This window comes from Pseudopipra pipra, chromosome 5 (genome assembly GCF_036250125.1).
Source record: "Pseudopipra pipra isolate bDixPip1 chromosome 5, bDixPip1.hap1, whole genome shotgun sequence".
Taxonomy (NCBI): Eukaryota; Metazoa; Chordata; class Aves; order Passeriformes; family Pipridae; genus Pseudopipra; species Pseudopipra pipra.
This window is the reverse complement of record NC_087553.1, coordinates 7,798,028-7,867,110: the sequence shown is the minus strand read 5'-3', so window position 1 is coordinate 7,867,110 and position 69,083 is coordinate 7,798,028. Positions and strand designations below refer to the sequence as shown.

Sequence of the window (69,083 nt, the reverse complement as noted above, 5' to 3'; positions counted from 1 at the left end):
TGCGCAGCCCCTGCCGCCCCCCCAGCCTCTCGCCGGGCCAGCTGGAAGCTGGCAGGGGGCAGGGGGTAGGGGCAGCAGCGCAGACGCTCCTGCCCCTGCCACAGAGCCAGGAGGGGGCCTGCTCTGAGGACCAGAGCCTCTGGGACATCTCCAGCCTCTTAGAGCGCTGCCAAGGCCCAGAAAACACACCCCAAAGCTGCAGTAGTGGCGCAGCAAGTAGCTCTGGCTCCCTCCCATCTGAGGCATGGTCAGAGCCCTGGGACTCTTCATCGGCCACGTCCACCTCCACCTCCACGGACTGAGCTGCTGGGGGCAGGCTGGCACGTGGCCTTACCACCTGCAGCTGCACTTGAAGGAAGAGGCCTTTTTCCAACAAGACAAAGCCCAAAGAAGAACTTGGGGCAACTGCAGGCCGTCAGGGGGGCCACCTGCTTGGAGGACGACTTGCTGGCGTGGGACAGACAGTCTTTGGAGCGCTGGCGAGTCAAGCCCTCACCTACAGCTGTCTCAGCACAGCGGCCCTCTCTCTTCAGGGAGGCACTTCGGGCTCTCCGCTGGCCCTGCCTGGGGGGACGGGATGGCGGCTCCCAGGGGGTGGCGGTGACCGGACTGACATCCACCTGATGGCCGGTCACCGGTGGTGTCGCCCAGGGCTCAGTGGTGGGGCCAGTCCTGCTGGTCTCTTGCCTTGCATTGCCCAGTCATCCAGGACTTCACCTGACTGCCACCATTTTTCCAAAACCATGGCTAGTGGCCTAGCAACTTCGTCTGCCAGCTCCCTCAGGACCTGCCGATGGAGCTCAGCGGGTCCCTTGTGCGCATTCAGGTGCCTTACACGCTCTCCAACCTGATCCTCTGCTGCAGGGGACTTGGGCTCTTCTTCTGCCAGTCCCTGCCTTTGCCTTTCTCCATTCGGGCGGCGTGGCTGCAGCACTTGCTGTCCAAGGCTGAAGCACAGAAGACATCGAGAGCCTCAGCCTTCTCTTTGTGCCGGATAGCCACGTCTGCCAGTTCCTCCTGGAGAGGGCCCACCTTATCCCTAGGCGCTCTTTAGAAAGATAGCCTTAGAAGCCCTTCTTGTTCTCCTGGAGAGCTCTGGCCAGACTCAAGTCGAGCTGGGCCTTGGCTTTCCCACCCTTGTCCCCAGCTTCCCTCCCCTTGTCCCCAGTTTCCCTCCCCTTGTCCCCAGTTTCCCTCCCCTTGTCCCCATCCTCCCAGGCCACCTGTCCTTGTTTCCATTCCCTCAACTAGGAGAAGTCCCGTTAAGTTCTGTAGCTTCAAGTAGGGGTAGGCAAGAATTAGTCCAGTTAAGTCCCATAGGATAAAGTAGGGCTAGGTCTTCCTAGTGCTCTCCACTTGAATTTCAAAGGACAAGCTAAAGGCCGCCTCATGCTTTCTAGTCCCGCTTCATGACAAAAATTACCAGCGGTGCTTTAGCATGGGCGCTGACCTAGGAGAGCCTAGTGCTTAAGGTAGACTTGGGGAAGTTTAAAATAAAGATTGGTTTCCACAGAAAAGGCTCAGGAAGCTTGTGTTTTGAAAGAGAATCATATTTCGGGCTTGGGCTAGGACTTGTTCCTTAGGCAGCTGAGCGGTGTCCCTTGGCGCGGGTGGGTGCAATAGAGCTGTCCTGGAGGCTGAAGGCGGCACAGGGACGTCTGGAAGCAGAGCTGGGGAACAGCCAGCCAGTGGGTCTTTCCTTCTTGGAAGCACAAGTTTGTTTCTCAGGATCTCCTGAGGTTGGTGTGCTCCTGCCCTCCATTTTCGAAGGAGGAGTTCTTGGAAGACGTGTCTTGCGGGGCTGGGCCGCTGCTAAAGGACAACAGACTATCGAGAGGCCTTTCTTGAAATAAAACTACTGCTTTGACCAAGAAGCAGCGCTCCTTGATTTGGGGGGAAAAGAACCTCCTGAAGAGCCAAGCCTTTCAGTTGCCGGGGCCAGTTGGGTGGGGCGAAGGAGAAGGGCGCTGCCTGGGGTGGGAGGGGTGCGGGGACGAGAGGGAAAAGTCCTGCCGTGGGCTGGGGCAGTGTGGCCATGCGGGGCTGGGCCTGTGAGTTGGGGGGATCCCGGCCGGCGGTGCCAGAGAGGGCTGAGTGGAAGGGGCGGCAGGCTGTTGGGCCATCTGCCTGCTCTGAAGCCGCCGGGCAAGCCCCCGTTGCCTGCCGCACGCAGACGTCGTCGTCGTCAGACGTGAGGCAGCGTGCTGGAGAGAGGGCCAGGAGGAACGCAGAGGAGAGGGCCGGGCGCCTGCTGCTTTGAAAGTCAGCAGAAAGCTCATGGAGTTCTTCTCCCAACAAACTAAAGTGATGCCCTTTCCCTCAAGTTCTTCTCCCTCCTTTTGGCTTTTCTTGCCTTCTCTTCTTTCTTACCCTTTGCTCTTTCTTACTTTTTGGAAGTCACATACGGATGGAGCAGTTACCTTTCAAAACACTGACCAGCAAGTGGCTCTTGCATGACACTCTTTCTTTTGATCCTAAAAGAAGCTCAGGACTCTTTGGCTTTCTGCCATAGCCTCTTTGCCCAAGCAGAGCACCTTCTGGCAGGATGGACCTTTCTTCTCTACAAAGCAATAGGAAAGTGACAACCAGCATCATGCGAGAACAGAAGCTGCTGGGCAAGAGCAGTCAGCTGTTTGTCCATGTGGCGAATGGAGAGGTGGAATGTCAGGCCGCTGGAAGGATGCCCTGCCCCAATGCAGCCCCTTGGAGCCTCCTTGGGAGGCTCTTGGAGCTGCTGCCTGCAGCAGCTGGAAGCCAAAAGCAGCCCGGGAGCACCGCCCCACAACACAGCCCCCGCAGCCCCTAAGCCAGTCGGAGAATGGCTGGCACCCTGGAAGCGCTGCCTGAGGGGCGGCAGTGGCCACAGGAGGCCAGAGCAAAGAAAAGCAGCACCAGGCAGCCCTTTGGTGCTGCTGGCTCTGCCCTCTGGGGCTTCTTGTTAGGTGGACCTGCCCTGCATCTAGGAGTGAGAGCTAGGCTGTTCTACCCTCTGGTTACTTTGTTTCCATGTGCATGCTGCTACAACTGTCCCAAGGGGAAGAAAACACACAGCCAAGCTGGAGCACTGGGCAGGAGGGGAGCTGAGTTGCCTTCCAGCGCCAGGCATGGGCAGAGCCCTGGCACCTTCCGGAGTGCAGCCCCCCAGTGCATGACCCAGCTCTCCCCACCAGAAGCCCTCCCGTCAGGGCAAAGGCTCCCACTCTGCCCGACTTTTCCTGCTGGACCTCCAGGCCGTCCTCAAGGCCGCTGGAAGCTCTCAGTGGGCAGTGGGCAGGGGCAGCAGTGGAGGCAGTGCTGCCAGTGGCCCAGAGCCCGGATGGGGCCTGATGCCAGTGGCTCTGGGACATCTCCAGCCTCCTCGAGCGGTGCCAAGGGCAAGAAATCCCAGAGCAAGCGGTGGGCCATGGGGAAGAAGCAAGGAGAAAGAGCTGTCTCAGGAAAGCAGGAAAGCCAGCCAAGGGCACGCTGTCTGGGTTGGGCCCTTGTAGGCGGCGGTGTTGCTGAAGCCCTGCACTGGGGGCTTGCCAGGAGGGGCCCAGTTCCCCCAGCAGTGTGGGCAGAGACGCTGAGCTGCACAACACATGTCCTGCCCCAGCAAGTCCCCAGGACCCCCCTGTTGTCCCAAAGCGGGGTCTTTCCTGCTGGGTGCAAGAGGCCGATCCACACACACACGGTCGAGAGCTTTGATTTATTGAAACTTCTGCACAGAAGGGCATGCTGGTTGGCAAGCCCAAAAGCTTAGCAAGGCAATTCTTGCCACAAGTAACTTCTCCCTCTGAGCCTGGGACATCCCGCGGCCAGGGCTGGCTGCCCAGGGCGGTGGCAGCGCCAGCTGCGGGATGCAGCCAGGGCTGAAGTGCGGGGAGGCCGCGGGCAGCGGGGCCGTGCGGGAGCTGTTGGCTGGGGCCGGCTGGAGCGTCTGTGAGGGGAAAGCGGGGGAGCCTTGTGCCGGGCACAGCCGGTTGCAAGTAGTTGCAGCCAGCCGCAGCCAGTTGTGTGCCCCCTGCGCTGCTGTCCTCGGGGCGCCGGGAAATGGCCCATTGTGACAGCGGTGGTGCGTTGCCGGGCCCTTTGTGATGCGGGGCCTCCTTGAGCCCGCGGGCCATTGTGACAGTGCAGGGCCCCGCCCTGCCCGGGAGGCTATTTAAGGAGGGCAGAGCCCTGCAGTACCCTCTTTCTCCCAGGAGAGCATCTGTCTCACGAGGCAGCATCTCTCTCGGAGACCTCAGCGGCAGAGGAAGTAGCCGACGCGAAAGATTTGCAAGATGAAGAAGTTCACCACCTTGCAGCCGCGCAAGTGGCTGTCGAGCTTGCAGAGGAAGCACACGGTGAAGGATGGGGGAGCAGAGAGCTGCCTTGGCACCAGGGCTGGGCTTGCGGGCACGCAGAGGCCTGATGTGCCATGGCAATCGCCTCCATCCCACACCGCCTTCTCCTCCTCCTCCTCACCGCAGGTGGACAACTGGCAGACGCAGGCAGCAGCGCAGGAAGAGGAGAAGAGCGCCTCTTCTGCTGCTGCCGTGGCTGAGCAGGTGAGAGCAGCAGGGGCGGAGAGCCAGGCAGCTGCCCCGCGCAGCCCCAGAGGCCGCGGCCGCGCTGTGCTGGGCACCCTGCAGCGCGTGGCACGCGCCGCCCGCAGCAGGCTGGCGGTCGGGATGCGGCGGCGTGGCCAGAAGCCGGAGCCCCAGACGGAGGTGGAACAAGGTATGCAGGCAGCCAGAGCAGGAACATCCGCAGCAGCAGGGTCAGAGAGGCAGGACTCTGCCCTGCAAAGCCCCTGCTGTCCCCCCAGCCCCTTCCCAAGCCATCTGGAAGCCCTCAGTGGGCAGTGGGCCGGGGCAGCAGCGGGGGCAGTGCTGCCAGTGGCAGAGAGCCAGGACGAGACCTGCTCTGAGGATGAGAGTCTCTGGGATATCTCCAGCCTCCTCCAGCTGTCAACAGGGGATGAAAACACAGAGGAAAGCTGGAGTAGTGGGCAGCAATGCAGCTCAGTGTCCCTCCCACGCCAGGCCTGGGCAGAGCCCGGGAGCTCTCAAGCAGCTGCAACCACAGGCCATGGCCCAGGGCTCAGCCTCACAAGCTCTTACACCAGGGCAAAGCCCCCCAGCCCGGACGGCTTTCCAGACCGCTGCGCCCTCAGCCCCTTGCCAAGTGACCTGGAAGCTCTCAGTGGCCAGTGGGCAGGGAAAGCAGCCAAGGCCGTCCTGCCAGTGGCACCGACCAAGGATGGGGCCTGCTGCGAGGAGCTCTCAGACATCTGCAGCCTCCTCGAGCTGCCCCAAGAAGAACGCAGCGGAGACCAAAGCTGCAGGCGTAGAGAAAAGAGGCTCCCCGTGCCCATGCCACGGGAGGCATGGTCAGAGCCCTGGGACCTTGAAGCGCCCACAGCCAGAGCCCGTGCCCCAGTTCGTGGCAGCAGCAGCCCTTACATTAGGCCACAGGCCCCGAGCCCGGACGCCTGCCCCCCCAGCCCCTCGCCAAGCCAGCTGTCAGCTCCCAGTGGGCAGTGGGCAGGGCTCCCGCACGTCTCCAGGGACTCTGCAGGGCAAGCAAACGCAGACCCACCGCTGTCCCCAGAAGAAGACAGCCACGGCGAGGAGCTGTCAGAGAAGAAAGGGGATGGCGTCCAAATCTACACCATCTGGGTCAAGCCCTCCCTCATTCCGGTGCTGCTGGAGCCTCAGCCTGCTGGCCAGGAAGGGCCCAAATGTCCCTGCGTCATCTGCGCAGAGGCGGCCCAAGAGGCAGTCGGGGACCCGCGCGGCACATCTCCTGCCCCGGCGGCTCCCAGGCACAGCCGGCCAACGGCTGCTGCCCCGCAGCGCCCCACAGGCTGCTGCCCCGCCGTGCTGGACACGCTGCAGCGCACGGCACGTGCCGCCCTCAGCAGGATTGCAGCTGTGATCCGGCGACGGGGTCGGCGGCCGGGGGAACAGCGGCACCCGGCTCAAGGCATGGACGCAGCCATGCTGGCAGCAGCCCCAGCAGCAGGGGCAGAGAGCCAGGCAGCTGCCCTGCGCAGCCCCTGCCGCCCCCCCAGCCTCTCGCCCAGCCAGCTGGAAGCTGGCAGGGGGCAGGGGGCAGGGGCAGCAGCGCAGACGCTCCTGCCCCTGCCACAGAGCCAGGAGGGGGCCTGCTCTGAGGACCAGAGCCTCTGGGACATCTCCAGCCTCTTAGAGCGCTGCCAAGGCCCAGAAAACACACCCCAAAGCTGCAGTAGTGGCGCAGCAAGTAGCTCTGGCTCCCTCCCATCTGAGGCATGGTCAGAGCCCTGGGACTCTTCATCGGCCACGTCCACCTCCACCTCCACGGACTGAGCTGCTGGGGGCAGGCTGGCACGTGGCCTTACCACCTGCAGCTGCACTTGAAGGAAGAGGCCTTTTTCCAACAAGACAAAGCCCAAAGAAGAACTTGGGGCAACTGCAGGCCGTCAGGGGGGCCACCTGCTTGGAGGACGACTTGCTGGCGTGGGACAGACAGTCTTTGGAGCGCTGGCGAGTCAAGCCCTCACCTACAGCTGTCTCAGCACAGCGGCCCTCTCTCTTCAGGGAGGCACTTCGGGCTCTCCGCTGGCCCTGCCTGGGGGGACGGGATGGCGGCTCCCAGGGGGTGGCGGTGACCGGACTGACATCCACCTGATGGCCGGTCACCGGTGGTGTCGCCCAGGGCTCAGTGGTGGGGCCAGTCCTGCTGGTCTCTTGCCTTGCATTGCCCAGTCATCCAGGACTTCACCTGACTGCCACCATTTTTCCAAAACCATGGCTAGTGGCCTAGCAACTTCGTCTGCCAGCTCCCTCAGGACCTGCCGATGGAGCTCAGCGGGTCCCTTGTGCGCATTCAGGTGCCTTACACGCTCTCCAACCTGATCCTCTGCTGCAGGGGACTTGGGCTCTTCTTCTGCCAGTCCCTGCCTTTGCCTTTCTCCACTCGGGCGGCGTGGCTGCAGCACTTGCTGTCCAAGGCTGAAGCACAGAAGACATCGAGAGCCTCAGCCTTCTCTTTGTGCCGGATAGCCACGTCTGCCAGTTCCTCCTGGAGAGGGCCCACCTTATCCCTAGGCGCTCTTTAGAAAGATAGCCTTAGAAGCCCTTCTTGTTCTCCTGGAGAGCTCTGGCCAGACTCAAGTCGAGCTGGGCCTTGGCTTTCCCACCCTTGTCCCCAGCTTCCCTCCCCTTGTCCCCAGTTTCCCTCCCCTTGTCCCCAGTTTCCCTCCCCTTGTCCCCATCCTCCCAGGCCACCTGTCCTTGTTTCCATTCCCTCAACTAGGAGAAGTCCCGTTAAGTTCTGTAGCTTCAAGTAGGGGTAGGCAAGAATTAGTCCAGTTAAGTCCCATAGGATAAAGTAGGGCTAGGTCTTCCTAGTGCTCTCCACTTGAATTTCAAAGGACAAGCTAAAGGCCGCCTCATGCTTTCTAGTCCCGCTTCATGACAAAAATTACCAGCGGTGCTTTAGCATGGGCGCTGACCTAGGAGAGTCTAGTGCTTAAGGTAGACTTGGGGAAGTTTAAAATAAAGATTGGTTTCCACAGAAAAGGCTCAGGAAGCTTGTGTTTTGAAAGAGAATCATATTTCGGGCTTGGGCTAGGACTTGTTCCTTAGGCAGCTGAGCGGTGTCCCTTGGCGCGGGTGGGTGCAATAGAGCTGTCCTGGAGGCTGAAGGCGGCACAGGGACGTCTGGAAGCAGAGCTGGGGAACAGCCAGCCAGTGGGTCTTTCCTTCTTGGAAGCACAAGTTTGTTTCTCAGGATCTCCTGAGGTTGGTGTGCTCCTGCCCTCCATTTTCGAAGGAGGAGTTCTTGGAAGACGTGTCTTGCGGGGCTGGGCCGCTGCTAAAGGACAACAGACTATCGAGAGGCCTTTCTTGAAATAAAACTACTGCTTTGACCAAGAAGCAGCGCTCCTTGATTTGGGGGGAAAAGAACCTCCTGAAGAGCCAAGCCTTTCAGTTGCCGGGGCCAGTTGGGTGGGGCGAAGGAGAAGGGCGCTGCCTGGGGTGGGAGGGGTGCGGGGACGAGAGGGAAAAGTCCTGCCGTGGGCTGGGGCAGTGTGGCCATGCGGGGCTGGGCCTGTGAGTTGGGGGGATCCCGGCCGGCGGTGCCAGAGAGGGCTGAGTGGAAGGGGCGGCAGGCTGTTGGGCCCTCTGCCTGCTCTGAAGCCGCCGGGCAAGCCCCCGTTGCCTGCCGCACGCAGACGTCGTCGTCGTCAGACGTGAGGCAGCGTGCTGGAGAGAGGGCCAGGAGGAACGCAGAGGAGAGGGCCGGGCGCCTGCTGCTTTGAAAGTCAGCAGAAAGCTCATGGACTTCTTCTCCCAACAAACTAAAGTGATGCCCTTTCCCTCAAGTTCTTCTCCCTCCTTTTGGCTTTTCTTGCCTTCTCTTCTTTCTTACCCTTTGCTCTTTCTTACTTTTTGGAAGTCACATACGGATGGAGCAGTTACCTTTCAAAACACTGACCAGCAAGTGGCTCTTGCATGACACTCTTTCTTTTGATCCTAAAAGAAGCTCAGGACTCTTTGGCTTTCTGCCATAGCCTCTTTGCCCAAGCAGAGCACCTTCTGGCAGGATGGACCTTTCTTCTCTACAAAGCAATAGGAAAGTGACAACCAGCATCATGCGAGAACAGAAGCTGCTGGGCAAGAGCAGTCAGCTGTTTGTCCGTGTGGCGAATGGAGAGGTGGAATGTCAGGCCGCTGGAAGGATGCCCTGCCCCAATGCAGCCCCTTGGAGCCTCCTTGGGAGGCTCTTGGAGCTGCTGCCTGCAGCAGCTGGAAGCCAAAAGCAGCCCGGGAGCACCGCCCCACAACACAGCCCCCGCAGCCCCTAAGCCAGTCGGAGAATGGCTGGCACCCTGGAAGCGCTGCCTGAGGGGCGGCAGTGGCCACAGGAGGCCAGAGCAAAGAAAAGCAGCACCAGGCAGCCCTTTGGTGCTGCTGGCTCTGCCCTCTGGGGCTTCTTGTTAGGTGGACCTGCCCTGCATCTAGGAGTGAGAGCTAGGCTGTTCTACCCTCTGGTTACTTTGTTTCCATGTGCATGCTGCTACAACTGTCCCAAGGGGAAGAAAACACACAGCCAAGCTGGAGCACTGGGCAGGAGGGGAGCTGAGTTTCTTTCCAGCGCCAGGCATGGGCAGAGCCCTGGCACCTTCCGGAGTGCAGCCCCCCAGTGCATGACTCAGCTCTCCCCACCAGAAGCCCTCCCGTCAGGGCAAAGGCTCCCACTCTGCCCGACTTTTCCTGCTGGACCTCCAGGCCGTCCTCAAGGCCGCTGGAAGCTCTCAGTGGGCAGTGGGCAGGGGCAGCAGTGGAGGCAGTGCTGCCAGTGGCCCAGAGCCCGGATGGGGCCTGATGCCAGTGGCTCTGGGACATCTCCAGCCTCCTCGAGCGGTGCCAAGGGCAAGAAATCCCAGAGCAAGCGGTGGGCCATGGGGAAGAAGCAAGGAGAAAGAGCTGTCTCAGGAAAGCAGGAAAGCCAGCCAAGGGCACGCTGTCTGGGTTGGGCCCTTGTAGGCGGCGGTGTTGCTGAAGCCCTGCACTGGGGGCTTGCCAGGAGGGGCCCAGTTCCCCCAGCAGTGTGGGCAGAGACGCTGAGCTGCACAACACATGTCCTGCCCCAGCAAGTCCCCAGGACCCCCCTGTTGTCCCAAAGCGGGGTCTTTCCTGCTGGGTGCAAGAGGCCGATCCACACACACACGGTCGAGAGCTTTGATTTATTGAAACTTCTGCACAGAAGGGCATGCTGGTTGGCAAGCCCAAAAGCTTAGCAAGGCAATTCTTGCCACAAGTAACTTCTCCCTCTGAGCCTGGGACATCCCGCGGCCAGGGCTGGCTGCCCAGGGCGGTGGCAGCGCCAGCTGCGGGATGCAGCCAGGGCTGAAGTGCGGGGAGGCCGCGGGCAGCGGGGCCGTGCGGGAGCTGTTGGCTGGGGCCGGCTGGAGCGTCTGTGAGGGGAAAGCGGGGGAGCCTTGTGCCGGGCACAGCCGGTTGCAAGTAGTTGCAGCCAGCCGCAGCCAGTTGTGTGCCCCCTGCGCTGCTGTCCTCGGGGCGCCGGGAAATGGCCCATTGTGACAGCGGTGGTGCGTTGCCGGGCCCTTTGTGATGCGGGGCCTCCTTGAGCCCGCGGGCCATTGTGACAGTGCAGGGCCCCGCCCTGCCCGGGAGGCTATTTAAGGAGGGCAGAGCCCTGCAGTACCCTCTTTCTCCCAGGAGAGCATCTGTCTCACGAGGCAGCATCTCTCTCGGAGACCTCAGCGGCAGAGGAAGTAGCCGACGCGAAAGATTTGCAAGATGAAGAAGTTCACCACCTTGCAGCCGCGCAAGTGGCTGTCGAGCTTGCAGAGGAAGCACACGGTGAAGGATGGGGGAGCAGAGAGCTGCCTTGGCACCAGGGCTGGGCTTGCGGGCACGCAGAGGCCTGATGTGCCATGGCAATCGCCTCCATCCCACACCGCCTTCTCCTCCTCCTCCTCACCGCAGGTGGACAACTGGCAGACGCAGGCAGCAGCGCAGGAAGAGGAGAAGAGCGCCTCTTCTGCTGCTGCCGTGGCTGAGCAGGTGAGAGCAGCAGGGGCGGAGAGCCAGGCAGCTGCCCCGCGCAGCCCCAGAGGCCGCGGCCGCGCTGTGCTGGGCACCCTGCAGCGCGTGGCACGCGCCGCCCGCAGCAGGCTGGCGGTCGGGATGCGGCGGCGTGGCCAGAAGCCGGAGCCCCAGACGGAGGTGGAACAAGGTATGCAGGCAGCCAGAGCAGGAACATCCGCAGCAGCAGGGTCAGAGAGGCAGGACTCTGCCCTGCAAAGCCCCTGCTGTCCCCCCAGCCCCTTCCCAAGCCATCTGGAAGCCCTCAGTGGGCAGTGGGCCGGGGCAGCAGCGGGGGCAGTGCTGCCAGTGGCAGAGAGCCAGGACGAGACCTGCTCTGAGGATGAGAGTCTCTGGGATATCTCCAGCCTCCTCCAGCTGTCAACAGGGGATGAAAACACAGAGGAAAGCTGGAGTAGTGGGCAGCAATGCAGCTCAGTGTCCCTCCCACGCCAGGCCTGGGCAGAGCCCGGGAGCTCTCAAGCAGCTGCAACCACAGGCCATGGCCCAGGGCTCAGCCTCACAAGCTCTTACACCAGGGCAAAGCCCCCCACCCCGGACGGCTTTCCAGACCGCTGCGCCCTCAGCCCCTTGCCAAGTGACCTGGAAGCTCTCAGTGGCCAGTGGGCAGGGAAAGCAGCCAAGGCCGTCCTGCCAGTGGCACCGACCAAGGATGGGGCCTGCTCCGAGGAGCTCTCAGACATCTGCAGCCTCCTCGAGCTGCCCCAAGAAGAACGCAGCGGAGACCAAAGCTGCAGGCGTAGAGAAAAGAGGCTCCCCGTGCCCATGCCACGGGAGGCATGGTCAGAGCCCTGGGACCTTCAAGCGCCCACAGCCAGAGCCCGTGCCCCAGTTCGTGGCAGCAGCAGCCCTTACATTAGGCCACAGGCCCCGAGCCCGGACGCCTGCCCCCCCAGCCCCTCGCCAAGCCAGCTGTCAGCTCCCAGTGGGCAGTGGGCAGGGCTCCCGCACGTCTCCAGGGACTCTGCAGGGCAAGCAAACGCAGACCCACCGCTGTCCCCAGAAGAAGACAGCCACGAGGAGGAGCTGTCAGAGAAGAAAGGGGATGGCGTCCAAATCTACACCATCTGGGTCAAGCCCTCCCTCATTCCGGTGCTGCTGGAGCCTCAGCCTGCTGGCCAGGAAGGGCCCAAATGTCCCTGCGTCATCTGCGCAGAGGCGGCCCAAGAGGCAGTCGGGGACCCGCGCGGCACATCTCCTGCCCCGGCGGCTCCCAGGCACAGCCGGCCAACGGCTGCTGCCCCGCAGCGCCCCACAGGCTGCTGCCCCGCCGTGCTGGACACGCTGCAGCGCACGGCACGTGCCGCCCTCAGCAGGATTGCAGCTGTGATCCGGCGACGGGGTCGGCGGCCGGGGGAACAGCGGCACCCGGCTCAAGGCATGGACGCAGCCATGCTGGCAGCAGCCCCAGCAGCAGGGGCAGAGAGCCAGGCAGCTGCCCTGCGCAGCCCCTGCCGCCCCCCCAGCCTCTCGCCCAGCCAGCTGGAAGCTGGCAGGGGGCAGGGGGCAGGGGCAGCAGCGCAGACGCTCCTGCCCCTGCCACAGAGCCAGGAGGGGGCCTGCTCTGAGGACCAGAGCCTCTGGGACATCTCCAGCCTCTTAGAGCGCTGCCAAGGCCCAGAAAACACACCCCAAAGCTGCAGTAGTGGCGCAGCAAGTAGCTCTGGCTCCCTCCCATCTGAGGCATGGTCAGAGCCCTGGGACTCTTCATCGGCCACGTCCACCTCCACCTCCACGGACTGAGCTGCTGGGGGCAGGCTGGCACGTGGCCTTACCACCTGCAGCTGCACTTGAAGGAAGAGGCCTTTTTCCAACAAGACAAAGCCCAAAGAAGAACTTGGGGCAACTGCAGGCCGTCAGGGGGGCCACCTGCTTGGAGGACGACTTGCTGGCGTGGGACAGACAGTCTTTGGAGCGCTGGCGAGTCAAGCCCTCACCTACAGCTGTCTCAGCACAGCGGCCCTCTCTCTTCAGGGAGGCACTTCGGGCTCTCCGCTGGCCCTGCCTGGGGGGACGGGATGGCGGCTCCCAGGGGGTGGCGGTGACCGGACTGACATCCACCTGATGGCCGGTCACCGGTGGTGTCGCCCAGGGCTCAGTGGTGGGGCCAGTCCTGCTGGTCTCTTGCCTTGCATTGCCCAGTCATCCAGGACTTCACCTGACTGCCACCATTTTTCCAAAACCATGGCTAGTGGCCTAGCAACTTCGTCTGCCAGCTCCCTCAGGACCTGCCGATGGAGCTCAGCGGGTCCCTTGTGCGCATTCAGGTGCCTTACACGCTCTCCAACCTGATCCTCTGCTGCAGGGGACTTGGGCTCTTCTTCTGCCAGTCCCTGCCTTTGCCTTTCTCCACTCGGGCGGCGTGGCTGCAGCACTTGCTGTCCAAGGCTGAAGCACAGAAGACATCGAGAGCCTCAGCCTTCTCTTTGTGCCGGATAGCCACGTCTGCCAGTTCCTCCTGGAGAGGGCCCACCTTATCCCTAGGCGCTCTTTAGAAAGATAGCCTTAGAAGCCCTTCTTGTTCTCCTGGAGAGCTCTGGCCAGACTCAAGTCGAGCTGGGCCTTGGCTTTCCCACCCTTGTCCCCAGCTTCCCTCCCCTTGTCCCCAGTTTCCCTCCCCTTGTCCCCAGTTTCCCTCCCCTTGTCCCCATCCTCCCAGGCCACCTGTCCTTGTTTCCATTCCCTCAACTAGGAGAAGTCCCGTTAAGTTCTGTAGCTTCAAGTAGGGGTAGGCAAGAATTAGTCCAGTTAAGTCCCATAGGATAAAGTAGGGCTAGGTCTTCCTAGTGCTCTCCACTTGAATTTCAAAGGACAAGCTAAAGGCCGCCTCATGCTTTCTAGTCCCGCTTCATGACAAAAATTACCAGCGGTGCTTTAGCATGGGCGCTGACCTAGGAGAGTCTAGTGCTTAAGGTAGACTTGGGGAAGTTTAAAATAAAGATTGGTTTCCACAGAAAAGGCTCAGGAAGCTTGTGTTTTGAAAGAGAATCATATTTCGGGCTTGGGCTAGGACTTGTTCCTTAGGCAGCTGAGCGGTGTCCCTTGGCGCGGGTGGGTGCAATAGAGCTGTCCTGGAGGCTGAAGGCGGCACAGGGACGTCTGGAAGCAGAGCTGGGGAACAGCCAGCCAGTGGGTCTTTCCTTCTTGGAAGCACAAGTTTGTTTCTCAGGATCTCCTGAGGTTGGTGTGCTCCTGCCCTCCATTTTCGAAGGAGGAGTTCTTGGAAGACGTGTCTTGCGGGGCTGGGCCGCTGCTAAAGGACAACAGACTATCGAGAGGCCTTTCTTGAAATAAAACTACTGCTTTGACCAAGAAGCAGCGCTCCTTGATTTGGGGGGAAAAGAACCTCCTGAAGAGCCAAGCCTTTCAGTTGCCGGGGCCAGTTGGGTGGGGCGAAGGAGAAGGGCGCTGCCTGGGGCGGGAGGGGTGCGGGGACGAGAGGGGGAAGTCCTGCCGTGGGCTGGGGCAGTGTGGCCATGCGGGGCTGGGCCTGTGAGTTGGGGGGATCCTGGCCGGCGGTGTCAGAGAGGGCTGAGTGGAAGGGGCGGCAGGCTGTTGGGCCATCTGCCTGCTCTGAAGCCGCCGGGCAAGCCCCCGTTGCCTGCCGCACGCAGACGTCGTCGTCGTCGGACGTGAGGCAGCGTGCTGGAGAGAGGGCCAGGAGGAACGCAGAGGAGAGGGCCGGGCGCCTGCTGCTTTGAAAGTCAGCAGAAAGCTCATGGAGTTCTTCTCCCAACAAACTAAAGTGATGCCCTTTCCCTCAAGTTCTTCTCCCTCCTTTTGGCTTTTCTTGCCTTCTCTTCTTTCTTACCCTTTGCTCTTTCTTACTTTTTGGAAGTCACATACGGATGGAGCAGTTACCTTTCAAAACACTGACCAGCAAGTGGCTCTTGCATGACACTCTTTCTTTTGATCCTAAAAGAAGCTCAGGACTCTTTGGCTTTCTGCCATAGCCTCTTTGCCCAAGCAGAGCACCTTCTGGCAGGATGGACCTTTCTTCTCTACAAAGCAATAGGAAAGTGACAACCAGCATCATGCGAGAACAGAAGCTGCTGGGCAAGAGCAGTCAGCTGTTTGTCCGTGTGGCGAATGGAGAGGTGGAATGTCAGGCCGCTGGAAGGATGCCCTGCCCCAATGCAGCCCCTTGGAGCCTCCTTGGGAGGCTCTTGGAGCTGCTGCCTGCAGCAGCTGGAAGCCAAAAGCAGCCCGGGAGCACCGCCCCACAACACAGCCCCCGCAGCCCCTAAGCCAGTCGGAGAATGGCTGGCACCCTGGAAGCGCTGCCTGAGGGGCGGCAGTGGCCACAGGAGGCCAGAGCAAAGAAAAGCAGCACCAGGCAGCCCTTTGGTGCTGCTGGCTCTGCCCTCTGGGGCTTCTTGTTAGGTGGACCTGCCCTGGATCTAGGAGTGAGAGCTAGGCTGTTCTACCCTCTGGTTACTTTGTTTCCATGTGCATGCTGCTACAACTGTCCCAAGGGGAAGAAAACACACAGCCAAGCTGGAGCACTGGGCAGGAGGGGAGCTGAGTTTCTTTCCAGCGCCAGGCATGGGCAGAGCCCTGGCACCTTCCAGAGTGCAGCCCCCCAGTGCATGACTCAGCTCTCCCCACCAGAAGCCCTCCCGTCAGGGCAAAGGCTCCCACTCTGCCCGACTTTTCCTGCTGGACCTCCAGGCCGTCCTCAAGGCCGCTGGAAGCTCTCAGTGGGCAGTGGGCAGGGGCAGCAGTGGAGGCAGTGCTGCCAGTGGCCCAGAGCCCGGATGGGGCCTGATGCCAGTGGCTCTGGGACATCTCCAGCCTCCTCGAGCGGTGCCAAGGGCAAGAAATCCCAGAGCAAGCGGTGGGCCATGGGGAAGAAGCAAGGAGAAAGAGCTGTCTCAGGAAAGCAGGAAAGCCAGCCAAGGGCACGCTGTCTGGGTTGGGCCCTTGTAGGCGGCGGTGTTGCTGAAGCCCTGCACTGGGGGCTTGCCAGGAGGGGCCCAGTTCCCCCAGCAGTGTGGGCAGAGACGCTGAGCTGCACAACACATGTCCTGCCCCAGCAAGTCCCCAGGACCCCCCTGTTGTCCCAAAGCGGGGTCTTTCCTGCTGGGTGCAAGAGGCCGATCCACACACACACGGTCGAGAGCTTTGATTTATTGAAACTTCTGCACAGAAGGGCATGCTGGTTGGCAAGCCCAAAAGCTTAGCAAGGCAATTCTTGCCACAAGTAACTTCCCTCTCTGAGCCTGGGACATCCCGCGGCCATGGCTGGCTCAAGTCGAGCTGGGCCTTGGCTTTCCCACCTTTGTCCCCAGCTTCCCTCCCCTTGTCCCAATCCTCCCAGGCCACCTGTCCTTGTTTCCATTCCCTCAAATAGGAGAAGTCCCGTTAAGTTCTGTAGCTTCAAGTAGGGGTAGGCAAGAATTAGTCCAGTTAAGTCCCATAGGATAAAGTAGGGCTAGGTCTTCCTAGTGCTCTCCACTTGAATTTCAAAGGACAAGCTAAAGGCCGCCTCATGCTTTCTAGTCCCGCTTCATGACAAAAATTACCAGCGGTGCTTTAGCATGGGCGCTGAACTAGGAGAGCCTAGTGCTTAAGGTAGACTTGGGGAAGTTTAAAATAAAGATTGGTTTCCACAGAAAAGGCTCAGGAAGTTTGTTTTCAGTGCAGGGTTGAAAAAAGCAAACAACAGCCCTTATGCCCAGTAAAGAAAGTCTGCAACCTTTGGCTTTCAGGTGCAGTTGGTTGGCCAGCCTGGACACTCCATGGGGAGGAATAGCTTTCTGTCGTAGCACCTTTCATCTGGGAGGAATCTTCGTCCATATGGAATTCTGGCAATCAGACAGCCTAACCCTAACCCAATTCCAAACCATAACCCTAACCCTAACCATAAACCTAACCATAACCCAAACCCTAAACCATAACTAACCCTTAGCCTAACCCTAACAATAAACCCTAACTGTAACCCTAATTTTAATCCTAACCCTAACTCTAACCGTAACCCTAAGTAACCCTAAAACAAACTGTAACTCTAAACCTAACACTATCTCTAACTCTAACCCTGACCTTAATCGTAACTAACTCTAAACTTCACCCTAAACTTAACCCTAATTCAAACCTCTAACCCTAATGATTGCCCTTCTACCCAGGAAAGAAAGCCCTGACCCTCCATCTCTCATGTGCATTTGGTGTGCCACGCTCAGCACTGCGTGGACAGAACGAGCTTTATAGGCAGGCACCTTTGGTCTGGGAGGACTTCGTCCATATGCAATTTTGGGAGTGGGACTGGCAGTTCAGCACAGGGTTGAAAAAAGCAAACAACAGCCCCTATCCTCAGCAAAGAAAGCCTGCAACTTTTGACTCTCTGGTGCAGTTAGTAGGCCAGCCTGGGCACTACACGGGTAGCAAGAGCTTTGTGTCCTGGCACCTTTTTGTCTAGGAGGAATCTTTGTCCGTATGCAATTTTGGGCGTCAGATCGGTCATTTCAGCACAGGATTCCTGAAATTTAACAACACTGCTTTATCACAGGTAAGAAAGCACTTACCGTTGTGCTTTGTGGTGCAGTTGGTGAGTGAGCTTTGGTACTCCATGGGCAGCAAGGGCTTTCTGTCCTGGTACCTTTTATCAGGGAGGTATCCTCATCCACATTCAATTTTTGGAGCTGGACTGCCTATTTCAGCTCTATGATTTCTGCAAGCAAACATCAGTCTTTTTTCCCTGGAAAGAAAACCCTTACCTTTGTGGTTTCTAGTGCAGTAAGCGCTCTATGTCCTAGCATCTGAGCAGACCAGCTCAGCTCAGCTGCCCTTGAAGGCCTTCTGAGGTGACCAAGAGAGGAGCTGAGGTTCTTTGTCCGAGATTTATACTCCATGGAGAAGCTCCTCCCTGCTCAGCCCAGTTCAGCCCAGCTGCTCTGCAAGCTCTAATCATCTGATCGTTGGTTGGAGCTGAGGGCGTTTGTGGGAGATTTAAACTACTGGGAGAAAGTGCTCCCAGTTCAGCCCAGCTGCCTTGCAAGGCATAATCAGCTCACCAGGGGATGAAGTCCCGGTTGTTTCTGGGTCATATAAACCGGTCCAGGGAGTGCAAGCGACGTCAAATGTGGCCAACAGGAGCAGGCAAACAGGAGGGTGGCTTGTTAGGGAGGGCGTGGCAGGGCAGTTTGGGCAGCAGGTTGCCCAGGCAGGGTGAGCAGGAACAGCACAGCCACCCTCCCACCTCTCTCTGGTGGCCTGTGAGGTAGGTCTGTGGCGGTGTTTTTGTGGAGTCGCAGTGCCAATTTCAACGCAGGGATCCAAAAACTGAATGGCGGCAGTTCCACACCAGAAAGAAAGCCCTTACCCTACATCTCTCGTGCAGTTGGTGGGCCACTCTTGGTACTCCATGGGCAGCAAGAGCTTTCTGTCCTGGCACCTTTTGTCTGGGAGGAATCTGTCCATGTTCGATTTTGGGAGTTTGGGAATTCCAGCGCAGGGCTCTGAAAAGCCAACAACAGCCCTTTCCCCCAGGAAAGAAAGCCTGTAAGCTTTGGGTTTCAGGTGCAGTTGGTGGGCCAGCCTGGGCACTCCATGGGCAGCAAGAGCTTTCTGTCCTGGCACCTTTGGTCTGGTAGGAATCTTTGTTCATGTTCAGTTTTTGGAGTCGGACTGACAATTACAGTGTAGGGCTGAAAAAGGGGAACAACAGCCCTTTCCTCTCAGGGTCTCCCCCAGCCCCGCCCACCTGCCCAGCATCAGCACAGCCCTGAATGAGCTCCACAGGAGCCGCCTCCGGAGGCACCTCCCAGCCCTCAGCAATCCTGACAGGAACACATGGGCAGGCCAGAGATGCTGCTTCCTGGCTGGGACAGGGCTTGTGGCCACCTCTAAGGACCAGGTTCCCAATGATCCCCACAGGTCCAGGCTCTGCCCATCCACTCTGCCAGAAGTGTTGAGGTTCCAGCAGAACCCCCCAAGGCCAAGGGGCTTTGAGGCACTTTCTCTTCCCCAGTGCACACCTGGGCAAGTGTTGCTGAGCACAAGGAGCCCTTTCCCCCTCTTTCCAGATGCCCTGTGGACACCAGGCACCTAAAAAAGCTCCTGGTCTTCTGTGTATGACATTATTTATTTAATATTCCTATACTAAGTTAAAAAGAAAGGCTTGCGGAGAAGAAGCATCTTCCCCACAGGCTCAGGTGGCTCCAACAGACAGAGCTGCCAGGATCAGCTCTCTACACAGCTAGAGCAGACACAGCCCCACAGAGAAGGCAGGCTGTTCCATGCCCTGCAGAGCTGGTCTTGGAGCTGCTGGAACCTGGAGGGGGGAGCTCTAGCTCTCTGTACAGCTCTAACAAAGTTGATGTTTTCAAGTGCCAGGTTTGAGACAGCTGGGCTCCTGTCATCTCTCGTGGCTTGAAGGGCTGGAACAGAGAGGAACAGAGCCAAGGTCAGAGCCCACAGTGATGGGGATCTGAGGAGCCCCTCCTGCCAGGGCCATCCCACCGAGCTCTTGCCGTTGCCAGGAGGGAGCAGGGCCCAGCGGGATCAGCCAGAAGGCGTTGGCCATTTCTACCCCCCATGCCCCTGAAATCTGTCTCTGCTCTGCCCACGCTGCCCCTCATCCGTGCAGGGAGCAGAGCCCTCCACAGCCGGGGCAGGATTGCAGCTCCCTGCCCAGAGTCTGTGCTCCTCTGCCAGCCCCCACTGCCTTCACTCACCGTCAATGATGAGCTGCAGCTCTTTGTGCTGTCCCCTCAGGTACCCCCCGGCAATCCCTGGGAACACAGATGGTGTCATGGCCCCAGCGGCACAGCTCCCCCCCAGCTGTGCTGCCAGCCCAGCCACATGCCTTCCTGCCCCCACAGAGCTGAGCCGGGGCCTTCCCGCCTCGGGACACCCCAAGGCTGGGCTGGCAGAGGGCAGCAGCAGCCACCAGGGCACTCGGGGCTCCACAGCACATCCCTGGGCCGCATCCTGCTGCCGCTGCAGCTGCCAGGGCTGGGGCTGAGCTGCAGCGGGGCAGGGAGGGACCGTGGGCTTGTGGCTCACCCATGAACTTGATGGCTGCCTCTCGCAGGGGTTGCTGTGGGCTCCGCAAGTACGGCAGGGCCTGGTGAACGTACTTGGCCACTCGGCTAAGGTCCCTTTTCAGCTGGAGAGAGCGGCAGGGCACGTTGGGAAGGGTTGGCTGGGGCTCTGCCCACTGGCCGGGCGCTGCCTGTGCCCAGCACTGGCCTCCCCTGCCCGCACAGCCCTGAGGTCCAGGCAGCAGCTGCTGGGGCTGGGCTTTGGAGGGAGTAGAGGGCTGGCTGCTCCCCAGGAGCCACAGGGCTGCCCTGCCCCACAGCCCAGCTGGGCCAGGGCTCCAACAGCTCCCTGGCTCAGGGGCAGAGCAGCCTGCAGAGGAGCCCACACGCCCCAGGGAAGGCAGCAGCGGGTGGAGTGCAGGCTGCTGTCCCACAGGTGGGTGCAGCAGTGGGCAGGGGCACAATGCCAACCCCACACTCTGGGCATCGGGAACTGGGGCTTTGGGGCCGTCCTTACCAGGCACTCGCCAAACTTCCATGGCTCCTCTGTGTTCACCAGGCGCCCAAGATCCCTCCTCTTTAGGAACCTGGTCACAGCCAGCAGTGCTTTCTGAGAGGCCTGCAAAGCAACAGAGACCAGGAGATGGCACTGCAGCCCAGGGCACAGGACCCATGTCCCTGGACCAAGGCCAGGAGGAGGCTGGAGCCCAGGAGGTGCCAGGGCAAGAGGCAGCCCAGCCCCCTCCCACGGGGACACCAGAGCTCACGAGTCCTCACCTTTTTCACGACCAGGTTCTCATCATACCGGTGGAAGTAGAGCGGGAGCAGGCTCAGGCACACGTGTGGCTTCAGGGGCCTCTTTCCCACTCTCTCCATCAGTTTCATCAAAAGAGTGAAGATGACAATGGAGCCCTCCCGCACACTGCTGTCATCCTGGTGGAAAGAGGAAAAGACCTCAGCACCAGCTTCTCCAGGCCCCACTGGGCACAGGCCTCAAAATCCACAGGGACCAGTTTCCCAGCAGTACTCAGAGCCCGGGGAGGGGGGCACAGAGCCTTACGTGGTCAAAGAGTGGCTGGAGCGCCTCAGCCAACTGCAGGGCAGTGGGGGTGGATATTAGGGGGTCTTCGCTGTGGACTCTCTTCTGGAGCTGTGTCCAGAGATGGCTCCAGAGCATGTTGTTGAGCACAGAGAGGGTCATCCAAACCACATCTCTGTCTGCATCCCCCAGTAGCTGCAAAAGGCTTTCATTCAGGCTCCAGATGCTCTTGGCCTGTAAGGAACACAATGCTGTGCTGTGAAGCCATGAATGGCTGCATCACCAACCCTGCTCCAGTGGGGCAGCCCCACGTGCTGCCGCAGGGCCCAGAGGCCAAAGGCCTGTCCCAAAGGACTTGGGCAGCTGAACGGGGAGGCAGCAGAGCTGAGAGCAGCTGCCACAGCTCCTGAAGCCCAGCCAAGCCCAAGCGACTGTGCTCCCCAGCCCCAGGATTCCAGCACGGCTTCAGCCAACTGCCCCTTCTCACCATCTCGGGATCCTGGCTGAGTGCTACGAGGACTCTGAGCGCCAGTTGACGCCACTTTTTGTTCGTGCTCCCCAAGTTCCTTGAAAGGATCTCCAGGACCCTGTCACCACGTTCTCTCGTGTCCAGGCAGTCCAGGACCTGAAAGGCATGGAGCAGTGACGGGGTGCCTGGCTGGCAGGAGCCCGGACCCACACAGGACTGGGCCCAGGCAGCAGCACAGGGCGCGGCACCATCCCGGGCAGCTGCGGCTGCGAGAGGCCAGAGAGGTGGAGGCAGCTCGGTGAGGCAGCGCTCGCCATCAGGCTCACCTCCACAAGGAATGCCATGGCAGGGAGGTCCCAGCACGGCTCCTCCCTGCGCAGCAGCTCCAGCAGGTGGAGTGTGATCCGGGAACACAAGGGGCTGGAGAAACGGCGCATCTCCCTGGCAGGGGGAAAAAGGTATCATCGACCTGAGCCAGGTGGGCAAACCTCTCCTGGGATGGACTCACAGAGGCCTGGTCTTTCCCCACCAGCCTGGGAGGGGACGAGGGCACTCTGGGAGGCGGCTCCTCCTGTGCACCCACCTCTCCCAGCCTTTTCCACTCTGCTCGGCCATCCCTCGGTGACAAGGCCCACATGTGAGGGGTGCCCCGTGCACAGACAGAAATGACAGGGGCAGCGGGGACAAGGGGGTCTCACCTGGCCAGCAGAGCCGCTGCGTAGCGGCGGCTGCGAGCATTGAGGAGCCTCGCCCAGCCACGATTGTTTTCCACCGAATTCACCACATCCTCACAGTGCAGACAGCACAGCAAGGCCTTCATGGTCAGCACTGCAAACCTGTGTGCAGAGCAAAGCCCAGGTCATGTTGGGAGCCCTGGCCCCAGCCCCGAGGGCATGGGAGGGAGGGGAGGACTGGGATGGAGCACCTGTTGGGGTTGGTGGGAAGGTCATGTTGCTCCTGGCATCCCCTCCAGAAGTTGTCGACCTCCTCTGATATCTGCTCTGTGGTGATGAAGATTTGGAACAGCAGAGCCACGAGGAGATGGGGGGAATAGTCCATCAACGGCCCTGGGCACTGGGGCTCTTGGACAATCATCCACAGTGCCAGAGTTGCCTGCAAAAGACAAACCAGCTGGACACAGCGCTCAGTGCCCAGACTTCCATGTGGCAGAACCCAAGCGTGGGAGGGGAAGGCCAGGGGAGACTCAGGGGGAGTGCCCAGCCTGGTGCCCCTGAACCTGCTCCTAGCCCACATTTCCATCCCAGTGCCTGCAGGGAGATGGGCAGGTATATGCTGTGCTGGGGAAGGATTGAGACCTGCCGGAGAGGCAACCTGGGGGGCAAGCAAAGGTTCCAGAAACTCACAGCCAAGGCAAAGATGGCTGTGTTGTCCCCATCAGAGGTAGATGTGCTGTGCCATGGCCAGTCCTCCATCACGCGGAGCAGTGTTGGCAGCACCTTCCCCAGTGTTTTTCCTGATGAGGCGATGGTCCTCCACATGGTTGCAGCAGCTCTGTGGAGTCAGAGCTCTGCATCAGGGGGGGTCTCAACCACAGTGCCCTGACCTGGGCAGCTGCAGGGGCCAGGTGACAGAGCCACAGTGCTTTCAGGGGCTGGGGGGGTGATGGGCTCTAAAGGCTGGTGAGCCCTAAGCCCTCAAGGTTGGGGCCCATACCTGTCACACAAGGGGGCACAGCGCAGGAGGGTGATGGCGACATCCATGGGGTGTGCCTCAGTCAGTGCTAGAAGGGTCTTATCCAGCACGTGCCCAGCAGACACATTGGAGGTCAGCCACCGATGGATAGACCTCACCACAGCTGGCACCTGGAGGGGACACAAGGGAGAGTTGGAGAGCTGCCAGAGAGAGCAATTCCCCAGCTTCCTCCCAGAAGTGTTTCCCTTCCCACCTCACTCTGCTGACCTCAAACGCTGAGGGGGCCCAGCAGATCAAGCTTGAGGGCCCATAAAATGCCTGCCCACAGGATGCTTACTTGAGCAGAGATAACTCTGTCCCCAGAAAAGTCCAGATTGGGAGCATCTGGCAGGCGCTGAATGGGTGTGCTGTCAGAGCCTGCGATGCCCTCATTCCCTGGGGCGTCAGCCTTGGCCTTGAGCTTGGTTGGGTTGGGCTCAGGCTGTGCCAACACCTCAGTTGGTGAGGCCCAGGTCTTCCTGCGGCGAACAGGAACAGATTTCCGCACCCTCTGCAAGAGAACAAAGGGCAGGGAAGAGAGGGATGTGCCATGGAGAGCTCCGACAGTGGTGCCAGACTGAGCAGTGACAGCAGGCCCAGCCCAGGGGGGGATGGCTGCAGCTACCTGATCAGCTCTGCGGATGCGGCCACGGGCACAGTCCTGCTTTTTTGTCTGGTACAGGCCTGGATCTGGCAAAGAGTGAGCACGATCAGAGATGAGGGGCTGCAGGACAGGCAGGAGAACACAGCCCAGCCCTGCGCTCCACAGGCAGGGCTGGCCCTGGCCTGCCCAGTGCATGGAGCTACAGGAGGATCAGCCCTGGGCCCTCTTCGCCCCTCCCTTTCCCTGGCCATGTCCATAGGGGATGGGATGAGAAGAGGCCCATCGGGCTGCAGCCACCAGCCCTGTGGCTCAGCTCTGCCACTCACCCTCCTGCAGGGGCTGGAACTGCTCCACCTTCTTAGGCTGCAGTGCTGGGGCAGGCCCACGGCTTTCCTCCTCCCCTTTTTTCACCCAAGCCAACTTGGGCACCCTGGGGGGTCTCCGCTCCATGTCTCTGTCTGCCTTCCTGGTTTCCTGCAGGAGACATGGCACTCTGGGTCACCAAGTTCTGCAGAAATGCCATGAAAGCTCCTGCAACAGAGGAGCCTTGGGAATGCCCTGGGTCATCAAATCTCATAGTCTGGCCAGGGGGGGACATGGGGCAGTTGGAGAGCTGCCAGAGGGAGCAATTTTCCCACTGTCTCTCGAGAAGCCCTTCCCTTCCCACCACACTGTGATGGCCGCAGAGGCTGAGGGCGCCCAGCAGAACTGGCTTGAGGGGCCATACAATCCCTACCCACAGGCTGCTTACTTGAACAGAGACAACTCTCCTCCGAAGAACATGCAGGCTTGGGGCATCAGGCAGGCGCTGAACGGGTGTGCTGTCTGCGTCTGCAATGCCCTCAGTCCCTGGGGCATCAGCCTTGGCCTTGAGCTCCATTGGGCTAGGGTCAGGCTTTGCCATGACTTCAGATGATGAGGCCCTGGTCTTTCTACACTGAATGCCCATGGATTTCTGCAGACTCTGAAGGCGAACGAAGGGCGGGGAAGAGAGGGATGTGCCACGGAGAGCTCCGACAGTGGTGCCAGACTGAGCAGTGACAGCAGCCCCAGCCCAGGGGGGGATGGCTGCAGGTACCTGATCAGCTCTGCGGAAGCGGCCACGGGCACGGTCCTGCTCTTTTGTCTGGTGCCGGCCTGGATCTGGCAAAGAGCAAACGTGGTCAGAGATGAGGGGCTGCGGGACAGGCAGGAGAACACAGCCCAGCCCTGCGCTCCACAGGCAGGGCCAGCCGTGGCTTGCTCAGTGCATGGAGTTGCCGGGGGATCAGCCATGGGCTCTCTTTCCCCTTTCCCTGGCTATGTCCAGAGGAGATGAAATGGGAAGAGGCCCATCTGGCTGCAGCCACCAGCCCTGTGGCCCAGCTCTGCCACTTACCCTCCTGCAGGGGCTGGAACTGCTCCACCTTCTTAGGCTGCAGTGCTGGGGCAGGCCCACGGCTTTCCTCCTCCCCTTTTTTCACCCAAGCCAACTTGGGCACCCTGGGGGGTCTCCGCTCCATGTCTCTGTCTGCCTTCCTGGTTTCCTGCAGGAGACATGGCACTCTGGGTCACCAAGTTCTGCAGAAATGCCATGAAAGCTCCTGCAACAGAGGAGCCTTGGGAATGCTCTGGGTCATCAAATCTCATAGTCTGGCCAAGAGGGGACATGGAGAAGTTGGAGAGCTGCCAGAGGGAGCAATTTGCCCACTGTCTCTCGAGAAGCCCTTCCCTTCCCACCACACTGTGATGGCCGCAGAGGCTGAGGGCGCCCAGCAGAACTGGCTTGAGGGGCCATACAATCCCTACCCAGAGGCTGCTTACTTGAGCAGAGACAACTCTCTTCTCAAGAACATGCAGACTGCGAGCATCAGACAGGCGCTGAATGGGTGTGCTGTCTGCGTCTGGGATGCCCTCAGTCTCTGGGGCATCGGCCTTGGCCTTGAGCTTGGTTGAGTTGAGCTCAGGCTGTGCCAAGACTTCAGTTGGTGAGGCCTTGGTCTTTCTACGGCGAACAGGAACAGATTTTTGCAACGTCTGCAAGAGAACAAAGGGCAGGGAAGAGAGGGATGTGCCATGGAGAGCTCCAACAGTGGTGCCAGACTGAGCAGTGACAGCAGCCCCAGCCCAGGGGGGGATGGCTGCAGGTACCTGATCAGCTCTGCGGATGCGGCCACGGGCACAGTCCTGCTTTTTTGTCTGGTTCTGGCCTGGATCTGGCAAAGAGCGAGCACGATCAGAGATGAGGGGCTGCAGGACAGGCTGGAGAACACAGCCCAGTCCTGCGCTCCACAGGCAGGGATGGCCCCAGCATGCCCAGTGCATGGAGCTGCCGGGGGATCAGCCCCTGGCCCTCTTCCCCCCCCCTTTCCTTGGAGATGTCCACAGGATGGGATGGGATGGGATGGGAAGAGGCCCATCGGGCTGCAGCCACCAGCCCTGTGGCCCAGCTCTGCCACTCACCCTCCTGCAGGGGCTGGAGCTGCTCCATCTTCTTAGGCTGCAGTGCTGGGGCAGCCCCAGGGCTTTCCTCCTCCCCTTTTTTCACCCAGGCCAACTTGGGCACTCTGGGGGGTCTCCGCTCCATGTCACTGTCTGGGTCTATGGCTACCTGCAGGAGACATGGCATGGAGAAGCCTGACTCACTAAGTTCTGCACAAGTGCCTTGAAGGTACTTGCAATAGAGGAACCTTGGGAATGCTCTGAGTCATCAAGTTCCACAGTCCGGCCTGTAGGGGACATGGGGCAGTTGGAGAGTTGCCAGAAGGAGCAACTTGTCCACTTTCCCCCAAGGAGTCCTTCCCTTCCCACCATACTGTTGTGGCCTCGAAGGCTGAGAGGGCCCAGCAGACCCAGCTTGAGGGCCCACACAGTCCCTACCCACAGGGTGCTTACTTGAGCAGAGACAACTCTCTCCCCAAGAACGTCCAGAATGGGAGCATCGGGCAGGTACTCAATGGGTATGCTGTCAGCATCTGCGATGCCCTCAGTCCCTGCACCATCAGCCTCCATGGTGAGCTCAGGCAGTGCCATGCTGGAGTTTGTCACGTGATCGGTCACCGCGGTGTCACAGTTTGCTGTGCCATCAACTGACGCGGTGCCAACATCAGGGTCTGCCTTGAGCTCAGTCGGCGTGGGGTCAGGTTGTGCCATGACCTTGGTTGCTGATGTCCTGGTCTTTCTACGCCGATTGCCCATGGATTTCCGCACTCTCTGCAGGAGAACAAAGGGCAGGGAAGAGAGGGATGTGCCATGGAGAGCTCCGACAGTGGTGCCAGGTTGAGCAGTGACAGCAGCCCCAGCCCAGGTGGCGATGGCTACAGGTACCTGATCAGCTCTGTGGAAGTGGTCACGGGCACAGTCCTGCTCTTGTGTCCGGTTCTGGCCTGGATCTGGCAAAGAGTGAGCGTGGTCAGAGATGAGGGGCTGCGGGACAGGCTGGAGAACACAGCCCAGCCCTGCGCTCCACAGGCAGGGATGGCCCCAGCATGCCCAGTGCATGGAGCTGCAGGAGGATCAGCCCCAGGCCCTCTTCGCCCCTCCCTTTCCCTGGCCATGTCCATAGAGGATGGGATGGGAAGAAGCCCATCGGGCTGCAGCCACCAACCCTGTGGCCCAGCTCTGCCACTCACCCTCCTGCAGGGGCTGGAACTGCTCCACCTCCTCAGGGTGTTGTGCTGGGGTAATCCCAGGGCCTTCCGTCTTCTTCTGAAAGGGCCTGAGCAGGCTCAGGCGTCTTCCTACCATCCGACAGTCTGGTCTTGAGGGTACCTGCAAGAGAGAGACACCTCGGAAGATCTCCGGGTCACCAAGTCCTGCAGGCTGCCCTCGAGGCCACCTTCCGCAGGGATTGGAGACTCCCCGGAAAATTTCCGGATCACCAATCCTGCGGTCTGGCCTCGAGGGCAACTGAACAAGAGAAAAGCCTAGGAAACGCTATGGGTTATCAAGTTGTGCAGTGCGGCCTCAAGGGCACTTGCCACAGGGATTGGGGACACTTCACCAAAGCTCCGCGTCACCAAGTCCCGCGGTCTGGCCTCGAGGACACCTGCAACACAGAAACACCTCCAAAACGCTCCGGGTCAGAAAGGAAGGAGTTGACTGCGTGGGGGCTCCACACAGCACCGCTCTATCCCGTCTGTCCCGTCGCATGCTCCGAGGAGCACTGAGGCGTGGCCACGTCACCACCAGTACTATGTCAACACATGTCACAAAGGCCTTGTGACAGCCTGCCCTGTTCCATGCCATTGGCGATGCCCATCGTGTCACGAAGGGTCCTGTGACACACTACCACGTGCCCTGGGGCCTCCCCCAGCCCAGCCACCTGCCCCAGGTCAGAAGGAGTCTGTTCTCCAAAGTATGTAAGACAGCTGGACACGAACTTTAGGCACAGCTGAAAAACTAAGCAAACCCTCCCCTGTTGTGCCTGCCCACGGCAGCAGAAGGAGCCCCCTCGGTTGCCGACGCAGCTGCAGCGGGAAGGGCACGAGGCCTCCACAGAAGCTGGCACGGGCTCCTTGGGAGAAGTGCCAGCTGGTGGCCCTCCCAAACACGGGGCTGTGACACACAGAAGGAATGTGGGGGCAAGGGCACCAATGCTGCTTGAACCCCGTTGGCCAGGGCTGCACCAAAATCAGCAGCTGTGGCAAGGCCTTGCCAAAGGAGACCTGCCACCGCCCCGAGTCCTGGCAGGAGTGGTGCCCGTCTCCTGCCCCAAAGAACTGTGCCCCTGGGGGACTTCTCTGCCAGAGGGCAGCCAAAGCCAACGGGCACTGATGTCTGTGCTCTTGCAGGGGGCTGTTGGGAGCAGCAGCTGGAGCAATTGGTAGCAGTGCTCAGCATCTGTCAGAACACAGGAGCAGTTTCTCCTTGCAGGAATGATTTTTGCATGGAAATGATGACCTGCAGCAGAAAACCACCATCAGCTGCTGAGTTTCACATGAAGATTAGGTTGTTCAGAAATCCTGTCAAGCTTCCTTGTGTTATTTGGGCTTTTTTTCTGCATTCTGCAAAATAAAAGCTGTCCAGTCTGACGTTCAAAGCTCCAGTTGCTGTGTGTCTGAATGCGACTCTCAGCTGATATCCAGGGCATTGGGGAAAAGCAAAGGGGATAGGGAGAACTCTGGGATGCAAACCTGTTCTGTGTCTCTGATTAAGGTGCCACCCCACTGGAAGAAGCAGCCAAGACAAGTGCTGGAAGCAGATGTGTTCTGCCAGTTGATGCTCTGGCATGGACAGAGGGCACACATGTTCCCATGGGTCCAAAAACACTTGATCCAAGAACAATGAGGGGCCATGCATTGGTAGGGAATGGGCTCCAGCAAGTGCTCTAGCAGCAAAACCTGAGCTTGTGAAATGGGCCATCTTTGCAGCAGACACCACAGTGCTGACTTCCCTCCATCCTGCAACCTGAGCCATATGAGGCCCTGCTTCAGCTTCTGTTGCTTCTTCCTTCCATTCCAGGAAGGCCTGGATTTAGAGTTTAGAAGCCCATGCATGTGTTTTTAAGGTGCCTGCATGGAGGAGACTTTCAGCAACTGCACCCCAAGGCTCATATCTCATCACAGTCTCTAAGGATGGCCCCAGTGCCACTGCCTTGGGACACCTGAGTCTGGAAGGCGACTCTGCCCTCAGGCACGGGCACAGAAGTGAGCCAGGATGACGGGCTGCCCCTGAAGCTGCTAAGTGTTGTTGTGAGGCTGGGCAGTCAATAGAAAGCTGTTGTGGCCACTTTCCCTGAAGCCTTTTCCTAACCACATGCAATTGTGTGCACAGTATCCCCACTTCTGGCATCCTGGCCGGTGTGGGTGCCTGGGTGAGGAGGCCCAGGCATCGTGGGTGTTGCTGTTCCTGTGCACAGCCTGCTGCTGTTCTCTGTGACGCGGAGCTGCTTGGGCAGCAGCGACTGCGCAGCCCTGCCCCAGGAGCCCCACACCCTCCCCGTGCTGGCAGCAGCTCTGAGGGCCCAGAGCTCTGGCTCAGCGGGCTCTGGGCCACAACCCCATGGCCTGGGCAGCCGTGGGGGCCCAGGCTGGCCCACAGCCCAGCCTCTGCCTCTGTTCCTCGCCGGGAGCACCCAGCAGAGGTGGCCCAGCAGGGCCCCCTTTTCCCTCTTTGTCCCCAGCCAAGCCAGTCTGGCCTCTTTGGGGGTGTCCCCACCCCCCTGCCAAGGCCCCCAGGGCTTCTGCCACGGGGATGGGAGACACCACTGGCAAGCGCCAGAGCAGCCGGCTGTCAGGGAACCAGGGGGCTGCCTGGGGGATGCTTATGGCCTCTCCCATGCATTGGTAGGGAATGGAAAGAACAAAGCCTGAGCCTCTAGCAGCAAAACCTGAGCTTGTGAACTGGGAACAAAGGAAAAAGAAGCAGAAACTGAAGCAAAGCAGGGATTTATACGGCTTGGATTCCTACTAGACAAAAGGTGCCAGGACAGAGAGCTCTTGCTGCCCGTGGAGTGCCCAGGCCAGCCTACCAACTGCATCTGAAACCCAAAGCTTACAGGCTTTCTTTCCTGGGAGAAAAAGCCTGTTGGTGGCTTTTTGAAGCACAGGGCTGAAAAAAACAAACAACAGCCCTTATCCCCAGCAAAGAAAGCCTGCAACCTTTGGCTTTCAGGTACAGTTGGTGGGCCAGCCTGAGCACTCCATGGGCAGCAAGAGCTTTCTGTCCTGGCACCTTTGGTCTGGCAGGAATCTTCATCTGTATGGAATTTTGGGAGTTGGGCTGGCAGCTGCAGCACAGGGCTGAATAAAGCAAATAACAGCCCTTATCCTCAGCAAAGAAAGCCTAGAACCTTTGGCTTTTGGGCGCAGTTGGTGGGCAAGAGTGGGCACTCCATGGACAGCAACCTTTGGTCTGGGAGGAATCTTGGCCCCTATGCAATGTTGGCAGTCAAGCTGGCAGTTTGAGTGCAGGGCTGAAAAAAGCAAACAACAGCCCTTATCCCCAGCAAAGAAAGCCTGGCATCTTTATTTTTCTGATGCAGTTGGTGGGCCAGCCTAGGCACTCCATGGGCAGCAAGATCTTTCTGTCCTAGCACCTTTGGTCCAGCAGGAATCTTGGTCTGTATGCAATTTTGGAAGTGGGACTGGCAGCTTGAGCGCAGGGCTAAAAAAGCAAACAGCTCTTATCCCCAGCAAACAAAGCCTGTCAGATTTGGGTTTCTGGTGCAGTTGGTGGGCCAGCCTGGGCACTACATGCGCAGCAAGAGCTTTGTGTCCTGGCACCCTTTGGTCTTGGAGGAATCTTTGTCCATATGGAATTTTCGGAGTGGGACTGGCAGTTTGAGTGCAGGGCTGAGAAAAGCAAACAACAGCCCTTATCCCCAGCAAAGAAAGCCTGAAACATTTGACTCTCTGGTGCACTTGGTGGGCCAGCCTGGGCACTCCATGGGCAGCAAGAGCTTTCTGTCCTGGTACCTTTTGTCTGGGATTTATCCTCAACCATATCAAATTTTTGGAGCGGGACTGCCCATTTCAGCTCCGCAATTCCTGCAAGCAAACATCAGTCTTTTTTCCCTGGAAAGAAAACCCTTACCTTCATGGTTTCTAGCCTAGGCACTCCATGGGCAGTAAGCGTTCTCTGTCCTAGCATCTGAGCAGACCAGCTCAGCTTAGCTCAACAGCCCTTCGAGGCCGTCTGAGATGACCAAGAAAGGAGCTGAGGTTCTTTGTCCGAGATTTATACTGCATGGAGAAGCTCCTCCCCGGTCAGCCCAGCTCAGCCCAGCCCAGCCCAGCTCAGCTCAGCCCAGCTGCCCTGCAAGCTCTAATCATCTGATCATTGGTTGGAGCTGAGGGCGTTTGTGGGAGATTTAAAGTGCTATGAGAAAGTGCTCCCAGTTCAGCCCAGCTGCCTTGCAAGGCATAATCAGCTCACCAAGGAAGGGAGTCCCGCTTGTTTCTGGGTCATCTAAACTGGTCCAGGGAGTTCAAATGACATCAACTGTGGGGAACAGGAGCAGGCAAATGTGGGTGTGGCTTGTTAGGGAGGGCACGGCAGGGCCCGGGTTGCCCAGACAGGGAAAGCAGGAAGAGCACAGCCACCCTCCCAGCTCTCTTTGGTGGCCTGTAAAGGTAAGTCTGTGGCTGTCTGTGTTTTTGTGGAGTAATACTTGCAATTTAAGTTGAGGAGTTCAAAAACAGAATGAGGGTAATTAAACACTGGAAGGACAACCTTAACCCGATGTCTCTCATGTTCACCTGGTGGCCCACCCTTAGTATTCCATGAACAGCAAGCGCTTTCTGTCCTGGCATGTTTTGTCTGGGAGGAATCTTGACCTATATGGAATTTTGGGAGTCAGAATGGCAGTACCAATACAGGGTTGAAAAAAATAAAGAACAGTCCTTATCCCCACAAAAGAAAGCCTTCAGCATTTGCCTTTCGGATGCAGTTGGTGGGGCAGCCTGGACACTCCGTGAGCAGCAAGAGCTTTCAGTGGTGGCACCTTTTGTCTGGGACGAATCTTCATTTGTATTCAATTTTAGGGAGCGGGGACCACATATGGGAGTGCAGGGCTCATAAAGGGGAACAGGAGCCCTTTCTGCAAGAAAGAAACCCCGGAAACATTGATTTCAGGTAGAGTTGGTAGGCCAGCCTGGGCACTCTGTGAGCAGCAAGAGCTTACTCTGATGGCACGTTTTCCCTGGGAGGAATCCTCATTTGTATCAGTTTTGGGGAGGTGGGACCATCTATTGCAGCGCAGGGCTTAAATTCAGCAGCCCTGTGCCCCAGGACAGAAAGCCTGTGAGCTTTGGCTTTCAGGTGCAGTCAGTGGCACAGCCTGGGCACTCCGTGGGCAGCCAGGGCTTTCTATGCTGTCATCTTTGTTCTTGGAGGAATCCTCATTTGTATCGGTTTTGGGGCGGGGGGGCCGGCAATTGCGGGGCGGGGCTGACCAAAGGGGACAGCAGCCCTTTTCCCCAGGACAGAAAGCCTGTGAGCTTTGGTTTTCAGGTGCAGTTGGTAGCGCAGCCTGGGCACTCCGTGGGCAGCCAGGGCTTTCTGTGCTGGCACCTTTTTCCAATGAGGAATCCTGATTTGTGTCGGTTTTGGGGCGGTGGGGGCAAGCAATTGCGGGGCGGGGCTGACCAAAGGGGACAGCAGCCCTGTGCCCCAGGACAGAAAGCGTGTGAGCTTTGGCTTTCAGGTGCAGTTGGTGGCACAGCCTGGACACTCCGTGGGCAGCCAGGGCTTTCTGTGCTGGCACCTTTGCCCTGGGAGGAATCCTCATTTCTATCGGTTTTGGGCAGGAGGGAGCAGCAACAGTGGGGCGGGGCTGACCAAAGGGGACAGCAGCCCTGTGCCCCAGGACAGAAAACCTGTGAGCTTTGGCTTGTTTACCTGGAATGTGTGCAGGAGTAAATAACTGGGAGATATTTTTTGCTCTGTAAAAGAGTTGAAAAATAACTTTTGTGCGACCAAAATTATTTTCTAATATAACTAAGAGTTTCCACTACCAAGGTAGGAAAAAACATTGCTAAATGTTATGTTTATCTTCTGAAGATAATGGAATATTTAATATTTTTGAAGCTAAGCACTTCAGTTTCTCCTTCCAGGATGCTCTCTTAGGAGAAATTAAATGTTTTATGTTTGCCTCAACTCACTTTTTAAAAAATTATTATTAAAAATAAGAGTAAGTCTTTCTTTTAAATTAATCATATTTTTTTTCTTGCAGTAATTCACAAGCATAAGTTCTGCTTGTGTCACAATCACAAAAGCATTTCAAAAGTGGAAATTTCAAGAATTATTTTGTAACAAGATAAGGACCATAAGGAAGGGTCGCTACCTCACTCTCTCTGAAGTCCACTCATTTTTAGACAAGTGCAGAGACCGATTTCATACAAAAGAGATTTTACTGTCATGTGGAAAAGGGAACTGAAAACAGCAGAACAAAATAAAACCACTGTGGCAGCACTTCATTGGTATAAACTGGGGGTTTTTTTCTGTATCTGGATAACATTAAATTGCCTGTTTAAAAATAAAATTAAAATGAAGTGAAAAAAAACAATGGCCTGTTTTTTTTATTTAGCAGCCTTAGTGACATCTTTTTCCTCTAAACTCCAGCTCCTTTAACATCAAGCATCTACCCTTAGTGGTTGCCTGACAATGAAAAAAACAGCAATTCCCAAGGATGTCCTGTCTTATTCCTTTAAGAACACATTAAGAAGCAACCTTTGGAGGGGAACTGATGTCTCCACTTCCTAGAGAGGAAATCAAGTGAATGAGTAAAAGTTGCTCAGAGCCCCATCCAACCTGACCTTCGACACTTTCAGGGATGGGGCAGCCACAGCTTCTCTGGGCAACCCATTCCAGGGCCTCATCACCCTCACAATAAAGAATTTCTTCCTAATATCCAATCTAAACCTACTTACTGTCAGTGTGAAGCCATTGCCCCTTGTCCTGTCACTCCAGGCCCTTGGAAATAGTCCCTCTCCACCTCCCTTTTTGGCTCCCTTCATGTCCTGGAAGGCCACAATTAGGTTACCCCAGAGCCTTCTCTTCTCCAGGCTGAACAATCCCAACTCTCTCAGCCTTCCCAGACTGAACAATCCCAGTTCTCTCAGCCTTTCAACATACTTTTATTTCAATATATTTGGAGCATGACCCCTGACAAAGGAGCCTGCAGAGGAAGTCTTTTCAACTTCCAGAGAAGTAGATGCTGCCATTTGGGAAGACACCTCCTGTCACAATGTCAGATCCAGGCAACTCTCCATGAGGACTGAATCCAAATGCCACCCAGCTGGTTGTATGGACCTGCAGCTCAAATGTCATCAGCTCCTGTTCATCATGGTCCCAGCAGAGGTGGACCGTGTTGGAAGGATCCAGGGAGGTGGAGAAATGCAGTACTGGAGCTGCAGGCTGACCAGAACAAAAGCATGGGAGGAACAAGAGGAAGAGCATACCCTGGATTCTTGAGAAGGACATTGCCATCACCAACAGTACCACTTCAATTTCTGAGTCTTGGTGACACCTTGGGCCCAGTTTATGTGGAAGTGCAGGAGGCTGGGCCTGTTGCCAGAAAGGAGGGCTAGAAACCGACTGTTCTATATCTGATTTAAAATGTAGGAAAGATCAACACTTTACATAATATGCCCTGGCATCTTGCCTGAGTGAAACTGTACTAGGTCACCTCATCTACATCTTTAAACACTTTTAATAGCTGCTTCGTACGACAGAACCAAAAGAAAAAGCAACAAAATGTTTGCCTCCTGCCCAGTGCTCCTCTATATGGGTGAATGTTGGCTCTTCTTACCAAGGAAAAGGGGCCCTTCTGACTAACTTTTCTTTCCATTGCAGATTCTGAAATGAGCCCTGATTATACTCTATTGTCTGGTGTGACGATTATTGGCAAGTTTGTAGGAAACGGGCTAAGTCTTAGTGCATACTTATCCGAGGAAGCTGCTGTGGCAGCAATCTGGGCTGTAGTGGAAGAGTAGAATAAGGAAAATGCCTTTGCTCCATGTGCTATTCCTTGGTGAGAGGAAGTGGAAGGAGAAAAGTGCATCATCTCTTGTCCTGTCTGAGACCTCTCAGTGTAATGACATGAAAAACAAAGACTCTCAGCAGGTTTCCAACCAGCCCTACCAGACTATCCTTGTGCATTGTCTCCAATGTGCCCAGTTCCACAATACACCACAAAACAGAGCCCAGGTCTGTGGATTTTGAAGGACGTGGCAGATTATTCCTATTTACTTGCTGGGTAAGCCTAAAAAAGCCCATATGTATTAATCTGCTGGGACAAGTGCTCACAGAACAGATGAACAACAGAGAAGGAGAGATACCTGATCTGGTCTTCAGGTATTAAAGAGATTGAGTTGCACATAGAATCCCAGGTCTCGTGTCTCACAGTCCTGCTGGAGACAGTAAATGTATTTGTGGTTTCTTTTTTGAATTCTCTAATACACTGATGACATTTTTTATACTCTCTGCTCCAGAGGGGCCCAAGACACTCTTAGGGGGGAACTAGGCAGGGCTGAGGGATGCAGTAAAGGAAATTTGAAGGTTAGGACTGCACAGGGAGATCGAAACTGAGAGACTTTGATGCTTTTGTGGGGACTACCAAAGATAGAGTTAATGATGAAGTGGGGACGAAAAAAGGCAAAGGAATCTGCGTTGCAGAGCTGCTGGTATGTGAAATTTTCACTGTTCCTAGTTGTCCACTTTTAAATGGAGGGGAACGTGAGATTGGGGATGCAATGGAGACGCTGCTGGAATAAAAGACTGTCCCTGAATTACCAGAAGGGGTGGTTTAGCTGTGTGACAAAGATTGAAATTGCATGGTCTGTTTGAAGGAACAGGATGTGGTCTTTTGCATGCCACTGCTGAGAGGCGTGGGAGAGATGTGCAGGATCAGGAAGGTACCACAGATTGGCAGTGAGCAACATGCCAAAGAAGATTATAAAATTATAGATGACGTGAGAAGAGGGAAGGAGCTAAAAACTGCTTCCTTTAAAAAGCTAAATGCTCAAGTGTGAAAGGGAAGAGGAGAGTCAGAAACAAAGGATGCAAATGGCACCTCTGAGGATCTGCCTCAGGCACCAGACAGAGAGAAGAGGAAAGGAGTGAAGATTCACTGAGTTTTCTCTTTGGGGGTTATGGTGACATACAACACACGGGAGATGAAGAAGAATGAAAATGTTATGCCCAGGACTCTTTTGAAACAACCCTGACTGTTCTACTGCTGAAACCCTTTGCTGACACCACACACGTCCCTGACACACAGCCAACTCCAAGCTCATGTCTCCTGAGCTCAACAACTCCCTGCTGCAGTGCGTGGTAGGAAGCGCAGGAATCCTGTTATATATAACCAGATGAAGCAACGTCAGTATTTCACTTCAGAGTTTTTGAATTTTTGTTGAGATTATTTAACACTTCTACTTATTCTTTTAGATGAAATTCTAACAAAATATTAAGTTAAAAAATATGTCGGAGTCATGTTTTGGAAATGTGGAAAGAAATGCAACCTTCGAAGAATGATTTGGGTTGGAAGGGACCTCAAAGATCATCTCATTCCAACCCTCCCTGCCATGGGCAGGGACACCTTCCACTAGATTTGCAGCAGGAGAATTGTGACAGGAAGAAAATGGGTTTGAGCATTTCCGTGTATTGGCTGGAAATCAGCATGGAATGGTGAAAATGAAAAGTGGACTCCAGCCAGGTCCCAGGAAGCAGGAACCCACTTACCTCCTATACAAACACATAGAAGCCCACAAAGGAAATTATCTGTTATTATTGCTTGTTTCTTCCTGGCAGAAGCAACAGTTCAGCTTATGACCAACCTTTTGGACAGGAAGAACTAGCAGTTTTTATGTGCCTAAATGATTAAGAATAACTGTAACACCTTCTTTTTGGTTTTGTTTTTTGTAGTTTTTTCTTTTAATTGTGCAGTTGAGTTCCCTGTGTATAATGTGCATTATGTCCATCTCATACAGTGCAGTGCCATGTGGATACTGGTGCTGATACAAAGAAGCTCCTGTCAACTAACAGACAAGACTGGGTGTTTTGATGGAAATAATTCTTAGTGTTTTGCCTATTCCATACTCCTGTTAAACCAGCGATTGGTTCTTGCAGGTAGTATCCTTGGAGTACAAGCTCACAGAGCTGGCAGTTGGGAAAAAATTAATTCTAAGAGTTTAAATTTTCCTAGGTTTTCCCTATCAAAAAGACCTGTAATTTATCAATTAGTTGGACCTGTTTTTATACTGTGACAATTCTGCTTTTAAAAACTTAATCTTCAGTCTCTCTGCAGACTGAAAAATTAAAATGTCTTTAATCCATCCAGTCTGACAAATATTAAAGGTTTGATAAACACACAAAAATCAGCATTACAGGTAATTTATACTCCTAGTTAGCACTTTGTCCTGGGGTGGGTGATCCTTGTTTACTCACACAGATACTACAGGGATCACAGTGTGTTATGGTACACCATAAATTCAAGACAAGGCAAAGCTGCAAAATGTTTGTGTTAGATTTCTTGCACTTTATTTTTTTTTTTCTGAGACCTTCTTAAATGCACTAATTAATTGAAGCAATTGCTAAACTCAGTCTCTTTTTTCAGTGTAGTACAGAAATATTGCTGCACTCTCCTGGCTCAGATCTGCCCTCATGTAACATGTGGTGCTTTTTTAATGTTATTTGGGTTAGGGTATAACCCTGAACACTCTGTCCCTCCCAGACAGGTGTGCTCGAACCAGGTCACGAGTTTGGTGCACCCAGCACGCTGTTAATAAAGTTCTTTGTTTCACTTTATTTGGCCGTCTTCTAAATTTTAATTAGAGATGTTTCTCACACCAGGTAGGGATACAATATTCCGGATATAAACACAGACCTCCCCACTGCTGCTCATTGTTCCATGAGGTGTGTTTGGTGGAGTTATTACTCTTTTAGAGGGAGGGCATTAAAGAAGAGCCGATAGCAATGCATTCAAAATTGAACACAGGCAGCCTGGAATGACAGTAGATGGCAATAAAACATTAGTGAAGGATCCAAAGGCAGTGTTCAGGCAACACCTCACCACCAGCTGCAGTTCTGCATTCTGTACATTGGGACTGTGGTGTTTCACAGAATCACAGACTCCTTAGAGTTGGAAGGAACCCCTGGAGATCATCCAGTCCAACACCTCTGCCAAGGCAGGGTCACCTGGAGCAGGTGACACAGATGGGTTTGGGATGTCTCCAGACAGGAATACTCCATGCCCTCCCTGGGCAGCTGTTCCAGGGCTCTGCCACCCTCAGTGTAAATAAGTTCTTCCTTATGTTGAGGTGGAACTTCTTGTGTTCTAGTTTATGGCCATTGCTCCCCATCCTGTCCCTGGGCACCACTGAAAAGAGCTTGGCACCATCCTCTTGATGGTGGTTGCAGGTGATATCTTTATTGACTCTGAATAAAGGAATTAATTCACGATCCAGTACAATCCCCATGGTCTGGTGTGGGCTCTGGCAATGACTGTGCATTTAATTTATTGCAGTTAGGCAGCCCCTAGGAGGAGGAGTGAAGTACAGTTATTGCAAAAAACATTCAATTCCAGAAAGGCTATTTTTCTACAAAAAACATTTTCTTGATGAGGTTTCAGAGACAAAAGTGTTCTGACAGCTTGGTCACCGAGCCTTTGTGTCCTCATAGCTTGATTTCCTAAATCCTGACATCCTGTAAATACCCACTGCTGCAACAGTGCCTATCCCTGCAAATTCTCTTCAACACAAGGACATGGTTTCCCAGAACTTCTCCATACTGTGATACCCTTTCTAACCTTACACCCCAAAGCAATTATCTGTGCTGTCAAATGCCCAGCAACTGGAAGATAGAATCATAGAATCACAGAATGGCTTGAGTTGGAAGGGACCTTAAAGATCACCTCGTTCCAACCCCTGCCATGGGCAGGGACACCTTCCACTAGACCAGGTAGGCAGAGCAATGTGCAGAGATGGACAAAAGAGCAGCCACCTCATTTTCTTGGCAAATGTGATTAAAAGATGGCAATAAATCATAGAGAATCGGGCTTTTCAATAAATTGATCATTCAGTGTTTCTTTTTGCTGTGAGTCTTGCACTGTCTGCGTAGTCTGTGTAGGCCTCAAGCTGAGCATGAGTCAGAGGATTCTTCTCAACATTTTCTTGGTTGTCCTCTTACAGCACAGAGATGAAGATCCTACCTGTGTCTGATGGATCTGCTGGTTTCTGCAGAGGGATATGAAAGCAGTGATGGTATCTCTGGGCTGGATCTTTCTGCCAAGTAATTTCTATTAATTTCTGTCATCGCTAAAAAAAACAACTTCCAACAGCTATCCAAAAGAGCCCTTAATTGGAAAGATTCTGAAGATGGTGTTCACCGTGAAGGCTGAAGGAGTTAAAATAGAACAGCAGGTCAGCAAGGAAGACAGTAAATACATGGCAGCTACAGGGAAATGCCATCCATCTGCCTTCTGTGAATAGAAGGATAATCAAACTGAATTACAGGCTCAGATGACTTTGTCACTTTTCCCTCAACATTGAATGCCTTGAAAAACCCTTCAGCAAATGCCATCAGAAGTGATATGATGCTGCTTACTAGAAAAAGCTATTGAAATGTAGTAATTATGAAGAAAACGTGGCTCCAGCGCAGAAACCCATATATCAAATGGGGTTTACAGCTTCATTAGGACTAAGCAATACTGTCAAGGGCACCTTGATATACTTAATCCCAAACTTTGCCCCCAAAGCAGAACAGACAAATGCACAAGTGCACAGTTGTGAGAATCACGTATTTTAACTTGGAGCAGCCTAAGCAGTGAAGGAAATGTAACACAGCAGATGAAGAATGAGTAGCAACTGAGCCCAAACAGTACAAATTATACTTCCAAATGGCTAAGAATCTGACTTTTTATGTTATTTGATATTAGGATCAGTATTCTTATTTTCTTAGCCCACCTTGAACCCTTCCAGTTAATCATAAACCTTTTGCTTCCTGTCTTCTGTGTTACTTGCAAATAAAGTGTTTTCCAAATATCTGCAAAACTCTTTCTGAATATTCCCTAAGCCTGATGACGTGTCTGATGCCTTCATTCAGCCCCCACCAGGGGTGGGACTCTCTTTGAAATGTGATGAGGGTTCTGTCCACACTTTGCAGTACACCCACTGCGGCTACACTGTGCCAAAACACGCTGCATCACAGAACTCACTTTTCCCAGTACACCATTCTGGCAAAGAATGGCAGTATTTTATAGTTTCCAGGAGGGTTCAGCTGCAAAGGAAGACAGACATATGGATAATTCTGGCACTGCAAGCTGGCCTGCTTGTCAGTAATGGCCTTTGGTTGTGCTGTCACCTCTTACCCCATCAGATAACTTGTTTACTCCTGTTACATTAGAAGTGTTTGAGGACCATTTCCAAATCCTTTGGGTTTTCCTTTTGCTCAAAGAGCCTGTGGGAGTTTATTCTTATGGTGACTCCAAACACCTACCAACACTTATTTCTCTCAGGATCACTGCAATGTCACTGCTGAAGTGGCAGCTGCATTTGGTAGGGCAATTATCTCATCATCTCCATTTAAATGGCAGTACTATCTCTAAGCTACAGTAAATATAGGAGTTGTAATGGGGTGGGTGCTTTACAAATGCAATGAAAAGACAGCCTATTGTTCAAAGAGCAAAATGTTTAAATTAATTAAACAGATAAGTCATAGGGATCATAGAAGTCTGGTTTGAGTTTTTTATTTTCATAGTATGAAGTTAAACTTCCTGTGAAGGACAATTTCCCCAAATCTTGCTTTAATCCATTCTTCTTTTGACGTGAATACTGAGTGGAGTCCCCACAGAAACGGGCTCAGATTATCACTTTTCTTTGTTGCTGCTATAGAGCTAAATTTACATTTCTAAATCTGCTAGGAAGGTGTGACAAGTGGTTTCCAAGCAGTAGCTGCAGTATAGAAAAGAGGAAGATAGAGAAGGAGGAAAGTGAATATGCTGGGTTTGATTTATCTTATTTTTTATATATAAGTAAATCCAATAATCTATCCATTAATTATTCCTGATATATGCTGATGTAAGTGAAAGGATTCAGATTCTCCAGTCAACACATTTGTTCTTTTAGATCCAGGAAAATATAAAATTCAAAAAGTCTGTTATAATACCAAGAATAAGCCACTCTCCACCTCTACAGTCTCCATTTTATTGCTGCTGGTTGTGAAGAATCTCTGATCACAAGAATGTAGATGAGGAAAAGGAATGGTTTTCAAATTCTGTTTTGGTTGGCTGGATGATTTCAGGCTAAAAAGAACATTAAATATACTTACAATGTGCACAGCCCATGTACAGACAGATATAGCTTATATTCCTGAGTACAAATAATACCTACAAAATATACTAGGTATGCAACTGAGCCAGTCATAGCTTGTGCTGTGCACTACTTAATTGGTGGGAAAAAAAAAGAAGTTTTTGGAAAAGTTGTTTCACCACTGTCTTCGGCTCGATCATATGGAACAGGCCTTTCCATCTGGTTTTCCAAATATTTCTCCGGGATAACATGCTTCCTGATGTTCTGCACATCACTTTCTCTTGTGTCTGTGAAGGGAGTCAGTCTTTCTGCCAGTTCACTTTCCGCTTGATCAGTTGGATCTTCCCAGATATTCTCTGCAATAAAAAACAAACAAACAAACAAACAAACAACAAATAAAAGGATAGGGTAAGACTGCAGACTCTTAAAAAACATGATTGGTACAAATTCACAACAAATCAGGTGGAAATTTTCCTTGGTATCTTAAAACCCCTATTGATTTATTCTTTTGCCTGGAAGTGAAATACACTACGGTGTGATGTCAGATACCATAAGTATTTTGCTCTCAGTAAGTAAAAGGTGGATCTTTAGCACTTCCAGCCTTCTTGTTGGCAGCTGCTCTAAAACATCTGGAATGCAGCTCTACGCAAGTGAGAAATAAGGCTTTCACCCACCACATTTCAGTGACCATCCATTATCACCTCATTTAACAGATGATACCAAATACAAGGCAATCCCAAACACTGATATAATTGCACTTAGTTCTCCAGGTAGAACATGCTTACGAATATTCTCCTTTTTCTTTTCTGGTGCGGAGAAAGAGCCATCACTCAGTTTCCTCAAGGTCTGTGCTTTCTGCTTTGCTCGGTATATTTTTGGTTCCTGGATCCAGGAATGTTTCATTGCTTCATCGGGGGTCATGCGCAGGGCAGGTTCCCACCTTCAATCCGTGGCAGAGAAATAGTTATTGAACGATTTCTAACTGAAAATTAGTTTAAGCTAGAAGATTCAGTCTTGTCTTCTAGAAATCTGGTCATGAGGGCATTTAATGAAACAAAATAATACTGAAAACAAGGAAAAACCTTATATGATCTTCTCCATCCCTCAAAACTTACTTCAGTGCTGTGTGCTTTGCTGATTAAACCCCCTCTGCAGCATCAAACCATTTTTAATATGCAGTGTTATTAGGGTAGGGACCCAAAATTACCTGTTTGAGGTTTGGTTTTTTGCTTCACTAAAGTTATTTTCTAAACTCTCTGATTCAGCTAGCAAACCAAAATGGATCAGTGATTCATAGAGACGTAGCAAACTGAGAACATTAAAAGCAACCTTCTTGTGAAACAGAGTGGGATGATCTTTTCCCCCATGTAACCACAAGTTGGCAGTTTCTTTAGGATTTCTTTAGGGAAGTGCTACTGAACTGCTGAAAGAAACTTAAAGCCAGTGCTAAAGAAGACATAAAATATTAACCTTGCATAAGTTCCAGGTAAAACTAGAAAATATATGGGACCATATGGGGTGGAGGCATGGCTGAGTATACTCTGCCTTTTTATCCTTGGCTAAGGGGAAGACATACAGCGTATTGGAACTAAAAAGAGTTCCATCATCTCACCCAGGTGAACCTGACACAGGATCTTTGTGAGAATATGTTCAAAGAAGAGCTGTTTTCATACATATACCACAGTGTATCATTGCCATTTCCAAGGCTTAGCACAGAAAATCCAGTCAGAATCAGCTAAATCAGCACCAAATATAATTCATACTGGAGGAAGTTGGAAGACTTTCTTCCTGCTGGCGCAGGAGTTAGAATTAAGTACAAAGCCAGACTTTGATCTCCAGATACACATTGTCTTGGGCCAGTGCATTGCCGTTATCCGTGTTATCTGGATACACCTTTATCTAATAAAACAGAAAGGATTTAAAACAAAGGCCTCAGTGGATAAATAGCATTGCTTTTAGAGTTTAGTCTCCAGCATCAGAAGATGATCTGCTTTTAGGTGTGATGATGTTTTGTTTCACAGCCCCAGGTTGGACAGGGCTTTGAGCAACCTAGGATAGTGGAAGGTATCCCTGCCCATGGCAGGGGGTTGGAATGGGATGATCTTTAAGGTCCCTTCCAACCCAAACCATTCTGTGAGTCTATGATTGCATGTCAGGTTTCTTTCATACTTTGGTCTAATCCAATATATCTTTCTGTGCAATAATTTGCAATGAACTGTGAATAATAATGGATATACAAGCGCTACTATATGGAAAATGAAACGAAATAAAACAAACTAGAAACAAAAACACTCCACAAAAAAAAAAACAAAAAACTAACAACAACAACAAAAAAAACCCCAACCAAAACCCAAAAAACACCACCCCAAGAGATACAAAGATTTTTGAGGTACAAGAGAATGAAAGCAAAGTTAAAACTAGCCTGTTTCACATCGTATGAACTCACATTAGGCATCCTTTCAGGAAGTCCAAGAAACCAGCATCGTGGGTTTTCAGCACTGTGCTTAGATCCTTGGAGTCTGGGCATCTCTTTTTTCCCTTGCTGTTAGTGACGGATTTAGGAAAACCTTTGGAATCTTAAAAAAATAAAGACATGCTCAAATAAATTACGATTAAAATCCTCTCTAAATGTTTAAAGGAGTTGCAAAAACAGTATCCATATCCATACCACTAAGTTTTTTCCTGTTGGATTGATAGTCTGCCAGCACTGTGGCAAACAGTGTTGGTTACATTCTGGGGACTTCATCCTACACTTTGCTGCTTTGTTTGTTTCGTGCAATTTCCAAACCCAAATGATACACAGAGGAACGAACAACATAAATAAGTTCCCAAAGCCCACTTTTAACAACAATATTTTTAAAGAATACAACTGGAATGGATCTCCCAATCCCTTCCCTATCACTTTGGCAATTAGAGGCCCATCAGACTTGAAGAGCACAGCATCAGGTTCATTTGTAGGCCTCATGATACCTTTTTGCTTCTCCTCAATACCCCTTCCTGAAAGAGTTTTTAATCAGCTAAGAAGTAGCAGAGGGTCTCTGGCCCTGCTCTCTGTCGGTGCTATTAACCAGTGATTAATTAGCAGGGAGGGATCCAGCAAGGACAAACAATCAGAAGCAATTACCAAAGAATGTTCGCTTCCTTGACGAAGCTTGAATCAAATCAGCTGGTGGAAGACCCAGTACCTTCAACACAGAAAATTAATTCACAGAGTTACTCCTCATTTAAAAAAGATACTAAAAAACCATCAGGTGAGATGTGGTATTTTACCCGTCTTATGAAAAGAAGTTGAACGTCTCAACTGACTGTGAAATGTCTACAAAACATTTCCTCTTGTGCCATTTATTGTGGAAGGAATTAAGGGATTTCTCAATGCTGTCTGTACATATCTTTGTATCAGAAATAGCAGGACCAGGGCAGTGATTGTCCCCCTCTACTGAGTACTGGTGAGGCCACACCAGTTTTGGGCCCCTCACTGCATGAAAGACATTGAGGGGCTGGAGCATGTCCAGAGAAGGAAGTGGAGCTGGGGAAGGGTCTGGAGAGTCAGTCCTATGAGAACAAGCTGAGGGAGCTGGGGATCTTTAACCTGGAGAAAAGGAGGCTCAGGGGAGACCTTCTCACTCTTTTCAGCTCCCTGACAGGAGGTTGTAGCCAGGTGGGGGTCGGGCTCTGCTCCCAGGGAACAAGGGACAGGACAAGAGGAAATGGCCTCAAGCTGCACCAGGGGAGGTTCAGGTTGGACATCAGGAAGAATTTCTTCACTGAAAAGGTTGTCCAGCATTGGAAGGGGCTGCCCAGGGAGGTGATGGAGTCCCCATCCCTGGAGGTGATCAAGAAACAACTGGAAGTGACACTCAGTGCTCTGGTCTAGTTGACAAGATGGCGACTGCACAAAGGTTGGATTCGATGACCTTGGAGGTCTTTTCCAACCTTAATGATTCAGTGATTCTATGATCTTATAAATGATGACACTGGGATCTTCACCACCACAGAAGGCTCTAAGAACAAACATCTCTGTTGGTGGCAACTGCAGTAGGAGGCCACATGGAGAGATGCTGCCTTTGAAAACACTTGTACAAACTAAGTGTCACTAGAAGGATGAGACCTTGGGGCTGAGTTCCACATCAGGCTGCAGTTTAGGGATTCATATGGAGTAACTAAGTAACTTGTTTTCATGGGTAGTTTTGCACCCGTTCTAACATTTGCGCTGTGCAGGTGATCCGAGGTAGGAAATGTCACAGTACATTCTTAAAACTCTTTGAAAACATTTACAAAAAATGATAGAGCCAAACTCCTTGGTAGTTTCAGACAATATAAGGTGCAACAGCCACAAACTGTGACTTGAGAAGTGAAGAATGGCTATTAGGAAACAGTTTTTCCACCAGGAGAGTAGTGCAGCAGTTGTGCTGGTCACCCAGCGTGTTTATACTCGAGGCTTTGAGGTTTTCAAGGTTTACTAGTCAGAGCCACAGCTGACTGCTCAACTGCTAGTAAAAATCTCTCTCAGCAGGACTATGGACTAAAGACATCTGATTTGACTAGCACATATCTGATTTCTATGAGAAGAGTGGCCTGTAATAATTTGGATGGGTTTTACTTCACCTTAGATATGCTTATTCTGTCCTAACTTCTCCGTCCAGAATTAAAGTATGTTTCCTTCAGAAGCAAGACAGTGAGTGTACAAAGCAGTGTTTGGCACGTGAAATGTTCCAATAAATCAGTTTTGTGCTAGATCCCATCCTCTCAAAGAGCCAGCTGGCTGCATTAAACCTCCCTCTGAAAGGCCAGGCCACAGCAATATTTCATTATCTCTTGAGATTTCTCTTTGTTGCTGGCATTGCAGTTTACCAAATGAGCATGCAAATCAAAAGACAATCCCAAAAGTTACCTCCATGATGCAGGCAAGCTGGTCAACCTCATTTTCCCCTGGAAACAGTGGGTAGCCTGTGTAAAGCTCTGCTATGATACAGCCTAAGCTCCACATATCAACAGCCATAGCATAAGGATGACCAAGAATCACTTCAGGTGAGCGATAAAACCGGCTCTGGACATAGGTGTACACTGGATCAAAACAGAAAATTGGACAAGAAGCAAAATGTCATAATTTGGATTGAAATGTGGATTCCAGATTTCACAGAAGAGTGAAATACATGTTCAGGCATCATATCTCTGCTCTACCCAGGGATTGCTCACAGAGACTCTGAAAACTTGTTCTAATCCCATCCTAAAATTAATGGGTGATTTGCTTTCCACTGTTCTATCTGGGAATTGTTCTGATAATGCTATGATTCAGCTCGCTCCATGTTCATTTTCTTGTTTGAAAGTCTTCCCCTTGCATCAACCAACAGGTCTTCATTATCACTGCAGGAAATATTGGTTTCACTGGCAGTAGGACCTATCTTCTACTGCCTTCTGATTTCCCTACTAATATATTAGAGCCTCAAAGGATCTCATTCCAAGACTGAGACTCACTGGAGAGAGTAAACTAATTCTTCTACCTCTCGACATTCAGACAACTGAACATGATTACAGTGTATAAACTTTGTTATTTTCTTATTCCTGTCTCTCTGAGGGTCACTTTGTCTATATTCCTGCCTTTCTTTTTCCAGCTGAGAGTCTTCTCAGTCATTCTCCATCTTTCACTTATTTTGTGTTTCAGTTTGTTACTCTCCGCAAATATTCCAGGCTGCGTCTCAGACTACATTCTTCTCAAACATGGGCAAACCTAAATGGATTACGCCCTCCTACAAAACTGGGATGTAAGTCTAAAAGTCTGAATCCCAAAATATAGGTTAGCAGGTTGGGCTTAGCTTAAATATCAGTCTTTCATAAGAAAAAAAAATTAAGCCATTTAAAACTAGTTTTGTTTTTCTAAGTTAATAAAATGCAATGCAGATGTCCTTCTTGGGGTTTGGTTTTTTTTGTTTCATTTGTTATTTATTATATTACTTCTCTTCCTGATGATGATATCATTCTTACTTTACAAGGTGTTTATTGTAAATCAAATATGTCTATTGTAAATCGGTTGAGATTTATTATTAGGTTAATTTTATACATTCATTTCCTTTTTCAGATTTAGTTCTTGTTAACTCCTGCTCATTCTATTCAAATCTTTGATAGAAAAACCCCCAAAACTGAATTTAGACTTTCTAAATTAAAAGCACAGTTCCCATTCCCCTCCCTGTTGTATTTATATAAAAAGTACCAATTATAATTTAACCATCTCACTGAGAAACAGTCTCTGTACTTCACAAACTTCTGTTAAGTGAAATATTTGGATTATCATCATAGGTCTGTTTCAGTAACCACTCTTGCAAGTGCAATTCTGATTTCAAAAGGAGTAGAGGAGCTGATCAGGTTTGGGACAAAGAAAAAGCGGGGTAATGTCTTTTTTGTCTCCTACCAGTATTTATTCCACCACCAGTGGCTTAACCACCAGTTCATTAGGTTCTAATTAGGGGCATAGGTCAATATATTACCCCAAGCAAAGATAAGTTTAACTACATCATTTAAAATTGAGAAAGCTTATTAAGAAAATTACATCAACTTGACTTTTCTGCAAACCTCTTTGGTCTTCATAGCAGCTTGATCCAAAATCAATAACTTTAACTGAACCTTGGCCGTTGTGGTATAATAGAATGTTCTCCTAAAAATAAAATCACAGGGAAAAGAGGGTTTTAACACCATATTAAGTCAGTGAACACTGGAAAATGAGCAATGCAAACCACTAACTCAAGAATATTTGCACTGATGAGCAAACATAACCTATTAGCTTCCTCCTGCAGAGTTGAATTTTAACCTAATTGAAAAAAATCTATCTATATCAAGGATTTCCTTTGATTTCCCTTCTGATCATACTTTCTTCTCTACTTGTCAGAAGAGAGATGGCTGCCTTTATCAACCTTTATAACGATTATATGTCAAAGCTTTGAAGGCCTGAACAGTTTCCAAGTGGGTGCCAAATAATGACAAAGTAGTTTCTTGGCTAATTAACTCAAAAGGATATGTGCCAGGAAGGAGAAGCTGCTAATGATTAAAGTCAAGGCAAGGACTGAATTCCACTCCCCTGATGCTCTTGGTTCTTGGTGCATCCCCCTTCTGCAGATAAATATCCCTTCATGCTCATGGTAGGACTCTGTCTCTAGTATTGAATCCCTCACAATGCCAGGGAGCTGATCAGCTGGAAAGCCAGGCTTTGGAAGCAGTCATTAGTTAGCTTTAAATCCAGAGAAACTCCGTATTCTACCTTATGTTGTGAAATATCACAGGAGGCAGATGGGATAACAGATGTGAGTTTCAGGCAACATAAATTAAATTCTTAAAACTGTACAATTGTTGAGTGACAACAAGATTCTCTTTTATTTAACTCACTAAATTTTCACTAATGTTACTCTGTTTAAATACAGACTACACTAATTGATGTTGCTGACCTCAGTCCTTCTCAGTGGCCACCTGGAAACACATTTCCATTGGGTTAATTGTTTCTGATTCAGATACTTCGGTTATCTTGCAACCCTCACTTCTCACTGCAGATTGATCTGGCAAAGATATTGGCAAGACAATGGGTACAGACAGTATGTGACTTGTCAGAATTCTGAATTCAGATACGTTAAGCAAAGTGAGAACAGAATTTCATCCTTTGCATTTTTATTTGAGAGGTTGCTTATTGATTTAGTGGTTCATTTGTCCTTTTGAAAATGAAATCAAGAGAAATATTTATCTGAAATGAAAATAAAGTTAAAATACTTCGGGAATCTCAGAAAATTGCAAAAATTTAAGGTTGGGGCTTAAGGAGAATGGAAATGCTTCATGTAGCAGGAATACTTAGCAGATCCAGCTGCAGAATTTGGATGGCAGATGTTCCTCCAGAAACAGGTAGATACCCTAAATACTGTTCTACAGAATTCCTTTGTCATTTACTAGGCTACTTAATTTTATAGTTAGGCATATGAAATTAAATAGACTTTACAGGGTAACAGGCTGCCTTGTGAATATTAACATTACAAAGTCCCTCATAGCAAAACACTTAATTTTACAAGTATTCTTTTTCTCTAAGCAAAATGTCATTACCTGAATTGGATTCATATTTGCTTACATTCTGGCTACCAAACAATCTTGTCTAATACTTCAGTGAATGAACTGAATCAATGGAAAAAATCAGCCAACTGTAGTACTAATACTAACACGAATAAATTATAGCTTCTGTACAAATATCCTGCCAGGTTTTATGGATTCTTCATAGAGTTTCTTCAATAAAAAGAAAGGTAAGATGAACTAATGTATTCTGTACCGAAAAACAGGTTATGAAATGCTTGTACTTACAGGCTTCAGATCACAGTGAATGATTCTTTCCTGGTAGAGCACTTGTAAACATCTCAGCACACCCCGAGTGAAGTGTCGGATTAAAGACAGACTGAAACCTTGGAAGTTGTTCTTTTTGATCAGCTCATACAAATTTATTCTGTGGAGATGGAAGAAACAGAAGACAGAAGGCAGAAAAGAGATTAGGGGAACTTATTTTTGAGGCATGATTAGTTTCCACTGCATTTAGAGGGTATTTAGCTTTTCTTCTTACATGAGGGAGGACTCGTGAAGAAGAAAAAGACAACTATTTTCCTCCTGGAGAATGTGTTCTGCATGTAATATGCACAAACATCTCCCATATCTGAAGATGTACTGTCAGTGTGCCAGAGACTGAAACGGTTAATGATTTATGCATTCTAGGAGACTTTTGCAGGCTTCTGACTTTTGCATTATACCTCTGATGGGCAGTTGGCCCATCCCTCCCTCCAGTGCTGAAGGTGTTAAGCCCTGAAAAGGCAGGAAGAGCTGAGTTTACCATGTTTGTTGCTGTGCCCCTCAACTCTGCCATCATGATTGCTAATCACGAAAGGGGGGAAAAATACTGGGGGCTCATGGCACGGCCGGTGACACTGCTCCATGGAAACAACTCCCCGCCTCAGGGGAGGTGCAAAACCATGCTGAGGGTACATATATTGACTGGTGACTTTGGGGGTTTGGGTTTTGTTCTTCTCCCCCACCGCCTGCGAATCGAGACCATCGCTTTCAGGATTACCAAGTTGCATCGCTGTGACAGAGAACAGGTTTAGATTGGATATTAGGAAGAAATTCTTCCCTGTGAGGGAGGTGAGGCCCTGGCACAGGTTTCCCAGAGAAGCTGTGGCTGCCCCTTCCCTGGCAGTGTCCAGGGCCAGGCTGGATGGTGCTCTGAGCAACCTGGGATAGTGGGAGGTGTCCCTGCCCATGGCAGGGGGTTGGAACAAGATGATCTTTAAGGTCCCTTCCAACCCAAACCATTCTAGGATTCTATGATTCTATGAAGTACTGAGTGCTTAATCTGTGATCATTTTTCAGAGGAGGAAATGGCCACAGGGCTGGTGGCTCTTAAAGGGATGCACCAGTGTTTCCTCAGCAATATGATCTCAGGAGGTGTCCTCAGCACGACCCCACGTGCCTGGAAGGACATAAACAACTGCAGCTTTCTGTCTTCCCTGCTTGTGTGTCCACTGGCCTCAACCAAGGTCCTTTCCTTTGGATCTGAATTTACCAGGACTTGACAGAGAAGGAAGATCACAAATGAAAGGGTTTTCACTATGTTTTAAAGGCAATAAAAATTTTACCAGACAAACATTTTTCTATGACAACCAGTCTTCAACTCCTCTGTAAAGAGTTAAACATAGTGTCTGTCCCATGAATATTTTCCTCTGCGTTTCCATAGCAGCTTTCTGAAAAGACTGGTCTGTGTCTTCTCTGGAGAGGAGTCAACTCTTACCCTGTGTGTCTCTAAGTGACAGACTCACATGTAACAACACAATTAATTTAGGTTTCTTTGAGATCAAGCCATCCATAGGGTGCTGAATCTTCAGCAAGGCTGTAACACATGTAGAAATAGGGGCTCTACTGTAAGGGATGGGGAACTGTGGATAACCTCCATAATTCCAGGTTAATTCTCTCATTACAACAAGGTTGATGACTAAAATTACCTGACTTCTCTAAAATTTCTCCAAAATTCCTCCTAAGATGTGTCTTGCAGCAAAGGTTCATCAAAAAGCAAGAAGGAGCTTTATTTTTAAATTATTTGATATTATTCATATTTATATACCCTGAAGTTTACCAGTCCTGAACTCATCATTTTACTCTTTTCCTCAGATGTCTTTCAGGGAAGAATACTTCAATACACAGTACAGAAAATAAGGGATTGTATCATGTCACTGTCTGTGTGAAGTCTTTTTCAGTTCACCTTGGGTGATCAAAAGGCTCAGTGTGTGTTCAGTACTCCTTTCTTGCAACATGAAGAGCTGCCAATTCTTCAGAAGAAGACATAGAAATTAAAGCTTGTAAGGCACAAGGTCTAAAATGCTCTGTAAGGTGTGTGTAAAGGAAAATGTACTTTACCCCAGCAGTTCAAAGGAAATACAGAAGTGGTTGCGAAAGTAGAAGTATTCCTTCATGTGGATGATGTTGTGAGTATCATCTTTGTCTTTCTTCAAGAGAGCATCTAGGATCTTCACTTCCACCAAAGCCTGGCTGTGAAATCTGAAATACCATGTGACACAGGAATGATAACATTAACTCAGTGTAGTATTTGTAGAAATATAAATGTTACAAACACCACAATCTTACTGTAAACTCAGCATGTGGGACAATGATTAAAAATGTGTCATTTACCCCTGATAACTACTGTAATTTTGACTCATTATTGATGGTTCCTAGTCTTACATAACACTTAAGGGCTGCTATTTTGACTGGTCTGAAAAAGCCTTTAAATGAAAAAGTTTCAAATGAGCATCCAGAGTAAAATCCTGGTGCTTTCAAAGTCCATAAGAACTCTTCTGTTTACTTGAACAGGGCCATATTTCACACCTAGCACAGTCAGACAGTTTTGAAGAGTGTCTTTACATTTAGTGTTCACTGAGGGGGGAAAATGGAACAGCTAAAACTCTGTTGCTGGAGTCAACAGCATCATTCTCATCTGCTTCATTGACTCTGGTTGAAGGTAGCATCAATAAAAAGTTTGTGACCAGCCATAAAAGAATAAGAGGTTGCTTAGGATCCACAGTGTAGAATTTTTCATATTAAAGTGAGAGAGGGGAGCATCCCAGCATATTCCTGTGGTTTTGGGGTCTTGAGGGGAAGTGAAGGCTCTCAGCTTTCAGTCATTCAGGGCTGGTTACCTGGGCTGTGTGTGAACTGTGTCACAGATATAGAGACCTCCATGTAAGCCTGGAAAAACTGTGTTTGCTTTCACAGGCTGTGTCTTCTCTGGGTCTAGGCCAATTCTGAGTCCCTGACATCCCTTTTCTTCACTCTGATCTCACTGCATTTAATGAAAACCTGTTGTATAGGAGGTTTGATTTTGCTTTGCTCACATCGTTGTGGTTTGTCACTGCCTGTATACAACACAGACGACTGTACTGCTTTAAAGGCAACGGACGCCTCACCTTTTCTTATTCCTTATTATTTTCAGTGCCACTAATTCATTGGTTTTGTGATCCAGGCATTTGGCCACCTGCCCAAAGGACCCTTTCCCAATGACCTCCAACACTTCGTATCGATAGGCAATGTGGTCATGTAAAACCTTCAAAAAGAAAAGAAAAGGGTTCAGATTCAAACAGCATAGCAAAGGTCAGGCTTTAAAAGCAGCTCCTGTGTGTGGGTGTTTGCTGTCTATGAAAGATGATGGACCAGTAGCAAGTGAAGTCTACATTAAACAAGGGTTTAATGAGAAAATCACAAGTGATGCTCCAATAGTCCAATGCAAAGTAGATTCTCCTCTGAGCTTTGAAGTGATTGGTAATGATTTTTTTCACATTTATCTTCTAGAAACAACATTTATCTCATATATAACACTTAAGAGTTGGCACACAGTCACTACAAACTTATTGAGCTGAAAATAAAAACCATGATTTTTCCACTTACCTTTAAGTAGGAACCATGCTCATCATCATAACAATTATTATTCTGGGTTTCAGGCAAACCTTCAATCTTTTTAGCTTCCAGGCCAAGAAACCATAGCTCTGTATAATTGAAAATTTCTTTTTGCTCATAGACTGTTAACTGGTTTCTAAAATTTTTCAAGGCTTCTAAATCAGAAAACAAGAATGTAAAAGCAAAAATCAATAAAATGTCAGAAACCCAATTGCAAATTGCTTTTACAGTGGAACATTTTACAGCAGAGCACACCACTTTGAGCAGGATGCTGAGAAAAGCTGTTAGAGGTCCCTTCCAACAAACATTCTACAATTTTGTACAAATTTATATATAATTTTTGGTTTTTTACTAAAAATATTACGTTCAGTAAAGCATTCCTCATTTGTCAGCAAGACTTTTAGAGAGCTTAGGTAAAAACTACTTGATTCTGAGGGAAGTTATGTGCTTAGGTGTTTTTGAAAATCCCATCTGTTGCCTGTCAGATTCATCAAGCTTCATAGCTTGCATAAAAAATATATGTTTTTAATGGTTTGATTGTCATATTTATAAAATGGCAGTAAGGTTTAATTTACCAAAGCTTTCAAGTGCTTGTTTTTCTGATAAAAAATATCAAGTTCAGATGCATTAGGGATTACATGGAGACCAAATCTGGTTCTCCTACTTCTGATTCTTCCTGCATGGAATCATTTCAGCTGCCCTAACACCTCCACTTATATCATTTAAATGTGGATATATATTCAGACAGGAGCATTATAAATCAACATGTTGCATACATGTGTGGGTGTTTTGTTAAACAGTGGCAGATCTTCATCCAGTAATGCAGGGCTGCTAAACCATTTCAAAGCAAAAGGCCACTACTTTTTTTTCTTAGACTCCTTCTAAAAATAGATTATCTCTGCCAGAAACTTTCTAGAACTGAGAACTCCCAAAATGCAGTTTAGCCCACACCAATAAAGTGGGACACAGCCACCAGCAAGTGGGAAAAAGTTTTATCACTGTAATAGAATATTGCTGTCTCTTCCATGACCTACTCTTACACAAATATACATTCTTTTGTATAATTCATAATTCTCTCCTATATTTGTGTTAGCCTATTCATTCTCTTATTGTGCTCATATTTAGAAGTCTCTGAGCCCATCCATATTCCTTGTGCTCCAAATTGTTTGTTAAACATTCCAGTAACCATTTCTCATGGAATCTCTACTCCCTGAGTATCCTGATTGCACACACTCCCTGTCACTCCAGTTTTTTTAGCATGTCCAGTTATATTCTACCTGAAGCTGTCATAGGCAGTTTGACCCCGTTGCTGGTGCTTTCCAGTTCTGATGGTTTTGTCTGGGCTCTAGTGTCACTTTCAGGAAGACTGTCTGGAAGGCTAAACTGGGAAAAATTGCCTTGAGGTCCATTTTCCTGCTGAGAAAAAAAAAAATTAGAAAATATATATTCCCAAAGACAAAGCTGCAAGATATTTATTTTGAATTTGTTGAGTAATCTCTCTGCAAATTTTGTGCTGAGACAGAACAAGCAAGCCTGGGGACCAGAATGTCCTGCTTACCCAGAGAGTGAATTCTGCCAATAGCACTAGAGGGTATTGGACCATGGAAAGATAAATCTCTATAAATAAAAGAATGTGTGAGGGGAGAAGTGCTAGAAGAAAGAAATTGCAGAAGAAAGGACATACGGATGTCACCTGTATCAGCAGGTGACCAAGATCCCAGCACACACAGGTTCTCAGGACTCCCAGAATGGGAAAATAAAGAACAGACTACAGGATCGAGCCATGAAGAGATGAAGGGGATAAAAGAGCACCAGATAAGCAGATAGAAGAGTCTGGGACAAGGATGCTGGATGTGGGGGTCCAGGCCATGTTCTCTTCAATTCCTTCGCTAAAGGGAGAAGACTCAGCTGGAGATGCATCCAGTGGATCCATACTGGCTGAAGATACAGGGAGGATGGATGGATACATTCTATGGATATAGGACAAAGAACAAGAATGTCTGAGCAGAAACAGAATTGATCTGATGAAGCAGAGCAGGAGTGTCTGCAAAGAGCTTTGCTGGCTTAGTGAAGGAGGGTTTTAATGAGGCACAGCAGGGAAGAGTCATCATAACCTAAAGGCTTACATGGTAATTTGGTCACCCCAGTACCTGCTGATGTGCAAAATCATTCTGGGAGATTTTTGGACTGTGTTCTTAATGCAGGTGACCTGAGATGAGCTGCTGGACAAGTTACTCACACACAAGGAACAGCTGGTTGAGGATGTGAAGGTCAAGGAAAGGGCAGCTTTGACTGCAGTGACTTTGTGATTGTGGAGTTTAAAATCATCAGAGAAGTGAGACAGACAAACAGAATTACAAACCCAGTGCTTCAAGAAAGCACCTTATGGCTTGTTCAGGGATCTCCTCATCATAAACCCATGGAAGACTGCCCTGGAGGGCAAAGGAAATTAGTAGAGCTCATTGTTCTTCAAAGTCAATCTCCTCAAAGCACAAGAAGGGTCCATTCTAACAGGCAGAAAGTTGCACAGACATTGCTGAAGGCCAGCGGGGATGAAAAGGGAACTTCTGACCAAGGGCAAACACAGGAAGGAGAGAAAAAAGGTGGGAGCAGGGATGGGTTATATGGGCAACATGCAAAAGACACCAGCTGAACATGCAGGCAGGATTGGGAAAGTCAAAGCTTAGCTGGAATTGCAGTACATCACCAGCAAAAAAAAACAGGCTAAGGGAAATGTGAACCTACTGCTCAGTGTAATATTGGTCCTAGTGACCAAGGATTTGGAAAAGAACAAGGTACTCAATGCTTTTCATTGGGAATTTTTGCCCTCTGGCCTCCCAAGTCCCTGAGTATAGAAGCAGTTTGTGTAATGAAGTGGAGGAAGATAATCAGGGAGCACTTAAGTAGCTGGACATACCTATGTCTGCAGGACCAGGTGGGATGTGCCTGAGGGTGTGGAAGGGGCTGGCCAGTGTCATTGCAAGGCAGGTCTGTATCATCTTTGGAGGTCCTTGGCAATCAGGAGCAGTTCCTGACCATTTGGAAAAGGCAAACATCACACCTACCTTAAAAAAGGCAAGAAGAAGACTTTAGGGAACTACAGGCTGGTCACCCTTACCTCAGTCACTTGGAGGGCTGTGGGACAAGTCCTCATGGAAACCATTTCCAGCCAAATGAGAGACAGGAAGTTGATTTGGAACAGCCAGTATGCATTTGCCAAAAAATGGTGTCTGAACAATTTGATTGTTTTCTCTGATGAAGTGACTGGCTTGGACAATGGGAGAAAAGCAGTGGACATGGTAGGCTTTGACTTGAGCAGGGCCTGTGACACCATCTCCCACTGTGAATGTGAAGCCCGAAAAGTGAGAGATGAACTGGATAAATGGATCATAATGTGAATGGAAAATAAGCTGGAAGGTCAGGTTCCAAGGACTGTGGTCAGTGGCAAATGGTTAGTAGTGAAATTCCTCAGGGATCAATACCAAAGGCAGTGCAGCGTCTTTATTAATAACCTGGACCATGGATGAGTTTACCCCCTCAAATATGCAGACCATAGCAGGCCTGCCATCCAGAGGGATTTCAGCAGCCTGGAAAAGAGGGCTACAGGCATTTTCTAAGGTTGAACGAAGACAAATGCTAAGTCCTGCACCTGGAAAGGAATATATCCATGCAATGGGACAGGCTGGTGGGCAACTGACTGGATGCAGTTTTGCAGGGAAGGGCTTGACAACAACCTGAGCACGAGGTAGAAAAGAAGGCCAAAGAGATTCCAGGTTGAATACAACCAAGAGAACAGCCAGAAGCAGGGTGGGAGAAGTGATCTCCCCCTCTATTCAGCATTTGTGAGACCACAGTGGGAACATTGTGTCTAGTCTGGGGTTTCCCAGTACAAGAAAGACATTGACCAACTGGAGTGAATTCAGGAGATGGTCAGGAGCACAGGATGTACAAGGAGAGGCTGCAAGAAATACATCTGTCCACCCTGCAGAAGAGGAAGCTTCAGGAGGGACCTCACTGCTGTTGAGATACTTGACAGGATGGTACAGGGCAAGCAAAGCCAAACCCTTCTTGGGTGCACAGTTCTAGGACAAGGTATGTGTCTAACCAATACAAGTTGCCATACAGGAAAAGCTGATTAGATATTAGGAGAAATATTTTTTTACCGTGAGAGTGGTTCACTATTGCAACAGGTTGCTCTGAGAAGCTACGGACTCTCCAACCTTTGAAATATTCGGAGACAAGCTGGTCAAGGCCCTCAGTAACCTTCTCCAAGTTTGATCTGCTTGTAGTGGGAGGTTGGGCTAGATATCTCCCAACCTAAATTATTCCTTAATTTTTTTTACTATTTGTCATCCCTTGAGAAAGTCCTGATGACTCACACAAGTGGGACAGGATGGAGATAAAAAAGATCAGCCTATCTCAGTGTCAGAAGGGTACAAAAGATGTATTCAATAACCAGCACATTGTTGCCAAGACAAGAACTCAAGTGATGTGATATGGACTAACCAGTGGGCAATCCTGGGCCCCTGTCTCCTTGAGAGAAGTCCTGACTGATACCACTGGTACCACTGTAATTTGTGCATCTTGATGCTGGTGAGTTTTGAGTTAAAAGTGTGTGCAAGCAAAAATGTTTTTTTTTTTTTCAAAATGAAATTGTCTTTCCATACTTGTCTCTAATTTTCCTACTTTTTTTTTTTTTTTTCAGTATTAACTGGTACAAAAGCAAGGCAACACCTGGACAGCTCAGGTCTGTGCTGAGGCAGGTATTTTTATCCTGCTGAGCTGCACCGTGAAAACTCCCCTCTCCCCTTTCCAACACACACTCCCTTAATTCAGCAATGCTGTGTTATTTCTAAGGAAGGGTAAACAAAGAAGGTCTCCAAAACAGAAAGCACATAATCATGCCATCCAGACTAAAATGTTTACTGTCCCCTGGCATTTCTAAGCCAAGGAAAAAGGCTTTCTTACTGGTGTTTACACAACTTCTTATATAAGTCCATAAATTCCGTTTAAAGAATAATAATAATACAATCCCCTCTGTGAAATGCTTGGCTCCAATCTTTTCACAGCAAATAAAATGGAGGGATGGTTTGTTTCCGCATGCAAAGGTTGATCATTCAGTTTTGCAGAAGTTGAGTGCAGATTTGATTTAGGAAGGCCACAGAATTAAGCTTTAAAAAAAATTTAAATTATTTTGAAGACTAACCTGTTCCCCTTTATGCTATTTTGTGTCTTGTAGCTTTGCCCAATGACACAATTGAAATAATTGCCCCTAACCAAATGAAATAATTTTTAGTAGGAGCAACCTGCCAATTTGAAACTCAAAGTATTTGATAAGACTCTTGACCTCCCAAACAAAATGCTTTATGTGGGGACTTCCAGTGAAAGAGATTTGAAAAGACTTCACATCATAGCCCCATAGAACCTGTCAAAACTCTTAACAAAGAGACTCCTTTGGAAAAGAAAGGTAAAAAAGGTAGTGATGATGAGTAGTGCAAGCCCCTGATTTGCTGAGGAGAGAAGCAGCAAAGGAAGAAGAGTACAGACAGGACGGACACAGGATTTGTGAAAAACAAGGAGAAAAAAGGAATGGTGAAAGTGCAGATGACCTCAAAACCTTCCTGTTGGGTGTCCTTTAAAATATCTGACATTATAGACAGCTGTGCTGGTTTGACTTTTTACTTTCTGGTTGACTGTTTACAGTTCTTACTTTCTTTTTTCCCTTTTTAACTATGGCTGAAAAGAGAAACTGGAGCAAAAACTGACACTAAGTGATTTCTCTGTTCCCCCACACCAGCGCTCTTGTGACGCTTTGCCACTGACACTCTCAGTGGTCCTTAGTGAGAGGCTGTTTAACCAGGCCAACATAAGATGTCCAAGAGCTTTATAACTCACCTGAAGAGAGGAGAGGACACTCTGCAAGCTCTTATTTGCTATTTGAGGCAGGCTGCCCTCGAAGGGGGGAGGGTTTGCAGAGTCTGCAGCCAAGTCATGCTTTGCTTGACCTTCCAGATGTGGGAGGGAGAGAACACCACGGCTGACTCTCTAAATGGAAAGCAGAAGTAAACATATATGTAACGACCTAGCAAAGCAATTCTGTGTCACACCTACAAAAAGCAGAGGGGTTTCAACCTTGGGAAACGTCTATAGTTCGCTCCTGACACCTAATGGCAAAGGGGAAACGAGCACATGTGCTCTGGCAGCTCCCGGTTGTACCAAATGGCATGAGGAGATTATCCGGGCAATTGGGCAGCCTGGCACATTTTAGGGCATGAGCTTCCTCACAAGAACACCTCCATGTGTGCTTGTATCCATTGGAATAATCCAGGATTATCAGCCTTTCCTAACCTCTCCCATTTGTTGTTTGCAAAACACTTCTATGCCACTCATCATTTAAAGCCAGTCATTTAAGGGCACAGTTTTATGAATGTTAGAACCTCTAATACCCTTGAATATATAAAGTCAGAGAAATCCCACTTTTAGCAGCAAAGAGAATTTTTGAGGTAGACTACTTCTTTGGTAAATGATTTAAAAATTATTTGAAGTAGATCAACTCTGCACTGTGAAATGCAGAACAAGGTCCAGAGAGCTGAGGCTACAACCCTTATAAACCCATGAAATTTTTGTCATTGGGCAAGGATAGAAACAGGTTTTTCAAGCTTTTGACAACAAAGATGAGGTTTGATCTTTCCTGAAAAAGCAAAGAAACAAAGCTCCCAATCCAATCAACTTCAGTGAGAAAGTGTTTTATTCCAATACCATGGATAAGTCTTTAAAACCATAGAACTTAAATCCTGGTGGACTTTTCCTGAAAGCTTCAGGAAACCAAAGTGATTTGGCAGAAGAAATGCCTCAAATGCTACTGAACCCAGTAAAACCAAAATAGTTGCAGGCACTTGAGACAGTCATACAGTGGAAATGGAAGAAAGCAGGGAATAGAGGATTTGTCTCTGCTCATATTCCTTTATTATAAGGGGTTTCTTAGAAAACAAGCACTCAGATATTTTTGAAGTCAGTTGAAGAGTCACATACCTGATGGAAGACTCTGTTAGATCCCAGCTGATCTCTCTCTTGAACAGCCAGTTGAGACTGAGAAAAAGCATCCACGTGGGAAGACTGCAAACATGAAGTGATGCTTTAATAAAAAACTGTTCTGGAAAAAAAATGTCATGAAATCTCTGTATGGTTTCCATGTTTCCTTCCTTTGTGACAATGCCTGTGCCAGTGTAGGAGAGAGGACCACAAAAGCTGCTGAAGACACATTATGGTCTAGCAATTCCTCTCCCAGTTGAGCAGCTGTTTTGTAGGCAGGTGCAGAGACAGCTTGCTTTGTTATTATTCCTCTCAGAAGGTTTGATATGCTCATGTGGTCAGTGAAGGGGAAGGGGGCCCTTCCCATCCCTAAATATGTCCTCAAAAGCTGGCAGTGAGTCCTCTTGGAAGGACAACTTTAAACTGCCCCACAAGGTAGATTGTGAGCTCATCCACTGTGAACAGCAGAATTAAACTGATTCAGCTCGTGATTTAAACACAAATCAGTGTTTAAATTTACTGAAATATATGGGAAAAACTCTACTGGTTCCAATGGACAGATATTATTAGCAACAGATACAAAAAACCAAAGCCATGGGGAAAGTGCTAAGCAGCTCAGCATTTTTAAGGTTTTGCTGGTGCTTTCAGTAGTTTTTTAATAAACATGATAAGTAGCATTGCACATTTCTGTCCAATAGCAAACTGCAATGAAATGCAGAAATCTTTACAATAATTTAGATACTGAAAAGTCTTGTGATAATTTAGATACTGAAAACTCTGTGGCTAAAGCAGTTTGCTCTATAGTCTGGAGTGAACCTCACTGTGTTTTAATAAAAGTGCTCTCTTGTCCCCTGGGCTTTGAGACACATTGTCATTCTATTCATAGTGAAAAAAAAATCACCTTTATCCAAATAGACACAGCAGTTCCACTATAGAAGTTTTAGAACAGCAACATTTTCTTGAGAAACAGAGGAACTCTAGAGTTTCAAGATAACAAATACACAGTCAAAATTATCTTGTGGATGTGAGCTGCAGATTAAAAATACTTGAATGAAGAAGCATGGTATTTTTATTTATTTGTTTTGCAGCCAGGCCTTCCAGGGCCTGTGCCTGTCACACAGTCTTAAATGGGCAGAGTACCTGCTGCTGATAAAGTCTTTGCTCCTTGCAATGACTTTTAGCCTATCCAGTGCCACTGTCAATGCCAGGGGATCACTTTTATATATAGATAGATAGGAATAAAATCATAGAATCACTGAATCATTAAATCATAGACTGAGTTTGGGTTGGAAGAGAGCTTAAAGATCATCTCGTTCCAACCCCCTACCATGGACAGGGACACCTTCCACTAGACCAGGTTGCCCAGAGCCCCAGGGTTCAGGCATCCACAACTTCTCTGGGCAACCTATGCCAGGGCCTCCCCACCCTCACAGGGAAGAATTTCTTCCCAATATCCAGTCTAAACCTCTTCTCTGTCAGTTTGAAGCCATTGCCCTCTGTCCTGTCACTCCAGGCCCTTGGAAATAAGTCTCTCTCCATCTTTCTAGTGGGCTCCCTTCAGGCACTGAAAAGCTGAAATTAGGTCACCCCGGAGCCTTCTCTTCTCCAAACTGAACAATTCCAATTCTCTGTGTCTTTCCTCCCAGCAGAGGTGCTCCATCCCTCATCATCTTGGCATCCCTCCACTGGACTCAGTCCAGCAGGTTGCTCAGGACGGATGGTACATCTGTCCTTGGATATGAGTTTGGATTAGAGACCTTCAGAAGACATTTCCAAACTAAACATGGAGATAAAACTCCATGAAGGAAATGCTGCCCTTTGACTGTCTCACCATCAACCATTAAGACACCACTCGAGTTGGGTAGAGCAGCTGGAAACTGCCTTTTGAATAACTGTGATGTTCATGTGTCCTTTCTTTTCATTTGAACACAAATAAATAAGTCCTTCCTCAAGCTTAGAGGGTAAATTTAGGATTAAGAACAAACTGAGAACAACTTTGAGCCTTATTATGCTAATTAGGTGCAGCTTGAGAGGAAGGATCATGGGTATCTCTGAAGCAGAGGAGAACGTTAGGAAAGGGATGTGTACTAAGACCTGTCTTTGCAGGACATAGTAATTCCCATTTTTGGAACTGGAGATGATCTTGCCAGGGGTAAGGGATTATATGCTGTAAATCCAGAACATTCCCAGAACCACCAACACCCAGAAGAGAACCACTGGACTTCTACATCCTACCTGTGACTGTCCTAGAGCCTAGCACAACAAAGATTCTTGGGTGGATTTCTAGAGGTGACCTATGGAAAACCTAGTGCCAGAGTATTTTTATAGAAAAACACTCCACATGGAAACTACATTTCTTGCATTTCAAGTAAGAATTGCATGTTATGAAGGTGAGTCTGGGATGCACATTCAGAACTCTACCAGGTATATCAATATAGCTCTTAAGAAGACTATTAATTTTAGTGCATGTTGTACTTTTCCCCACACTTCATCCATACTTTATTCTCATCTAGCTTTTATTTTCAGTTTCTGGAGCTGATGAAAACATACCAATTCATTTAGAGACAGTTTCTTTTAACTACTTCATGCTTTTGTAACTACAAGTCAATATAAAGCCAGGATTTTAGAGAGAAACAGCTGTGACTGAAACCCAAAGAAACAATGGACTTTGCATACCTGTACAGACTGCAGAATCTTCACTCCAAAATGGCATTTATTCCTTTTAAAAGGCTAAGCATTACTAAAATATTGTTAATTTTTTAATCATTATTATATTTACTAACGAAGCATGAAAAATTCACCAAATGTCTTTAAAGCCCAGTAATAGCTAAGTAAGCAGGCGAATGAGCTCCAAGATGTGCTGCCAGAATTTGGAATCCATTTGATTTCGATTCAGTGGGGAAAGATTAACAAGATTTTGATTTCTCCTTTCACACTGCAAAAGCAAAATCAGTCCATCAGGCTATCCATCAGCCGGGACAAAAGAGCCATGACTTTTTTATCCTGGAAAATTGTGATTCTTTTTGTCTCTCTTTCTCAAAACCTGGTTATTAAGGGTTTATAGCTCTCCATTGCTCTTTGAGCAATTTATTCAAAACATCTTAAATCAACAACTGATCAACCCTCATAAAATTCCCCCAAATAGTTAAATAGAATAAGATTTTTTTCTGTAGAAAAACTGATCTGTGCCTGCTGGTGGCTGAATGGGGAGCAGGTGGATTGATCAATTAATCCACACAGTGGCTTATTTGATGGTCTTGATCCAGGTGACACATTAGAGCTGCTTTAGCAAAATCCTGCACTTCTGGTACAGGGGTCACAGCTGAGCTGTTGTGACTGGTTTAATTCTGGCACATGCACCTCAAAGAAAAACTGCAGCAACTGTTACTATTCCACTTCATTTCATTCTGTTTGTCCTACTCCCATGGCACTCAACCTGTCCCACAGCTCCAACATTGCTATCAGCTCCTGCTATTCCAGCCCTTCAAATCATGCATCACCTTGATAATTCAGGTATCACCAAACAAAAAGAACAATGTCCTCATTCACTGCCTAGTCTGCAGTCATAAGGACTATGTGCTGAGCATATAGCATTCTGGAAAATCAGAAATCATGATATATTTTCATAATTCCAAAATATCAGCTGATTTTTTCAATACTACATTGACTACAGAAACCACAGAAATGCATTAAACTTTTAGAAATCATTAAATACACAACTACATAAAATATAGACTCCATTGTCTCCTCATTTAAATAGGCATTCTCTTCTCTCTCTTCTCACAACTGAATAAAGCCTGTAGAATGCACAGAAAGAATGCAGTATAGGTGTCCAATCATGCAATACATTAAAAAGCCATAGCAAATACACTCTCACTCACTCAAAACACAGTAGGAACATAAACATTTTCCCCACCTTGTCAACTATTTCTGTCAGCATAACTGCAAGATCTGTTAACTGGAGGATAGAAGTTGTTTATTCCATTCAACGAAGGCATTTCAGGAAGCCCACCTTCATCTAGTCAGAGCATAGCAGGAGCAGTTCCATACACAGTGCCCTGATCAGGAAAAAATGGATAATGCTTCTGCTTGGCTTCAGATTTAAATTTTTACCCCGGAAATATGCCAGTGACTATTAGCTGCTCTAGTATTCTTTCGGTGGCCATCTGTTCCCTTTCTCAGCCTCCTTCTAGCCAAATATAATTTTCCATATTTATCATGGCAAGTCAGTAATAAGAAAGACAAATATAACAGGATTGGCTGTTCTCCTTGTCATCTCAGTCTGTTCTTTCTCACTGAGCTCATGTGCTTGTGAAACCAAAAAACACTTGAACTTGTATTTTGTCAAAATTTGTCACAGCGACCTCGCTATGCAGTGAGCAAAATCTTTTCAACGAGACTGACAGACTGGAAAATGGAAATAAATTAATTCCTCAAGGGTTGGTTTCTCCTTGGGCATTATGTGTCAACTAATGAGGACCAAACTGTGGCACCTTGGGCTGTGGTTCCTGGCGGCATCAGTGCAGAGATGCTCTGTCTTGGGAGATAATGAGGCTCTCGTTTTGCTGTGGATAATGAGACAGAGCTTAGCTGCCACCTTGTCTATCCTTTTCATCTTTTGGATGTTGTGCATGGGCGATGGAGCACTGATGGAGGCATCCCTATCTCCCCACTGTCCTAGGGGAATATCTACAACTGAAAATTCAGTGTGCTCCCTTCCTTCATACAGCCTGTTCCCTGCTGGTCTTAAATCTGTCAAAACCCCCCGAATAGTTTCTACTTTCACTCAGAAACCAAGGTTTTCAAGGAAGAAATACATGCTCACCCACAGAAGCTATTCTAGAAGGCTGCCACTTTTGTGGATGTTCCTGGAATGGGCACCACTTTCCACAGCATGGCCAAAGGAAAAACAGTTATTCCTTTGCATTCATGGTGGTCTGTGCAATGCCTTTGCCTAAAGTAATTGTTGAGGTGCACCATCTGAAAAGGCACATCACTGCCTTTTCCATCAATCCCACTTTTCCACTCTTTCAAGCCTGGCAACACTCCAACAAATCCTCCCCAGTGTTGTACACCTCACATGCAAGAGAACCTTCTCATTTTCCAGCCAAACAACCACACAGGCTGTCATGCCACCAGGGAAGGCATGGACATCATGGAATCATAGAAGGGTTTGGGTTGGAAGGGATCTTAAAGACCATCCAGTTCCAACCCCCTGTCATAGGCAGGGACACCTTCCACTAGCCCAGGTTGCTCAGAGCCCCATCCAACCTGGCCTTCAACACTTCCAGGGATGGGGCAGCCACAGCTTCTCTGGGCAACCTGTGCCAGGGCCTCACCACCCTCCCAGGGAAGAATTTTTCCTAATATCCAATCTAAACATTCCCAGGATAACCTATGTAGACAGGAGTGAAGGACAGATCTACCCAAGCATTCAGTTGTCCCCCCACTAAGAAGAACATCCTCTACTGCCCCATCCCTGGAAGATCAGGTTGGATGGAGCTCTGAGCAACCTGGTCTAGTGGAAGGTGGCCCTGCCCATGGCAAGGGAGTTGGAACTGGCTGATCTTAAAGTCCCTTCCAACCCAAACCATTCTATGATTCTATGATATTTTATTTTCATTATTCCCCTTTTTGCAATGCTTTCTCTTCTCCTCATTTTATTTTATTACATTCTTGTAAATGTATTCAAATTTGCTTTGCTAAGTCATGCAGGAATAAAAACAATCTTCAGGATGATTATTTTCTCATACCTGAAGAGGACCAACTAATTTTTGACAACAAAAGAAACTGAATGAAGTTTTCTCGTACATTTCTCAACAATACTCTCAAAGCCAGAGAAACCTGCCAGGATTACTGCAAAGTCTCAGTCATGATATACTGAAGTAAAAAGCATGCATAATTTAGAAAGTTAAAATTTGAAGGAAATATGTATGGTCTTTGTAACTAATTTTATTAAAAATACCCACTTCTGAAAGGAATTTCATTAATGGAGCTAAGTACAGTGGTAAAAAAATTCCTCGTGGATGTGATCACTAGCAGTGCTTATCACACAGACAACACTTTAATGACAAATTTATTAAGTTTGGCAACAGCACTGTGAAGTAGAATAGCATAAGTGGTAAACAAAATTAAAGAGATTCTGATGCAAAAAAAACCTTTCTGGAGTGGGAAGAGGATTCATTCCATCTTAGCTAAATATTCAAGATAAACGAATTTCCCCATGGAAGTGCCCCTGTCTTTTTATTGGCTTGGCTTGAGAAAGAACCTATGGAAATAATGTAGACTGGCTACCCTAAATTTTTACATCCCAAGAAATAGATTAGATCAGTTCTGCTCTTTATAGCATTTACTGTGCTACTCCTGCACTTCAGTGTTCCTGATATGAGCGAGGGCAAAAGGCACAGAGGAACAATGAGCTGAGCACTGTCTCCAGCCCTGTGCTTTTGCACCCACACAGGCTTGAGCAGTGCCCCAGAGAAAGTCAAATGCTGCCACTGCAGGCTGAAGCAGGGAAGATAAATATCAATTTCCCCAAAGTAGTGTGAATGGAGTTGACAAAAATCTTCTTAATCCATTCCTGCTCCATTTGCTGTAATAAAGCACATTAACTGTGTCAATAAGACTGTGGCAAAATCAGTGCAAAAGGAGTGGGTGATTTAAGGTTTTGCATACATTTAGTTGGGCAAAGATCCCACCAGATGAACCAATCAGTCCAAGTCTGCTAGAAATGGGAAAACCTGTCACAGTTTTCACAGTTTCTGGCTTCTTTAGAAAATGTCTTCCACTGAAGAAGACAAAAGCTTGGGGTATGGTAAAATCAAGATTCTAACATTTAAAATAATTGCTAGTAAGTTGGCTCTTTATTAACAATTCCTATCATGGTTAAGATCTGCTCTTTAACCTGGCAAACAAGAAAAAATTTATAATGCTGGTTCTAAAAGGGCTCAAAAGCTGGATAAGAACCATGAATGTAATTTTACATAGGAGGGAATTATGTGTAGCTAAGGATGTAATTACCATAACTCTTTGAGATAATTCCTAACATCTGAGCAAGGGTCCTCAATGGAATTCAAATAGAATTTGGGGATTTTCCAAACAGCTCTCTGACTGCATAAAGCCACAAGGACCCCTAGCAACATCATCATTTCTAGAAAACAGGCTGGGCAAAAAATGACAGCTCAGAAATCAGTGCTCCAACAGGCTTTTCTAATGCATCAATCTGTTCTTAGGACTATTCCAAGAACAGAAAATATGGTTATTCCTGGACTCCCAAAATGAAGAGAAATCACATGAGAAACAGGAATTGGACATGGACCAGATAAACTGATTTAAATCGAGTGGGGTGCACAGATGAAATGAAGCTCTGGATATGGTGAAAATTCATGGGCAAAAAAAAAAAAAAATAGTTGGTAGGCAAATGAATCACGGAATCATAGAATACCCTGAGTTGGAAGGGACTCACAAGGATCATTGAGTCCAACTCCTGGCCCTGTACAGATACCCCAACAATCCCACCATGTGCCTGAGAACGTTGTCCAAACACTCCTTGAGCTCTGGCAGCCTTGGTGCTGTGACCACTGCCCTGGGGAGCCTGTTCAGTGCCCAACTACCCTCTGCGGGAAGAACCTTTTCCTGAGATCCAACCTAAACCTCCACTGACACAGCTCCAGCTGTTCCCTCGGGTCCTGCCACTGGTCACCAGAGAGCAAAGATCAGAGCCTTCCCCCTCCACTGCCCCTCTTGAGGAAGCTGCAGATGCTGTGAGGTCTCCCCTCAGTGTCCTTTCTCCAGTTTGAGCAGACCAAGTGACCTCCTGTGTTATTCCCTGGAAGGGGAAGCTGGAGAGGCTGGTCCAGGAGAATCAAGGCCTCTCAGTCCTTATACAGTTCATAACTATACTTACTAAACACCTCCCCAGATACTCCTGACATCAGATATTCACCTATGCACTCAGATATACCTTCTGAATAGTGCCATCTGGGGAGGAAAACTAGGGGCATAATTTGACAACTTCATCACTCCTGAGGAGTTATACAAATATGAAAATAGTAGCTCATCAATGAATGACCCCTCATGTTGATTTTCCTCTAGAAGGTCAGTTTAAACAAAATTATCAAATGTCAGCTTTAAACTTAGAAGCACACTTTTTTATAAGGCAGAGCTTTTGATTTCAGAGTAATGTAAATCACTGGGATTTCTATAGAGTATCTTATTTTTCTCTAAAATAAACAATAGACCAGCTGTCTACAATATGCATATATTTTTAATAAGCCACAAAGCCTTTCATATAAACCTGAAAACTTTTGCAGGACCCTAGTTACTCTGGGTGTAGAAATTAATCATTTGCTTATCATTTATGCAGAAGCCTTTAAGATACTCCTGTGACTTAAAAATGTTAAGTTTTTATCTTTGCAGCATTACTGATGTCGCTTCCATTAAAAATTGCCATCATAGAATCACAGAATATCCTGAGTTGGAAGGGACCCACAGAGATCACTGAAGTCCAGCTCATGGCCCAGCACAGGACAGCCCCAAGAACCCCACATCTTAATTCAACTTCTCCAAAGAAATTTATGGTTAACACAATAAAAATATCATATGGAGTTGGCAGCAGATGATGCAACTCAGCAAACTATCTTCTGTTTTCTAGCAGTTATCTTTCTATTCCTCACAACAGGTGTGTCACAACCTAATACAAACGTATGCACATCAAAGAATAAAAACAAATGCCAACCACTATTACCTCAGGCTGGATTCTTTTATTTCTTCTCACTCGTAAACAAGAGTTACTGAAGAAGCTGAAATCACAGCAGCTCTCATTGTTTCCTTCTTTCTTTCCCCACCACGACAAAGCTTTTACATCTGTCTCCATTAAATTGTTCTTTTTGTCATTCAAATCTGGCACTAAAGTTAATCTAATCCAACCCGTGCCCCTCTGTGAATAAAAGCATGGGCTGGTTGATGATTTTGATGAGTAAGGTGGCTGGAATCAA

General features: G+C 49.7%; 2 protein-coding genes and 1 long non-coding RNA gene across 8 annotated transcripts; 1 reads left to right on the top strand and 2 right to left on the bottom strand.

Annotated features, from left to right (window-relative positions):
• Positions 1–18,650: 18,650 nt before the first annotated feature.
• Positions 18,651–27,158, bottom strand: LOC135414064 (maestro heat-like repeat-containing protein family member 6). 5 transcript variants are annotated; one of them, XM_064654320.1, is made up of 24 exons: positions 26,986–27,158; positions 26,681–26,745; positions 26,249–26,566; positions 25,817–25,964; positions 25,505–25,569; positions 25,178–25,390; positions 24,753–24,900; positions 24,453–24,517; positions 24,126–24,338; positions 23,701–23,848; positions 23,396–23,460; positions 23,069–23,281; positions 22,753–22,901; positions 22,443–22,590; positions 22,004–22,191; positions 21,777–21,914; positions 21,405–21,519; positions 21,097–21,234; positions 20,631–20,843; positions 20,348–20,503; positions 20,088–20,189; positions 19,593–19,695; positions 19,262–19,318; positions 18,651–18,964 (listed from the first exon to the last, which is right to left on the bottom strand). In XM_064654320.1, the coding sequence occupies exons 1-24, from the start codon at positions 27,098–27,100 to the stop codon at positions 18,768–18,770; spliced, it is 3,480 nt and encodes a 1,159-aa protein (XP_064510390.1). In that variant the 5' UTR covers positions 27,101–27,158; the 3' UTR covers positions 18,651–18,767. The 5 variants fall into 5 exon arrangements, with proteins under 5 accessions (XP_064510390.1, XP_064510392.1, XP_064510393.1 ...); XM_064654322.1 differs by lacking the exons at positions 23,396–23,460; positions 23,701–23,848; positions 24,126–24,338; XM_064654323.1 differs by lacking the exons at positions 24,453–24,517; positions 24,753–24,900; positions 25,178–25,390.
• Positions 27,159–27,181: 23 nt separating this feature from the next.
• LOC135414065 (uncharacterized) lies at positions 27,182–28,400 on the top strand. The gene is made up of 2 exons (XR_010430561.1): positions 27,182–27,686; positions 28,147–28,400. It is a non-coding gene; the product is annotated as an uncharacterized LOC135414065 (long non-coding RNA).
• Positions 28,401–40,525: 12,125 nt separating this feature from the next.
• DYRK4 (dual specificity tyrosine phosphorylation regulated kinase 4) lies at positions 40,526–64,348 on the bottom strand. 2 transcript variants are annotated; one of them, XM_064654316.1, is made up of 14 exons: positions 64,004–64,348; positions 60,088–60,171; positions 58,951–59,100; positions 54,333–54,471; positions 53,047–53,210; positions 52,569–52,705; positions 51,523–51,663; positions 49,429–49,567; positions 47,671–47,752; positions 45,995–46,167; positions 44,228–44,288; positions 43,550–43,679; positions 41,889–42,043; positions 40,526–41,459 (listed from the first exon to the last, which is right to left on the bottom strand). In XM_064654316.1, the coding sequence occupies exons 1-14, from the start codon at positions 64,025–64,027 to the stop codon at positions 41,233–41,235; spliced, it is 1,806 nt and encodes a 601-aa protein (XP_064510386.1). In that variant the 5' UTR covers positions 64,028–64,348; the 3' UTR covers positions 40,526–41,232. The 2 variants fall into 2 exon arrangements, with proteins under 2 accessions (XP_064510386.1, XP_064510387.1); XM_064654317.1 differs by having other exon boundaries at positions 54,333–54,468.
• Between the last annotated feature and the right edge of the window lie 4,735 nt (positions 64,349–69,083).

What these genes read in the sequence shown, in the direction of transcription:
- DYRK4 (XM_064654316.1), bottom strand. Translation starts at nt 64,027, where the DNA reads ATGCTGACAGAAATAGTTGACAAG. An exon ending in ATAATAAGGAATAAGAAAAG is followed by an intron (nt 51,664 to 52,568) that starts GTGAGGCGTCCG and finishes ATGGTATTTCAG; the next exon opens with ATTTCACAGCCAGGCTTTGG. An exon ending in ATTTCCTTTGAACTGCTGGG is followed by an intron (nt 49,568 to 51,522) that starts GTAAAGTACATT and finishes CCATCTCCACAG; the next exon opens with AATAAATTTGTATGAGCTGA.
- LOC135414064 (XM_064654320.1), bottom strand. Translation starts at nt 27,100, where the DNA reads ATGGTAGGAAGACGCCTGAGCCTGCTCAGGCCCTTTCAGAAGAAGACG. An exon ending in GCATCCGCAGAGCTGATCAG is followed by an intron (nt 23,282 to 23,395) that starts GTAGCTGCAGCC and finishes GTTCTCTTGCAG; the next exon opens with AGGGTGCGGAAATCTGTTCC. An exon ending in TCAGCCAGGATCCCGAGATG is followed by an intron (nt 20,844 to 21,096) that starts GTGAGAAGGGGC and finishes TGTTCCTTACAG; the next exon opens with GCCAAGAGCATCTGGAGCCT.